This window comes from Onychostruthus taczanowskii, unplaced genomic scaffold, assembly GCF_017590055.1.
Source record: "Onychostruthus taczanowskii isolate IOZ18803 unplaced genomic scaffold, ASM1759005v1 scaffold15, whole genome shotgun sequence".
Classification (NCBI taxonomy): Eukaryota; Metazoa; Chordata; class Aves; order Passeriformes; family Passeridae; genus Onychostruthus; species Onychostruthus taczanowskii.
Genome location: NW_024498685.1, coordinates 11823867 through 11894416, shown reverse-complemented (window position 1 = coordinate 11894416; position 70550 = coordinate 11823867). Strand labels below are relative to the sequence as shown.

General features: G+C 39.4%; 1 protein-coding gene across 1 annotated transcript; it reads left to right on the top strand.

The window, feature by feature from the left end:
* Positions 1-27195: 27195 nt before the first annotated feature.
* On the top strand, positions 27196-58213 carry SLC15A5 (solute carrier family 15 member 5). The gene is made up of 10 exons (XM_041398819.1): positions 27196-27225; positions 28914-29432; positions 31044-31266; positions 35206-35375; positions 37218-37438; positions 40608-40794; positions 44443-44631; positions 48744-48875; positions 56801-56909; positions 58069-58213. Exons 2-10 carry the CDS (start codon positions 29069-29071, stop codon positions 58211-58213), a joined length of 1740 nt encoding a protein of 579 aa, XP_041254753.1. The 5' UTR covers positions 27196-27225; positions 28914-29068.
* The last annotated feature ends 12337 nt before the right edge of the window (positions 58214-70550 follow it).

Below are 70550 nucleotides of genomic sequence, written 5' to 3'. Positions count from 1 at the left end.
CCCGCCGGACACTGCGGCTCGGCCCGGCCCCGCCTCGCCCCGCCGGCCGCGGAGGCGGGTCCCGCCCGGGCCGCCCTCACGGAGCCCCGCGGGTTCGGGGCGGGAGCGGCGGGTCAGGCCCGGAGCCCGGCAAACCTGGGAGAAAGAGAAGGAAAGGTGTGAGAAGGAGCGAGGAAGAGCTGTCTGAACACCCCTGGGCAGCGGGAAGCCAAAGCACCCAGACAGCCAAGCCCAGCGATTGTGCAAATTCCCAGTAGGGCTCAAAGCTTACCTAAAAGTCTCAGTCCTTCGTCCCTTCCCTTGTTCTGGTGGGCCTTAACTTTTACCAAAGGGCAAGAAAATTAAACTTGTATTGCCAAGCTGCTTGTATTGCCAAGCCATCAGCGCTGTTCCAATAGATGTGCGTGGTGAAAAGTGAAACAGAAAATTTGCAAAGGGAAACAGAAAATTTGCAAAGGGAAACAGAAAATTAAGGAGCTCTGCAGCTGGGCACAGAGTTCTCCTACAAGTGTGCTACAATGGAATGAACAGAGGGAATCTGGTGTCCGAGCTTCCCTGTGTTTTTTCAGACACAATTATGCTATCCCCACAGCACTCCTCTTCAACAGGAGCAATGCTTGTGACCAGGCAGCTCATGATAAGCAAGACTGAAAAAAATGAGACATAAATGTATTCAGCTGCCCAGAAAGGGTTCAAAACTAATCCTAAAGATGTGTACACCGCAGGAAAAGGATACAATTTTTAAAGCTGTGTTCTTTTGAGAAAATCTCTACTCTTAGGTACATATATTCACTGCTCGCTGATGTTGCTTCTGTGCTTCATGTCATGTCCTGTCAAATTCCTTCTTAAAATCATAAACCACAGTAAAACTCATTTGAGCCAGAGCTCAAATTTTAACAATTTTGTTAACATGTTATAACAGAACTGTCCTGCTAGTCTTAACTTTGTATCACAGTTCTGTAGTATCAGAACTGTTTTGAAATGCTGGTAGGAGTTGGGTTCAACAGCCTTTGTTCTCACTAAGAACACGGCAAATAGTGTTTCTGCTGAAATCAACCAAAAAACTCACAGGAGTGTGAGTCCATCCCAGGGAATGGATTTATTTCAAAAACATGGAAGAATTTCTGCAGCTCATGCCTTAGTTCAAGGCAGGAATTGTGTCTTCATAGTTTTTTTAACCACGCCTAACGCATATCATGATCACTTGGTGTGACTGAAATAAAACTGTAATTATCTTCTCTTGCCACCTTTTTGTTTGTTTGGCATTCTAATCCTTACCCGCAGCCAGTTTAAAAAGCAGATAAACCTATTAAGTTAACAGTAAAACTAAACACACATTATTACACTTGAGAAGAAAAGCTGGTAATTGATTTACACAAGTTCTCAAAACTACACCTGGAAACAACAGAAAACCAGGAAAAAAGGTGATTTTCATTCTTTGGCAGTAGGATATAAAAATAAGCATAAATGCATGTAGAAATTCTACTATTTCCATGCTTTCCTTTGGATTTTACATTCCAGTTTTTCAGATTCTGGAAATTCAGATTGATTTATGTGACTTTAAAAAAGCGTTTCTGAAACTGGGAAAGCTGCTATACTCCCAGTCTTTGAATTTTGAGGCAAACACCTTGTTGATTTTTTCCTGCCCACTTTGAATACCCCTAATTCTGAGAAAGAAGATTAGGAGGAAGGGAGAAGGACAGGAAGGGATGAAAAAGAAGAAAGAAGGAGAAAAGAGAAAAAATTAGGGAAAAAATAAAAGCAGGGTAGGGAAAAAATAGAAAAGAGTGAAAAATATTTTTAAAAAAGAGAGGAAGACAACAGAAGACAAGAGAAAGGAGAGAAACAAAAGATAAAAGAAAAGAGATTAAAAAATAGAAGTAAATGTTACAAAGGGAAATAAAATCAGGAAAAAAAGAGAAAACTGAGAAGAAAATGAGAAAATAAAAAAAAAAAAAGTAAGACTGAAAGAAAGGGGGAAAAAAAAGAAAGGTAGAGGGGGAAAAAAGAAAGAAACTAGAGAAGCCAATATTTCTTGCACTTAAAAGGTTCAGATTCTTTGGGGGAAGACTCTTTGAGGCCAGAGAATAAGAAGAGTGCCAAAGTGGGGCCATAGCCTGTAAAGCAGAAGTGAACTTGTGCCCAAGGTCTATTTCCTTCCCTACAGCATAAAGTGCCTGCAGAACATTTGGAACTGCTGTGATCTGAGTGAGGCTGGATACATAACCGTGCTGGTAGTTGCTCCTGAGGGGCCCATTCCAACATTTCTTACTCCTGTGAATTGTCCCTGGGATGCTAATGGGATTACTCCTGTAAATCAGTATCAGCCCAGAGCCCAGGGTTGCAGTGATCATGAAGGGCTTGATCTTGCAAGCCTCATTCATGTCAGCAACTCTTTTTCATGACAATTTTCCCATCGACTTGAAGAGCTATCCGTGTAGCCAGAGACAGTAGAATCGGGACACGAGTTTAGGGTCAGCATTAGAGTAAAATAATAAAGTAATAAAAGAGTTTTTCATTCAACCTCCAGCAAGGAATGGATACTCCCCTAGAAGGCCAGATAAGTGCAGTCATTCTCTTTTAACTTCAAGGAGGGCAAAAGAGAGGCAAGTATTGATCAGACTTGTTCTGTCCTGTCTACTTCTCTGGCTCCATTTATTCATCATAATTAGAGTGGTAAAGAAGGTAGCAACAGTACATTTTCACCACACCTCAATCTTTTGTTCACCACCCCCTTGATAATATAAATCAGTTTTTTCTTGAAGTAAAACTGGAAAATTATGCCTGCTTCATGAAATAAACCAGTGCTTTGCAGAGCACTGGTGAACACTAATCAGATCATGAACACTAAGATCCAGTCCATATTTTAACTTAAAATCTGAAATGCTATTTAAATACTACAAGAAAAGTGTTACCAAAATGTTTAATATTATGGACTAGAACAATTTTTTGTGCTACCCTATTAAAACCTGCACCTTCTGGTTAGCAAGCACTTTCACTATATTAAATGTTGACACCTATGTAATTTCACTGTGATTCATGCACTTCCTCATAAGATCTCAAGCTGCTGTCTGGTTTCTTTGGGGAATTGCTTCAAAAACAGCAAAAAAGGATCCTTTTGGAATGCTTCCAAAGGGTGTAGCTCAGTGAAGGCTTCTCTGGCATAAGTTGCCTTTTGGTAGAGCTTCTAGCACCGAAACAGCAGAGTCCATCCAATGTTTTATCCATGCCACTGTTTAGAGGACAACGTTCTCAGTATTGGAATTTGCCTTTTTTTTTTTAGAATTCCAGATGCTCACTTGTGAGACAGAAACAAAAAATGGCTGAAGTGACCTGTCACAATGGGTGGCGACCAACAGGCAGTGAGAGAAAAAGGTACAAACTCCACAAAGCACAGGAGTAGTTACATCTTCTGCTCATATGTATATGACATATACATCATTTATACATTGTGCAGAGACTCCACAAAGCTCTTTTACTGATCTTTATCAAGTTATCATCTAAAGTTGCTTGAAAACTTCCAGATCAAAAGTCAGGTGCAGAGCAATCATAACCAACAGTATAACATAGGTAAATTATCTGTAATCTGTGCCCTACCTGCTTGATGTCCCACTTGAGGAACAACTCAGAAAGGGATTGGTGGGCATTTGGAAAAACCTTTTTAGTAGGTCTATGCATGGACCTTTTTGTTTTGCCTTGATTCCTTTTTCACTGCAAAAGAATACTACAACAGCCCTGTTGCTCCTGAAAATAAGTCTGCAGCACAGAACTACCTTTGCAGCTGGCAGTAATGCATGTGTGGCGAGGTGAGGTGTTTAAAGCCCCATGCTGAACTGGAGGGGAAAGCTTCACTCAGCTTTTGTGATGCTATTTGAGCTGTATGATTGTTTTGGTTATGAAAGCAAAATATTATTACCATTAAAGGACATAAGAAAGATGATACATGCTCATAAAAAAGATTTTGCAGCCACCATAGTAACTTTCTTTTAAACTAATGCGATGAGAGAGTTATTTGTTAAACATTATTACACACAGCTCACAGAACAAAATCTGATCCTTTACAATAACACTGAAGTGGCAGAAGGAGAAACTATTCACTATAAAAGCAGAATGCTTTTCAAATTTCACTTCACAGATTGAAATGACACAGTGTAGAGAGCAAAAGGATTTTTAAGACACTGAGGTTTTGATCATTTATATAAGAGTCCAGTGGGTTTTACTTGTTATTGTACTACTTCTCTGTTCCAGAGACACAAGGAAATTATAAAGCTGGAGACCAAGCTGGAAGATTTCTTTCCACAGTGACATTCCAACTGCACACAGAAAGCTTGAGTGAGCTACTGAGAAGACCGAGATGATAAAATGTATCTAGCAAGAAGTTGCTAACTTATCTCTGCAGACAAGACATTTCTGTAAGTAAGCAAGCAAAAGCTGTACACTTATTGGAAATACCTGCAAACAGATAGGCCTAGTATGTCTGTAGATAAATTGGTAGAGTTATAAAGTTGATTTCTGAAGCTCTCACAGATCCTACATTGTACTGCTTGTGTAGATGTACCTGTTTATGTGAGGCAGTGAAAGAGCTTGGCTCTGAGGATTGCAGCAAGCTCATTTTCTCGTGAGGTTTCTATGCCACTGTAGGATGGTTTGAACCTTTGGTTTCTGTTAATCTTAACTGGATTTATATCACAGTTGAATGTCAATAGGCTAAATGATCCTTGTGCATTATTAGTCATCTAAAATTGGAGTTCTTTAACACTGTTTGTACAGATATATATCACTAATGGAATGTGAACCATGCTTAGCTTATAGAGCAGCTTCTGCCTGGCATTTTGGTGATGATTGTGAGAGCTGAAGGCAGGGAAGGAGAGGGATATTATTGCCCAGATGGTTATTTTTGAGGAGTAACCATCTGAAAGAATTAAATGTTCCATGTAAGCAAAATATTGTTCAGTAGTAATCACTTGTCCTTCCAACAGGCAGGTGTAACTACCTGGTGGACTCTGCATGGGATTCAGTGGAAGTTCTGCATCAGAGGATGTGGGGAAAAGAAACAGGCCCCTCAAATTTGGGGTGTCTGTTTTCATCCTGCAGGAAAGAAATGCACCTATTTATGTGAGGCAGTGAAAGAGCTTGGCTCTGAGGATTGCAGCAAGCTCATTTTCTCGTGAGGTTTCTATGCCACTGTAGGATGGTTTGAACCTTTGGTTTCTGTTAATCTTACCTGGATTTATATCACAGTTGAATGTCAATAGGCTAAATGATCCTTGTGCATTATTAGTCATCTAAAATTGGAGTTCTTTAACACTGTTTGTACAGATATATATCACTAATGGAATGTGAACCATGCTTAGCTTATAGAGCAGCTTCTGCCTGGCATTTTGGTGATGATTGTGAGAGCTGAAGGCAGGGAAGGAGAGGGATATTATTGCCCAGATGGTTATTTTTGAGGAGTAACCATCTGAAAGAATTAAATGTTCCATGTAAGCAAAATATTGTTCAGTAGTAATCACTTGTCCTTCCAACAGGCAGGTGTAACTACCTGGTGGACTCTGCATGGGATTCAGTGGAAGTTCTGCATCAGAGGATGTGGGGAAAAGAAACAGGCCCCTCAAATTTGGGGTGTCTGTTTTCATCCTGCAGGAAAGAAAGGCAGGAGATTTCTGCCTCCAACTATTCAGCTGTGTCCAACTCCAAGACTGAAAGGAGCTGTGTAATGAATGCAAAGTGAGCAGATTTTGCCAAGTTAGAAAAAAGTGCCCAGAGAGTGCTTGTCTGGAAGTTACATTTGTGTGTGAGTTGTTCTTACAGAAGGGTTAAGAGGCAGGCTGTGTAGCCAGTGTGAGGCAAATGTCACTGTTTTAAAAAATCAATTATCTGCAACAGTAGAGCCTAGTCTAACAGTACCTTTGCAGTATGCAGAGCTTCCCCAGGTAGCACAGCTATTTTTATTAGTAATCTCCCCTCCTCCAGCACTCTGTACAGAGCCAAGTTTAGAGTCAGCAAAATTACTTGGAACCAGTTCATTTTATCCCCAACAGCCCAACCAACCACAATTAAACTGTATTACCATACTTTAGGCTTTAAAGGGGTTCCTTTAGTGCAGTGTATAAAAGGCTTTAAGGAGAGACAGAGAGGCAAAGGGGAAGACAAACATTCCACGTGTAACAGGTTAAAGTCCTCCTCCATGTCTGTCCATTGGCTTCAGTTGGCCAGGGAATGAATACATACAATTCAATATTTAGCAATCAGCAGCTTTGTTTAGTCAGCAAGAAAAGAAACAATTTAAGGTCCAGAGCCTTCCCTGTGCTCCTTCTGCCTTGCTGAATCTCCACGCAGTTGCAGCAGCTCTCTCCTAACAGAAATGACACTCTGCAGGGTTGGCTCTTGGATATTTTCTGCTGTGGTGCAAGATTGCTCCTCGTGGTTTTATGGGGCAGCAGCAGACTTTAACAGTCACCCGAGACAATTATTCAGATACTGTATCGTGCAGTCAGATTGCTTTTGAACAGCTGCAGAAATACTTAGCAGAAATACACTCCCTAAAGCCCTGGGATGGGAAATAAAAACAAACAAGCCACTGTAGCAAGACAAGAGTCTGTGTCTTACTGCATCTTTTAGCTTGTAGAAAAAAGGAGTTGTGTAATTGATTTAAAAGTTAATTGGGACAGGGACCATTCTTCATTTAGTGGTCTTTATAATGCCCAGTAATAATAGGCTACAAATACATACTCAGTCACTGCTCAAACATAAATCCTCTCTGGGCAGTGTTGTGACCCAGTGTATGGTTCTTTGCCAGGCAATTCTCATTAAAAAGATAAAAAGGTGATAAGATAGGGGTACAATTATTCTCTTCAGTAGTGATGATCTTCTTTGGTGCAATCCTATTTACAAAGAACATCACAAAATCATACATTCCTCTGGTAAATATGGGCAATTTCCTTTCTTAAAGCTTCAGCCTTGCTGTTCTGATGAATACCATGCCTTAACAAAAATACCATTTATATTTTGTGCCCTCCAAACCACTATAACCACTCTGCTACAGCTAATTAATTTCCTTGCCATTGCAATTCTAACTAGTCCTGGTGAAAACCTTTTGGCTGTTACAACATATTGTGGCTTGATGCTCTCACTGATGAATACCATGCCTTAACAAAAATACCATTTATATTTTGTGCCCTCCAAACCACTATAACCACTCTGCTACAGCTAATTAATTTCCTTGCCATTGCAATTCTCACTAGTCCTGGTGAAAACCTTTTGGCTACATATTGTGGCTTGATGCTCTCTGTTGTTTTAAGTCTTAAAATACAAAGGGATTTTCAGCTGCACTGTCAATTTTGCTTGAATAAAGAGTGCTCATAAACACATAAAATTTTATGGAATCTCTTAACAGGTATCTGGTCATCAAAACTTGCTTCAATCTCAGGACTCAGGAGGATCTGAGGTACAGCAGGGGAAGAGAAGTACACTTGCTTAGCTTAGACTCTGAGAGGCTCCCTGTTTCTTTTTAATTCAGCTGGGCAGTTGGTGGGGGCTCAGTGGGCTCTGCTAACCCACTCCTCTGCTGGTTCAGAACTGATTTTTTCTTAAGACACACTTTGAATATATCCTCATCATTTTGTGCCAGGATGGCCATGCAGGCAAAGTCAAGCTGGGACAATGTTTTGTGCAAAACACAGTGCATGATATGTTGGGAATTTAGTGGCTGAAAGACTGCTTGTTCACTTTTTACTCGTGTGTGCTTCAGTGAAGTTGCTCTTGATTTACAGCTGGATCAGCAAAATCCGAATCAGACCCTTGCTGCTCATTTCTGTGGGAGCAGAACTGGGCCTCGTGTGCTCTTGTGCTCATTATATATCTCAGCACCAAGTCTCTCAGCTTTGATTCATAGAGCTCTCTTTAATTTGGTACATGCAGCCTTCCAGACTAGATCACATAGCAGCAGGATAACAATCCTCAGGAGAGCATTTCAGTTTGAGAAATTTGTGAAGAGGGTGACTTTGCTGCTTACCTTCAATGACACTTGTGGAATAGGAAAGAGAAGAGTGAATGAAATGGAATTGCCAGCCTGTTTCAAAATGTATGCTCTGTTACACAGCAGATGACAAACAGCCTCCTCAACAATGTAATTCTGGGAGCTGTACAAGTTTTTGTTGGGTTGTTGTTTTTTCTTCACTATAAACTGTCTTTTCACACTTAGGCCAGGCTTTTCTTAAAGGAGCTCTGAAATACTTCCTTGTGCCCTTCTGCAGGGAAAGCATCCACAGGCCTTGCCTGGGGTGAGACAAGCAGGAGGAACAGAGAATTTTTACCATGCAGCAGGGAAAGACCTTGAATTCACCCCTTTTCTGTTCCCATCTCCAGAACTCTGACAAGGGGTGTTGAATTCAGAGCTGGAGAGAAGTCATACACAGATCTATAACAACAGATGTTACAGGTCTGAGGCAGGTCACTTCCTCATGGTGCAAAACCCACTGCTTTTCTGAGCCTTGAAAAGCCATGTCTGTGCCTCCTTACATGGCAGGGATGGCAAAGCAGTAACCTTGCCTTGTTCCAGCAGGAATGAGCCACTTTCCTGCAGGAGAAGACATTTTACTATATATTTGGGTGTGCTGAAACTGAGGGGAAAATGTGCCCTTGACAGTCGCTCTAGTGAATCATCAATATATGCATATGTATAAAATGAGTGTAGGAGCTGTGCAGCAAGAGAGAATGAGAAAGGGTTCCTAATACAAAAGTGAGCATCTTCCCACCTTAAGAACAGCAGGGTTTTTCTCCTTTCTGTGGAAGATTGGCTTCCCACCCTGGTAGCTGCACCAAAACTATTTGGAATTGAGCTCTTGGTGTTTTTCACCTAATTTCCACACAGGTCTCTATTGCAAAAGGCAATGTTGGTCTCCAATGGTAGCATTAACTGCCTTTGTACAAGAAAAATGACTTTCTTGTGAAGGAGAATAAAGGATTTTCATGGTATTACAGGTTGAAGAGAGTTGGAGAAATGTGCTTGACTGTATCCCAAGAAAAGATCAAAGCAAAGATCCCTGACACGCCACCTCCTCCCAGGCCATGCCATACTGCCCTGGCAAAAGTCTCCCAGAATATGCAGATCACAACCTGGACTCTACCTCAGCAATGACCTGAATGATCTACAAGAAGAGGTGAGAGAAGCCTTGGAGAAGAAGCTTCAGATGAAGGATGGAGGCCAAGTTCAGTCTTTCCCTTGTGCTGCAGCTGACTGTTTCTCCTGGGCAAAACAACAGGATTTACCCCTTAACTTTGTAATGTACTTAATTAACTTTTAACAGAGTTAAGTGATTATTCTTAGTTTTGAAGCGTAGATTTTTTCCATTTGTTTATCTTTTTTTTTTTTTTCCAGCTGTTAACATTGCACTGCATGCTACACTCAGACATGGCATTGCCTTCCCAGTCCAGAGCAGCCTAAACAAAGAGCTGCTCATGAGTGAGCCCCTTTAGCTGCCCTGCATAACCTTCCAAGCCAAGGGCAAATTCTATCCCCATATTTTTATATTTTATGTATGTTCACCAGTACATTTCACTCATGTTTTCTTTAAAATTTTCATGAAGTTACTTCAGTCATTTAGATCTGAAATTTCAGGTGTGCCATCTCATTTTTAGCCCCTGAAAAGCCTCTCTGAAATTGTGCCTCCTCTACTTCGGAAACCAGTTCAGGGACTCTTATCACTCATTCTTGCCACTCAGTATTCCCTCTCCTCTTCCCTTGACAAGGCAGATAAATTGATATTAATGCTACATAAGGGAGGTCAAGGGCACATCAGAGTGGCCAGATTTGCCTGAATGCAATCTTTCTGCTACTGGCTTTCCACAGGAGGTGCTGTTAAAATCTGTGGGCTTTCCATTAATTCCGTGAGGAGGAGTGCAAGTTTCCTTCCTTCACTAAATTTTATTGAATAAACAAGCCACCTACAAAGTTTCATGACCTTTTACAATATGTTCAGATACACCTAAAATATAGCTATTGCTTGATGAGCTGTACTGACTTGAATTCAAGCTTTTTGACTGCTATTCTTGCAGAAATAAATGTAGTTGATTTGTTTCTTCCACTACACTAGACCCAATCCAAGTCCTATGAGACCCAAAATTTTTTTTTTCTAATTTTTGGGACGTGGCTCACATCCAGCTTCAGTGACACAAAAAGATTTCACTAATTTTCACAGCCTTGAAGAATAACTACAGTCACAAGTAGTGGCACCTCCTTTAACCCTGAATTTTCTTGGTGATGAAGAAGATTAAGAGTAGATGTTGAATGAGTACAGCCTATCTGCAGCTCACCTGTCACAAGTGCAGAAAGCAACAGCAATGGCATCTATTTTCTGAGAATTTCACCCTGCAACAACTGGAGATAACTTATCAGAATAAACACTGATGGGCCAAAGTTTCCAGCTAGTTAGTCCATGCCAGCCAGTAAATTTGGCACCTCTGATAAAGCAGTGAACTTCCATTTTTCACTTCTGTGCTTCTGTGCAATAGTTTTAACAAAGAATAGTGGGTGACTCCCTGTGCAAATTCCTTAGTGAATCAAAGTTCATTGTGTAGCACTGCAAGGAAGGAAAATAGTATTGTATTGTGTTATATTGTATTACACTGTACTGTATTGTAATGTCTTTCTACAGAATGAATGGTTAAACCAGAATTTCTACATTTCTCCAGAATGGTGGTTAAAATGTGCTAGCCAAAGGTTTTCTTAATGTTTTGTCAGTTTGATTTACGTATTGGGAATGTTGGAGGTTTAAGACTGGCTGTAAAGAAACAAGTTTAATTTCTCTATTTTTTTTTTTTTTTGTGGTATCAATGCTCAAAGTGTTGCATGCTGTATTAAAATAATATGAGTACTGTTGTTTGATTTTTTAAACTGGAGCAGTAGCTACAGGTTCCAGTCTAGCTACATCCTTCAAAAGCATAAAACAAAAGTCAGACCTGTCACAACACCTGAAAATGGATATACATGCTTAACTGTGCAATTGCATTAATGTCAGTAATGTGTACATTGCACAAAAATTTAGACATGACCATAACTCACTGCAACATTCAGGCTTATTGGAGCAGTAATAACTTTTTAATTTCATTTTTTCTACTCGTTTAACAATAAGAGAGGGTGACAGGAAGATTCAAAAGTTATACCTGGTAAAGTCTGATTATGTATTGCACAAACCTGATGATGATTCCTGTTAGGTTTGTGGAAATACATGAAAGAAACTGCAGAGGGATTTGGATAGAAGGAGCTGAGGTGTTTGTGGAAGCTCCCTGTGCTGACCCTATGGGGGCTGAGTGAGGTGAACTTTTCCCACAGTGCTTAACTTGTTCCTTGTAACCTGCAGGTGTTGTCTCATGCAACTCAGCATTGCTGGTGCTTGTGATCATGTTGCAAGTTTTTTGATACTCGATGTTCTTCCTGAAATCCAAGTCCTTCAGGCAGGTGAATATCTGAGAATTTCTCTTGGTAATCCTTTGTGCTAGTAGGGGAGGAAGGAATTGAAAAATGTGGCTGAGTACTGCCCTAAAGGTCAAACAACACAGGCAACACTGAGAAACATAATCCTCATTCAGAAAGGGAAAATTATAAATATTTTCATTTAATTAATTAAAATTAAATTAATTTAATTGTTTTTTCACCTAAAGGCTTTGTTTTTTCTAGATCTGATATTTTTTTAAAACATTGGTTTACTTCCTTAATCAGTTCCTTTGGTTTTAACTTGGTCAGAGGTTTGGCAACTATTTCCCCATATTTTTATTTTAATGAGACTATCCCTGATTTTTATATTGTCTATTAAAACAGTATTTAAAAACTGCAAAGTCTGCAAAGCCTACTTTTCTGGTCAGTACAGAGTGCCCTCACATCACATTGCTCTTAATGGAATTTAATTGTATCATGCCTGTGGACCTTGGAGCAGTTTTGCAGATATTAGATTCTTAGACATCTGTGGAGTTTTATTATTGATTAAAGAACGAGAGGAAATCTCATGGTTTAAGACCTTGTAGTGGGATTTATGAATTAGTCCTTTTTCTATGTGACCCTTGGCAGGTCATTGAGTCTGTCTTTCAGTTTCCCATCCGTGAAGCAGGGAATAATGATGATTTTCTGCTGCTGCACTTTGTCCATCATGCCTGCTTAAACAGTGCACTCTTTGGAACAGGACTTGCTACTGGGCAGTGCAGAGAAATTTCATTCTGAGTTCAGATCCGCAGCTGTAATACAAATAATTAATACCAGCATTAAACAGTCAAAGGTATTACATCCAAGATGCATTTGGCCTGAGGCCCGCATAGTTCTTAAAATGATGGATTTTTAATTGATTATTTGGAATGAGACCTTTTCTCAGACTAGCTAAACTGCTTAAGACCCACGCACACCAGCTATATTTAGAGGTGAGGAGGTGGCAGAGTAATTCTTAAAGTGCTCTGTTTCTAATAACCCAGGTGAGTGACAGTCTGGGAGTGCTGCCTCTCTTAAAGCAAACATGACTCACAGCCCCCAGGCTGCAAGCATGTGCAGGTTAGAAATTGTATTGAACTGTCCCCACTCAAGGAGCCAGGAAATGCAGCCAAATTCATGAACATTTAATTTAATAACTTCAGGTTAGTACAACAGGGTAGTCACGCTAATGGCTTAGCATCTCTAACAGCAAAATTCAAAAGAACTGTGTAAAAATGGGGCAAGGTTAAGGTGAGTCTGGAGTAAATAAGGCAATATCTTCATCCCACAGCTCATGTTGATGCTTTCAGAAAGCATTCTGCAGAAATTACATTTTTATAAGAATATCTCCAGAGTCCAAATCAAAGGCAAAATGGGAATGGCCATTAATTCTTGTTGAAATGGACACATGCACACACCATGGGCTGCTTCCAAGGCATTCCTTGTTCCAAGCAATTCCCAGCACCCGTGAATGGTCTCTGTCCCTCAGTGTACATGGTGAAATGAAACCATGCCATGAGACTCTGCCAGGAGTGAGCACCACCCCATGCTTTTTCACATCTCTGATCAAAGCTAAAATAAGCAGCAAAACACAGCAAAACTGGTTTCCCAGTGGGAGAAGAATATTCTGGCTTCTTGAAAGATGCTTTATGTCACTTGGACTCCTGGAGACAATGGACCCAATAGATTCTTATTTTGTGTCCTAAGCTTGTCACTGACCTTGGCACCCGGCCACATTGCAGTGTTTCTTTTTCTGTGAGATTACCCAAGGCAAGCTCTTCTCTGGGAAACTGAGTCTTGCCAGGAACTCCCACTGATGCAACCAATCTCTTTCATCACAAGCTGCAAAGTTAAAAGCACACCCTCAGTTTTAAATGCAATAACAATCCTCAGCCAGGCTCTGGAATAGCTGCATCTTTGTTCCAGCAGATTCTCATTTAAGAAGTTAATGGCTACATTAAAAATTAAGCTAGTTCTAGCTACTTTTCTTCTAAAGGGAGTTTCACTAGAAATCAGATATGGTCCTTCTTCCCTCAATCATTGCCTCTTTTTTAATTGTTGAATAGTAACACTAGTTTAGTGTTTCACTCCCAAATATTTGCATTTAGTGAGTGTGAAGATAGGTGGAAGACACAATGCAGAGGTTTTGGTTGAGTTTCCTCACCTCTTTTCTTCCTTTAGAGCAAGCACAATATTGACTTTGTAGTTGCCTCCCAGTTCTGCTCCTAGGCACTGAACCAGGTGAGAGCAAGGCTCAATATCTGCTAAACAGCCAGGGCACACCCAGCTCTGCCAATTTCCCATATCAAAAAGCCAGTAACCATTACTCAGTGGTTTTGCACCAGGCTAGGAATTTCTGCATTTTACAAATTCTCCTTCATGTGGACTTGAGGGAGCCTGGCAGGTCTGAAAAATGAACACCAGTACCATGCTGCAAGAATCTGGTAATGAAGGATGCTCAGTGTCCTCCCACCTGCCTGCAAACACACCCTCAACTCTTGACCCTGTTTGCTGGGTGGTGTCTCATGTATTCCTTCACCTTTTTAAGATTTGTGTGTGTAAATAACTGAATAAGATATATATATATACATTTTTCATCATTGTAAAGAGGCTGCCAAGTTCTGAAGCTGCCAGGGTGTACTAGATGTAAGGTTCATCTGGCTGCTGGAGATGTTGTAAAAGCTAAGATCAACTTAATAAAAGGAGAGGGAAGGCTGAAAACCAGTAAGAACTGCAATGTGTAGTAGAACTGCTTTGTGTAACATCTCTTAACTGGAAATATTTTCATGCAGGTTATTGCCAAAGATTCAGATTTTGTTCTACTTTCAGAAGTTCCTTTATTCCCACAATACTACAGTTAACTATTTATTTGGGTGGACTTAGTTAACTAATCTTTGTCAGTTTAAGCTGCTCAGTTTATAGTTGCCAAATGTCTGTATCATGAAATTTAATATATTTTCCTAACATTTGTTCCTCAAAATCAATTATCCTATAGATAATTTTCATTGTCTGCATAAATATCCAGTTCCTTTTTGTACCTTGTCAAGTTCTTGGCTTCCAAGAGCAATTAATGGCAAAGCCCAATGATAAGCTGAGTAAAAAAAGTATTGTTTTCTCAGGGCTGGACTTTATTCTTCCTAATGGTGTTGAGCTGAATTTTTCTTCCGATTCTGTCTTATGAGACAGTGAGAAAATAAGCTCCCTATATCTTTGTTAGTGATAGTTTCTGCCAGGATTACCCTTTTTATAAAGGACAGGCTTATTATCCTCATTTAACTGAGACAACAGTTCCAGGGATAGATGGAGTGATTAGCAGTTGAATCATACTTATGTTTCAGGCTAATATTCTCAGGTTTTTCCTTCCTTAATATTTGCTTCTGTCACAACAAACTTCCAAGAAAGGTTTTCCATCTGCTTCCTGTGCCCCTGCCCTTTACCTGCTATAGTTAACCCTTTCTCTTCCAAGCACTATGCCCTCATGTCTCCCTCCCAACAGAAAGAGAATAGAAATAGTGTGAGGTCCATATTGATTGCAAAATGCCAGTAATCAGGTGATGGGGAAGTGAGGTGTTAAAGGGAAAGTTTTCTTCATTATTTTTCTCTTCTGATTCAGCCTGGGAAGATGTGACACTATTTCCAGACTGTTTCAGTCTCTCTGAGAGAGGATTAGGATTTAGCTTTGTTATTTTATATAGAAAAATTATAATACATAAGCTGACCTTTTCTCCTAAACCCAGGATTCTTTTGGTGTGTGTTTATTCCCTTTAAGATTCTACTTAATGGGTTGTTGCCTTGAGTTGTAGGTTCTGTTTACCACAAGATCTAACTTTCTTCATTTGTCTGCCTCCACAATACAGGACTTTAATGTTGAAATCATATCCCCTATATGCCATTAGTCTAATCAGTCCAGCTCTTGAGGAAGCTGATAAATCAACAGTAATCTGAACCCTGGGCTCCCTTCAAGGACCCTCTGTCAAAGGGCTTTGGCGTTCCTGTCCTTCCATGTAATGAGCTCTGCCCTGAAGGACAGAGAAAATACAGCTTGATAGCTGATGAATGTTTGAGATTCCTTCTCCTGTGATCCTCCTGCATTGCAGTAAAATACTTACAAGCTCATTTAGTCAGTGTGTTGGTGGTGGTTAGATGTGGATGCTTGACCACTAAAAACTGAACTGGCAAGCTACATGCTCCTTGCTGCTTAAAGTCACTTAAGAGAAGGGAAAGTGATTATCTAGAGTGAGCTGTCAACCTTTATGCCAGCTTTCCTCCTGATATGATTTATAAAACAGCTAAGATAACCTCTGGGGGGGAGCTTTGCAGTGGAAATAGCAAGTGATTTTTATTCTAATGAACATAACACTGTCACAAGTTTAAAGTTCAAATCTGAGGTACGAAGGTTGGGGGGGAGAAAAAGAGGCCGTAAAATAGGAATGTGACAGCATATGTGTTCCTTCCCTGCACAGTGTATGAAACAGGAGAAATAGGCAAACTTTATTCTTCTAATGAGGTTTAAAATATTTTTTCAGTCTTTATCAGGCAGAAGGTCCTCAATACCAGTTGTTTTTTGGTGGCTGAGGTTTTTTTTTTCCTTCACAAGCTTCCCAGTTAAGATGAGGCATTTTTCTCGTAGCACGTTGTGCTGTGCCCTTTGGTCCTTCAGCATTGCAAAATGTCCTGTCACAATTGGCACTCAGTAAATAACCCTTGCTTGGCAGCTGTGGCCAACAGGCAGAAGGCTGAATGGACTACAGGAATTTCAACTGCTGGAGGAGGCTTGTCCTGACCAGCATTTAAAAACATCAAGTGACAATTTATTGCAGAATTTAGTTCTTCCCATTCTATTAAAAAAAAAAAATAGGCTTCAATTATTGGGCATTTTACAGTTTTCATTGCTATCTAGCTTACTTCAGAGCTGCTTTAAAAATAAAATCAAACCCTTTTCTAGAAACTGTTGTGTGCAAAACAAAAACAACAACTAATTAGAAAGTTTATACATCAATGGCAGGTTAGCCTACCCCTGAACTTACCCAGCATATTTCTTATGATGAGGGTTGTATGAATGCAATTTAGGCAGTGAACCATAATGTCTGCAGGCCTGCTGAGGCTGATAGCTTTTCACTTTCTAGTCAGTACCTTTCTGTCTCAAGGCTAGAGCTGCACTACGTCCTTGCTATCAGCCAAAGTAGAATCAGCTGAGTAAAAATGGAAAGTGAACTAAAACTTTAACAGAGCTCTAAAAACGCCTAAATTCTGTTTATTAGCCTTACTTCCTGAAGACATATCTCACCTTGAAACCTTGTATTAACAGGAAGCTCCCTTGTTGGACCAGCTTCGGGGCACATGCCTGGTTGGAAATGAGGTGGTTTTGGCACATGGGATTCAGAATTTCCATGCTGGTCTTTGCCTTGGTGGCCCAGCCATCCCCAGCCAGGCAGGGAAGGGGACAGCAGGCTTGTGGCAAACTCCTGCTCAGTGGAACTTTTCAGTGGGACATCAATGGAATGATTATGACCTGGAAGAAGCAATATTGAATGTATCAGGAATAAAAAAAATAACAATTCGTTCTGGTGGTTTGGTAAAGTTGGTGTGAGTTGTGCAAGAGTGTGCACAGCCAGCAGGAGTAAGTGCCACTGCCATGCACTTGCTTGCTCTGGAGTCCTGCCCTGCTGAACTTCCGTAATTAGCAGAAATATTAATTTGATCCCCTTATTTCTCTTTCTAAGTGCAAGCTGTACACTTATAAAAAGGTACTGAATAGCCTGAAGACACAAGGAGTTAAAAAAAGAGGAAGTATAGCTGTGCTTTCCAATGTGTCACATGATTTCAGCTCACTTTTCTTAGTGAAAAACAGAACAGAGTCTAAACTGCTTTCAAAAAACAGACAAAAAAAACCCCCGAAACATTCTTGGGCAGTATTTTCTTAAGCTTTGTCTGTTTAAGTAACTAACTGCTGGGACAGATGGTAGATAGAAGAAAATTAATCTCCAGGAAACCCCAAAATCCTCTTTGAATTTTTAAAAAATAATTTAAAAATGGGGAAAATTGAGACACCTTTTCATAATCCAGCTGTTCCCAGATGATAGACACTATCACACCCTTGGGAACTTTGCATTTACTTTGGGAACCTGACTGCTTGAGGGACCTGCCTGACACTCAGGGAGAATCAGCCAGGTGACAAGTATTCTGTCTCTCTGTGGCAAAAAATTCCCACTGAGTAGGGACAATGCTGCTCAATTTTCTTCCACTCTTTACTGTCTCCTGAGATATGGTCAGCACAGAGCTGGGTTAGGGAATACAAAAGCTCAGTATCACAGCTTGTTAAAACATAAAAAAAAAAAAAAAGGAAATCACTAGGAGTTATTTCTATCTTTTTCAGCAAAGTTTGAATTTCCAAAGGGGGAATAAAATCAGTAATTTCTGATACATCCAAAGCTTAGTACCACAAAAACTTTGAAGGTAATAAAAATAAGCAGCCTCTCTATTTTCCATTAGCAGGTGTCTGAGGCTTTGCTGAGACTCCTGCTGGCACAGAGAGATGCTAAATGCAGTATTTTGCCACCATCACGGGGTGATTTATCTGTGGAGTGTAATTTTTTATGCAGCTGTTATACCTCAAGTGGTAAATAAGGCTTTGTCTGCGCTCCAAAATTGTGCCACTTTAAATATACCGCCGTAATTAAAGTGCTACAACCCATTGGCTGTTGTTAGAGCCCTGTAAAACATCATTCTGTCATGTACTTGTCCCTGTACAGCAAGGGGAGCAGGGTGATTTTGTACTGCATTGCACACTGAAGCTTTTTATTGATGTTACAGTTACAGCCAAAAGGAAAAAAAAAAAAAAAGCAACTAAAATGTTATGCTGGGAGAGATCTTGAGTGTAGATAAAAGTCTAAATCAGAGAGATTGTGAGCAGGTTCAGGTACAAACTACATTTTACTGTGGCCAGGGATAATGGTAGCACATTGTACTCTGCATTAAATATCATTAACAATGAAAAGAGTGTGGCAAAAACATTTCACCAAGACAGGAAAACACCAGGTTTGTGGCAGCAGCATCAGCAGCCTTTTCAATGAGCACAGAAGGATTTCTTAGCATCCAAGTTATGTGCAGAATTAAGACCATTTTCTGTTTTCTATCAGCAGTCACATTGTCACCGTGTTACAAAGTAGAACTGAAGTCTGGGCCGCAGTAAAAAATAGCCAAATAACTTGAAAGACTTGGAGTACAGTATTTGTTTTCTGATTTCAAATAAGCAGTGAAAAACTATTCTTGCCAAGGGTTTCCAATAAGAATTGCAGCTGGATAAAGTTCATTTTAATGTCTGATTTAAAAAAAATCAGGTTCACTTAAATTAACTGCCTTTTTGCAAGGCAGAGCAATTTAGAGAATGTCTGAAATATCATATCTAGAAAATCTAGAATAAATATGTGAAAAATGTGTGTTTTATGATTGGCTTTCATAAGTATTAAAATGAATATTGTATGTGTTATGTTAGAAAGTTATGCTGTATTAATTTTCTTAAGTAGTGTATTAAATATAGTTTTAGGTTATAACATAATGTTAAAATAGAAACTATGCTATGTAAGATATTTGTTTAAGAAAGGACTCGCACCAGACAGAAGCCACAAGACACCTAAATCTTTCAGAGAAAGGGAATTTATTGCTCCCTTATAAGCAGAAAACTAACTTCTTCCCACCTTGCTCAGACAGGAAGATGGCATTAGGAGTAAGAGAAAGAAGTTGACAGTGACCAGACAGAAACCTGTGTTTGAATGGAATTTTTGCATCATGTATGAGATGTATGAATATGCAACAGGTGATGGTTTTTAAGGGTTAATCCTCTGTTAATCGGGGTCCTTTTTCAGGCTCGTGTTGCCCAGAAAAAGGTACCCAGATGTCCGTATCTCTTTGTTTTTATTGTCTCATATTGTCCTAATCTCAATTGTTCAAATTTTATTACTCTAATTATATTACTATTTTTATAACCATTTTATTACTATTAAACTTTTAAAAATTTTAAAAACAAATGATTGGTGTTTTTCACAAATATTAAATCTAGAATATCTAGAAAATTTCTGTGGGTTCTGTGGGTTATTCTTCCAGCAAGACAAATATCAACATAATGTTCAGTATCATGACAAAAAGGCTTTAAATGTTGTGTCCCACATGTAAAGCCCACGGTCTGATTGTCACACTGTTGAATATTTTGAAAATTCTTTTAAATTTTGAAGAATATTTTTAATATTTTTTTTCCCTCTCCCATGTAAAATTTGGAGTGGCTTTGATTCAGCCTTATGTAAGTAGGGCCATTTTTTAGGATCTTAGTTTTTCCACTGATCTTATTTAGGATTCTTCATTTCTATATGTGGCCCTGCTGTTAATTTGCAAGGGAGCCACAGTTTCTCTGCACCACAACTGACCCATCTCCAGCGTGGCAAACATTCCTTGCCTATCTGACAGAAACGTGCCAGACTTAATTAGCAGCAGACAATGTTTTCAGAAGCGACTGCTTAGAGACATCCTGTGAAAATTGGCGCCCTTCAAGACTATCAGGTTGAGCCTCTGGATACACATTCACACTGAAAATTCACAAATGACTTGGAAAACAGTTGGTGCACTGATAAGATGCATTTTAAACACATTACTGCGTATCACAGCAAATATATTAATGGATACTTTCCTGCACGTATTTTGAAACCTAATTCTTTTCCTTATTCAGTGCCAAAGACTTGAACTCCTGGTTGGTGTATTCCATTTTGTCTAGCAGAGAAGGGCAAACTCTGCCCATCCCACCTGCAAAATCCAGAGGTGAAACACACTGTGGACCATGGAAAGAAAAAAAATTTAAAACATTCGAATTTAAGCTTAGATCTGCTCAGGATTTTACAGCTCCATCAGGATTTTACAACTCCATGAAAGTGTGCTTGTGTGACTGCCAAAATCCTTCACTGTGAAAAATGTGTATTGTGATTTCCTCACCAAACTGGAGGCAGCAGCCACTCGCCCAGCACACACAGGTGCTGTACAGCTGTCCGTGATGGATCTCCTGCTTGCTGGCCTGATTTCCACTGGTGTTAACTCAACACAACACTGTAAACCTCTCTGGATGATTAGAAAACATTCCTCTGAAGGATGTGAACAAACATGAGCTACGAGTGCTGTGCTGGAGATTATTTTATAAATGTAACATCTCTGCAGTGGGACAATATAACTCTGCTACTTTTTTCTCCTGACAGCTGCCTGGATTTTAACAGTTAGTTGCAATCACATTAAATGTCTCCCTGCCTTTTTTTTTTTTTTTTTTTTTTTTAGCAGGAAGCATGATTCTTTTCTCTTGGAAGGAGCCAGACCAATTTGTGTGCTCTGTCACCCATAAGTAACTGTAAGAACTGATCTGAATTCAATGTTTATTTTCAGGTAGTGCAGTGTGATAATCTGAGAGACATAAACTCATTGAAAGTCTTCCATGGAATGGGAACGTGAAATTGTGAAAAGACACTGGAACCAAAGGTGTCTTCCTCATCCCTTTGGAACACTTGCTAAACTGTTTTTTTCTGTTAAAACTTGAAGTCTTCTCTCTGAAATTGATGTCCATGGTTACACATGGAGAAAGCAAATATTTAGGTATTGTAGCAGTACCATTGAGACCACACTTCAGCCCATGTGTTCTCCTGTGCATCACTTGGCACGTAGGCTTCTCCTCCACCATTCCAGCTCAGCCAGGGCAGCTGGGGGAGAAAATTAGGGTGTCCTTGTGTTTTTCTTTTCCTGTCAGATCCTAGTGTGATAGCCAAAACTTGGTTTGCATTCCTCCACCTTCATCTCTTCTGCCACAAACACAATTACTTGATGTTCGTCTCGCTAAGAGATTTCATATCTAAGATCTTCAAAAAGTCTGTCAAGGAGAAAGCAATAGGGAGAAAAGCTGAGCAACTCAAATGTAGGTTTAGGTCAATGTGCATTATAAATGTGACAAAACTACTGATGTACAAATACTTATGTATCTAGCTGCAAAATGTAAGCACCTAATGCCAAATTTATTTCTCTATTATTCCCTTTCTTTCTTTTTGAGTTTAGACTCTCTTTCTGTAACAGTATCAATTATTTTTCAATAGTGTCTCACATCCCATTCTTTCTCATCTCTTTTTCAGTACCACCTTTTTCTCTGCTAAATCATCAAAGATATTTTTGTTCTTTTATTGTGGCAGAGTCTGTAAACACGACCTTAGAAAGAGAATTTCTAAGTGCGAGCATTTGTGATGCATTTGCACTAAAAGCTTTGAATTGCTATCTTTGATAAAGCTATTTGGTCTGATTATATTGTTTTGGAACCACACATTCAGGTGCACCTCTCTAAAAAAAAAAAAAAAAAGAATTTTTCAAAATGTAGTATATTTCACATCTCAAAATGGAGGAGGATTATTTTTAAACTCAGTGCATTCCATGTAAACAATTGTATTTCTGTCCTAAAATTCACACACCAGCGCTTTAAAGAAATTTAAAGTCCAGTGTTTAAAAACCAATAACTCCGAATCTTAAAGATGTATCAAATATAAATAAAGGTAATAATTTTTGTAGTTCTATTTCTCTTAAATTGCTTCCATGCTTTCAAAACTGCCTGGGCAGATGTTGCAGACATGTCTTGTATTGAACATGACAAATATCCTGTGTGAGCACTGAATAGCAGGTAGAAGAGCCACTGATGGCTATAAGCGTGATTTTTAAGTGGAAATTGAAAACAGCATTTCCAAATACAAATTCAGATCTCATAGACTGCAATCCAAGTGGGAGCAATGGTGCTTTGGGAAATTCAGTGATGTCTTTAAAGAGCCAAATGCATTTAGCAAAAGGTGCATTCACATCATCAAATAGCAGAGGCCCAGAGGTGCAGCCAGATATAATAAAGTGAGGTGGTGTGTTGTTATCAGTGTTTGAGGCATGGGAAAACCTCCCCATCCTTCCTAAACCCAGCACCCACCCCTTCCATCAGTGGAAAGGATTGTGCAAGCCTTCTGTCATCTGTTTGGGTCCAAATCAGCCAGGTTTAACAGTAAATGGAGTTGAAAAAGTTAATCCGATGTATTTCAGTTGAAGCTAATTTTGTAACAGTTCTGCTGTACATATCCCCAGATTAGAGTAAAACTTCAGTTTCTCTCATTTTAGGCAAATTGCTGACCATAAAGGACATTGTACCTGGAAACATCACCTCCCTTTACCTGCTGACCATGCTGACACCAGTCATGAAGACCAAAAACTGCATCAAAAATCAGTTTTAATGAGAAAATATTGGCCATTACAAGAGAAACATTTTGAATTCTGCCAGTTTCTCCCTCAATCAAGCCACACAAGGCACTGTAGACAGGGTCTGTAGTGACTCACACCATTCTCAGCTTGTGGATGTTCATGTTTGCAGATGGATAAATAAAATTATGTTACACTTCTTTCTGTACTAGCCTACCAGGCAGAAATGTGTATGAACATAGAAGGGAAATAAAAAAGGTTTCAAGAGGACTGTCTGAAAGTTCCTGCCATGAACTTTTATGTGATCATCTGTGTGATTTTATACGGGCAGGCAATCTGGGGTTCATATGACCATTGACACATCCCGTGCAAATTTGTGAGAGTGCAGATACTATTTTGTGGATAAAACTGAAAACTTTGAATACTTTTTTGAATACTTTTTCCTTTGTAAAAAGATGTTCTGCTGTGTCCAGCACTCAGCTCTCATTTTCTACCATCCTTGGGCCAAAATTGTACTTTTCTCAGAGGGTGCTTTTCTCTCTCTTGTCTGCTGAAGAATTTCTCTTCTGCAGACATAATTAACTATTCATTGACATCAAGCCTTGCATTTGCCTCTTCCCAAATTCCAGGAGAGCAGCCCTAATCTTTAGGTTAACAAAGTCAGCTCCCATAAAGCTCACAAAGCTTGACACAACGTGAAGCTCCAGAGGAGAGATTAAAGGACTACCTGGGCACTGCAGTGGTTGGAAATGCCTTCACTGAGGTGGGAGATCTGCTGTCAATCCCCTGCTCTGATGGAGATTTGCTTCTAAAAAAGACACTGACACCTTTTCTTGGCTTCTCTGAAACCAGTTCTGTTGGATCAGGGATGAATTTAGAGCAGAAACTCCACCACCACACAGCACTTATATATGTATTTTAGAGTACTAACCACAGTCTACTAAATGGACTTGAATATAAATGAACTGTCACTATGGGAGAATAGTTGAAATCATCTTGGATGTACAGATAATATTGTCTCAACTGTGAACTCTGCTTTAGAATCTCATTTCAGCCTCTACCTAAAAATCTATATGTCAAAAGAAAATATCCTGGGTGCCATCTACAAACTATAACATGACACAAAAAAGCCATCTTTCTGTATGATGGAGCTACTTCTAATTTTCCCATTAGACCAAACGACACCATAAAGAATATCTGCCAACAACATGATATAAAACCACACCATGCATCATGAAAAATAATTGCAATTCAATTACTCCTGAATTATAAAACCGTCAGCTAGGTGCAATAAAGACAAAAGCCTTAGAACATATGATAAACTGCTTAGCATAGGTAATTATATATGTTTGAACAAAATCCCCAAAATAAAACATGTGCAGAAGGAAAAGGGTAATCATGGCAAAATAATTCTCATTTATAGTAAAGGTTTGAGGATCAGCAATTTTAAAACCATCTCCCTGAAAAAAAAAATTATCAAAATAAATTAGCACTCATAAAGTAAATTCCTCACCCAGAGAGGCCATGCCCTGCAACTGGGCAAGAAACTTTTTTCTTCTCTCACCTTGCTTAGAGTTTACTTTGCCAAAGTATTTAGTGTTGCTGCTCAGCATCACGGAATGGTTGAGGTTGAAAGGAACCTCTGGCAATTTTCTGCTCTACCCCACCTGCTCAGAGCAGAGCCACCTGCAGCAGCTGGCTCAGCACTGGCTCCAATCAGGCTTTTAATATCTTCAGGAATGCAGATTCTGCTTCATCCTCACTGGACAACCTCTTCCAGAATTTGACAACCTCACAAATTTTTAATTATTCCTAAATTGAGTTTCCTCTGTTTCATTTTGTGCCCGTTGCCTCTTGTCCTGCCACTGGGCAGCACTGAGGAGAGCCTTTCTCTGCCCTGTTTGCACCTTCCCTTCAAGTATTTTTAGGCATTAAAAAATGTCTAAAAGCCTTCTCTTCCCTCTGCCTCTGGTCATGTGAGGGATGCTTCAACCCTCTCAGCATCTTCATGGCCCTTCACTGCACTCACTGCTGTCTTTTCACATCCTGTACATCCTTGTCCTGCTCCAGGTGCCATGGAAAAAGTTATGGAATTCCTGCCTCGTGCCAGTTCTGTGCTTTTGCCACACTCCCTGCTTAAATAACAAAGAGAGAGGGACAAAAATTGCACTGGGAGGAAAGTGGGATTCAGGGGAAAAGCTTTTGCAGAGAAAATAAAGCTTCTAGCAGAAGATGTCCTGTCTACGTTCTCCACCAGGACCTCTTGGGAGAGGGATTTAATTCTCTTTCTTGGTCTGCTGCATTTCAGCAGAATAAAGAAAATGACTTTCCCACACTATTTTTGATTATTACTATATTAGGGAAAAGCAAACATACCTCTTAAAATACAGCTTTTCCAGAAATTAAAGGTCTCAACTTGATCTTGCACTTTCACAGACAAAAGTGGGCATGAAAAAGACAGACATAACATCCCTCCTGCAGCAAGGCAGAACTGGGTGAGGTTGCCAGTTAACATCTGGCTAAAGTGTTGGAACTTTTACAAAAATACTTACCAAAGAGAAAATAAAATTATTCAAATTTGATGTGGTACCATAGTTCCAGAACTTCTCAGAGAATTTCTCATATAATCAGTAATTTTAAGAACTGGTTATTTCATAGATGCCATTTTTCAGCCTTTAAAGTGTCCTTTAAAAAAAATGAGAGGTCTTTATAAAATATAAAACAATTTTATTTTTAGTAGATTTGCTAACATAACAGATTTCCTAAATTGGCTTTCTCAAACTCATGATGACTACATTTCAGTTTCTTAATTGACCTTTTTACATGCTTCACTTGGGGTTTGCATGTATTAATTCTTCTAGTCAGACAAAAACTAGACAGTGTTTTTACTGATGCGATGAAGTTTCTCAGAAGAATCAGAAATGGTTTTGAAATTCTGGGAACTCCAAAAGAAGCACTGCCATAATCTGTCACTGTTCTCTCTCAGGCCAGAGTACTCTGAGACTCCAGTGACAGGCAGTGCAGAAATCACTGAAATAGTTGTATGAGGTAACAATTCCAACAAAAGAAGCTTCATTATTCACCTGTGTGAATAATGGAGATGTAGGGCATAGGAATTAACACATTGTCCAACAAAAGAACAAAAAGAATTAATAGAAAATGACAAGGTTCACCCTAGAAGCTAAATTGTTAGTATTTTTTTTTTTTAACTATGAACCTTTTGCTCTGCATTTCTTCTGTCTTTTAAATTTGAGTCCTCAAGTCAGTGGTCAATGAGCCAGCTTCTCAAACCATGCAAGTTAATGGGAATCCTGGTGCTAACTAGGAAGATTTCACCCACGTAATGTTTTATTTACAAGTGTCAAAATTCTTGTGTAGCATTGTCGGCCTTGTCCATATCAATTATGTTTCCACCCCAGATATTTAGCAGGAACCACAGCCACTGCTGTGATGGGTAACACCTCTCACATGTTCTTTAAAAAAGAGTAAAGCTGAATTAAATTTACTAAAACATTGGAGAGACTGACCTTTCTAGAACACAGAGGTCTAAAGCCACTATTACCTTTTAGCTAGAACTGTTGTGCTGGACACTGAATTTCTGCCTCTTCAATTTCAGTAAATTACCTCTACAATAAGAACACTGACAATTATTATGCCTTGTCGGAGAAAATTAGTAGAAAATTTCAGTTCCAACTTGAGCAGCTTAATTCATTTTCCTAATGTTAATGTGTAGGTTTTAGTTTGAGAAGAAGTAACCTTTAACCTGGGGTGGTGGGGCACCAAATAGCAACTCTTTTATTAACAGCCAGACCTCTTGTGGGCTGACACCTCCCCGTGAGAAATAAGTATTTTTATAAACCTCTCTCCAAGATGTGACTACCACAATTTCAGATCTTTAAAAATTTGTTTAAAAAATTCACAAAGTCCTTACTGGCAGACAGAAGTACTGCCAGAAGGGCTGGATTTTGAAATATCAGTTATTTTATCTGTCCAGTTTCTAGGAGCTTCACTATATATAAAGCTCTACATATGTTAATTCAAATAATAGAAGTGTTTTATCTGGCTTTATGCAGTTCTATTACCTTGGGTAAGAATAAGCCTATTCAATGCCAGATGATTCAACTGGAATTCACTAGAAAACATGTCAAGTAAATAGACTGACCACCTATAATTGCTGCAGAAGTGATTAAAAAAGTAAATCAATGAAGATCCTATTGTTACACGGAGCTGTACATTCTCTTAGCACTGCACATGGTAATCATGCACTGATTGATCTGGGGCTGTCAGCACCACACCCTTATTGATCACATGCAAAGGCAATTCAAAAGTAATCCTGAAAATCACCCAATTCCTGCTTTCTGGGGCATTTATAAGGCTCAGTCAATTATGCCCTTTTCCCAGCTTGTAACCCCAAATTTGGGTAAATGAAACCACATGAGGGCTAAGAGCCATCCCAGCTAGGAGCCCTGCTCTCTGTGCTGGTTCCCATGATGTGATCCACTGTGAGCTGCCAGCACCCATGAAAACAGGTAAACTTGGCACTCTGAAGGAAAACAGTGCATTTTACATTCAAGGATTTGGTTGCCCTTATGTTTTCTATCTGATGTTAAAATACAGTTGTATTTGCTTAAAGAAAATACAGTTGTATTTGCTTAAAGGAAAAGGAAAATTTATTGTGAGCAGATAGATAAAACATGAAGAAGTTGTTCTGTTCATGAAACAAAAGTTATGTGCACCTCTGAGTTAAAATACTTTTCTCTGTCCTGTGTTAATTTGGAATTGGTTTCCTTAGGCTTGGATGAAAAAACTAAGCTGTGTTTTACTTTTGACTTCAGTGGCTGGTTTGCTCAAAGGAGGGTAATTTTAGCTATCATGGATCAGAAAACAGAAGTAGTCCTTGGCATGTGAAAAGTCACAGCTGTTTTCACTCCCAACTGAATGTCTCTGAAAGCTACAAGGCTTTTGCTGAGTTCTTGTTTTAGACTTGTAATAGGTTAAAAGTATATTTAATTTTAGGAAACTACCTATTTCTACTACTTAGATTAGTCTTCAGAGTTTTTAAGCTTTGTGTCTGAATCATAGTTGTTTTGTTGTTTTGGGTTTTTTTAGGTAAACTTGGAATCTTTATCCATGCTGGTTATCTACTATGTGCTTCTGTTTTGTGATGTAGTAGTTCTCATATTCCAAATAGATCTGAAGAGGCCAAATCTGGGTAGCTACAAGGACAGATGGAAGCAAACAGCAGAATCCATGTCTCAAAAAAATGCCATCAGAAACACTGAGAGCTCTGTTCAGAGGAGCTGACCTGGTTTTCCATTTCCTTGTAATTTGTGCATGCATTTACATTTGCACAAGACAGATGTGGGATGCTTCCAGTTGTAGGTGGGAGCATTTTAATCAGGTGCTAGTAATCTTAATGAGCTCCTCAAAATGGAGAAGCTGACCTGGGAAAGGTCAGCAGACTTTGCTGTGGATAAAGTAGCAGGAATGTTATAAAGCACTGTGAGTTTGGTTCTTCCTAATTCCCTTTCAAGGCTGTAATAGCTTTTGTTTGATAGGAAAGAAAACATAAAACACTGCCCATGCCCCTGCCCCTTCTGGCACATTACAGCTACAGGGCAGAATCTGCCTTAAGAAACAGTTTTGGGCTAGGCTGTTTTTATGTTCCTCTTTTTTGTTTTGATTATAAATTCAACTTACTTTATTTTAAAACTTGTTTTTCTACCTTAAACCTAGTAGCATTGCTTATTTTTATAATTACTTTTATCTGAATTTCAACCACAAATAGAAAGAAATAGCACAATCATTTGATAATGTTAACCTTAAAAAAAATCCCTGTCTTTATCTACTTGCTGTTTTTCACTTATTGCCTAATTAAAGTATTGGATGGTTTTAACCAAATTATTTTCTCAATCTGTTATTTGAATTTTGCTGAAAATGTTAGCTTTCATGTGTGTTTAAACCTTTATCTTTAACATACAGATTGAGTTTAACATACAGGATTGGATTCACATAATTTAATAGGTAATATAATTCTGGGGGAAAAAAAAATCTCTTTCACCCCCAAGTGAACTAGTTAAATAAACTACTTAACTTCCTAGTGTTGCTATATTCAGAAGCTCAAGTATTCATGTAGTTCTTTGGGTTTTTTTGTTTTGTTTTTTTTTTTTGGGGTTTTTTAAAGTATTCTTTGATCCTATATGTAATATCTCAAAAGTGACAGGTGCCCTAAGAAATTGTAGTAGCCGAGTGTGGAATTCAAAGCGAGACTCTTACCAGTCTGCTAATGACAGTGGAGGAGCACAGAAGTATACCTGTAACTCAAGCTGATCTACTCCAAAAAAATTAAAAATAAAAAAAAAAAAGACAGGCATGCCTGATGCAGACAGGAGAGATGCGCAGGAGAAGGGATTTTTGAACCACATGGCTGACAAGGAGCAAGGAGCTGGGAGAAGCAGCCGTGCTGGGAAGCTGCCTGCAGCTGAGAAGAAGCTCCACGAGGCCGTCTGCGTGCTGCTGGTGGAGCTGTGCGAGAGGTTCACATTCTTCGGCATCGTCTGCAACATGATCCTCTTCTGCACGGCCAAGCTGGGCTACCGCAGCCACCAGGCTGCCATGGTCAACATGGGCTTCGTGGGCACCTCCACGCTGACCCCAGTGCTGGTGGGCTGGCTGGCAGAGTACCTGGTGGGGAGGACCAAGCTGGTGTGCATCTGCATGTTCCTGCACTTCCTAGGTGGGTGACAGCGTCGTGTTTTGCTGGTTCCCTTGTAGAAACGCGCTCTTGAGCGTGGTGTTTGGCATCTGTGTTCCCCAGAGCTCCTCTAACAGCTGATTTCCTAGCTCCTCCTCTGCGAAATGCACTGCAGTGTTTGCACCTTGGCAGCTTTCAGTGGGACAAAGGAATGTTTGTGTGTGCGTCTTGCGTGGCTGGTGCACAAGCTTGGCTCTTCGCTGAGAGCATGGATGCTCAACTCTTAAAATTGGTCCCTGAGGTTATTAGTGTTTGGCACAAATGCCAGGCTTCAGTCAGAGAGAGAATTTAGGAGCTGCTTCCCCACTGTTAGGAGTAGATTATATGTAAAGGTATGAAGGAGTTTCGTATTTGGATGAGAGGAGAAGTATTTAAGAACACACCAGTATGCACAAACTTTGTATCCTAACACCTGCACTGAGGGCCTGCCTTCTGCTGGCACATTCTGAATCTTCCCTGGGTATTATTTTGAGCATGTTTTTTTACAGAAAAAGCACTGCTCAAACAAAATCCACCTGTTCTGTAGCAGGTGGGGCATCTCCCATGCACTATTTTGGCCTCCTCCTGTAGGGCTTCTTCCAGCACAACCTGCTGGTTACTCTGTCAAATTAAACCAAGTTGATAGAAATGCTTCTTGCTTGGACCAGTTGTTGAGCAAGTCTGATTTCTACAATAGCCAGCCACATTCTTATTTAGACACACAACAAAGCAAGTTAAAAAAATCAGAACATTACTGAAATGTTCTTGAGCTGATTGCAAAACCGTTATTCAAGCAGTCTGGAAAAATGTTTGCTGTTGTTTTCCACTGTTTCTCCCCTTGTATTCTGGTTTAATTCTTTCTGTCACTTGTCCTTTCTCTGCATTTCTTAAAGTAGACGATTGGAGACACAAACACAATTTGATGCATTTGGGTATTGTTTTAACTAGAGCATTTCTTCCTTTGGAGATAAATCATTAAACATTTCTGATATGTTAAAGTTTAATGCACAGTCATAGTAGTGGCTAATACTGGTGTTGTTGAAACACCAATATATTTTAAGCTTTAAGTCCATTAAAACTTCAAAAATCTACAACTGACTAAACCTGAAAGACTTGTTTTGCAGACTAGAAGAGGCAAATGCAATTCATGGCAGTACTTCTATAGCAAAATTTTCTGAAAATCCTATTTGCTATGAAGCTGCTACAGAAATATTTTTTTTTCCAAAAAAGTTTTGAGTTTCTTAATTTATGATTCCTGTTAAAATTCTGGGATTTTGGAAGATGAAAAAAAAAAATCTGCACTCCACTGTGGGATGTTTTGTGGTGGTTTTTTTGGTTAATTGGTGGTTCAGTTGATAGAAGAACTTGAATCCTTGCAAGCTCTTCAGAGGAGGTTTGGTTTCTCAGAGGTCCAGAGCGGTATTGCTTTACATAGCAACATCCAAAAAGTTTCTGCCTCTCTACAGTCTCTCCCTCTTTACACTTTTCTGTTGTTTATCTTTGATTTTCCATCTGTCTTTTCATACCTGCACAGAACATACCTGCTCTAAAAAATACAAGTCTTATTAATCTGGTTCTAATTCCTTTCCAATGACCATTTTCTTTGCATTCCAGGCACAGCACTGTTACCTGTGGTGTCATTCCCCTTCGAGGATGTCCACATCGACAGACGACACGTTCTCCTCACCCTGCCCAAAATGGAGCAGAAAATCATCTTCTACTTTGCACTTCTCACAGCCAGCCTGGGAATAGGAGGAATAAGAGCCATTGTGTGCCCACTGAGTGCCTACAGCCTCGAGGACTGTGGCCCAAAGGAGCTCCTTTCATTTTTCAACTGGTTGGTAATTTAATGTTGGCTAAATATCTGTGAGGAGTGATAGAGAATTGCCTCGAAATTCAAAGATTCTGTGGATGGTGTGTGTCACGTTTTGGTTTTAATGGCAGAACTCTGAGACTTTGGAAGAGTTTCCAAGAGTTAAAACTCTTCCTGGCTTCTTCCTTTTGCTAGTAGAAGACAATCTATTTTGGCCACCTGCAGAAGTGCTCAGAGTTTTAAGGATTAAAAAATTTGCCTAAGTACTCAAAAGGCTTGCTAACCTTTTTGCTGTTGGAACAACATACTCCATTTGGTTTTCTGCCTTTAACATGGCTATGCCTTTAGGATATTTTGCTGTTGCTCACTAACAGTGTCAAAATTCAATAATATATTGAGATTTACATCAGGGTAAATTTTTGGCAGTAGACTACTGTTTTTCTGGAATTGTGGGTTGTCTCAAACTAAATTCACTGGTAGGAATCTGCTCTATTATTTCAGCTTTGTTGTTGAAAAGTTGTGGCATCTGATAAACCACTTGGCATTTGTATTTTGGTTGATTTTTTTTTTTTTTATTCACAGGAGTAATTGCTCTTAAAATGGTTCTTAAAAATCAGGGTTTGGATTACTTTTTTGGTATTAATTATTTCTCTATGCATTAGGGAGGTAATTTTTGATGATTTGTTTGCCCTTATTTGCCCCTTCTGTAGGCCTATAGAGAGTGCTATATTTTCTGGTTAAACGATGCAGTGAGGAAGTTGCAGTGGGACTCTCCATATTCTTGCTTTAAGGAAGGGTGAAAGAAAGCCCTAAACTGCCCTCTTCTTTCTCCTTTACATGCATGGTTATTAAAATAAAAACTGAGCACATTTGCATATTAACAATACAATGCTGAAGAATCAATGAAGATCTTGGTGAATCAGATCCCTCCTCCTTTGGGGATGGCTTTCCTGGCTATTCTTTTTTCCTCCAATTATGTTAATATCAAGGAGTTTTGAATTAAATCCAAACTTCAGCGAATAAAGTAGCTTTACCAAAGGTGGATGAGACTGTTTAGTTCCTTACAGCAGATTCTGCCTCCTTGACCTGCCCGCAGCAGAGAAGAGGGAAAAAAAAATCCTTCCTTTTTACTCTATTCTGAGTTTTAATCCTTAATTAGCAACATCATTTTGATTAAATAAGACTCTGGGGGATTAAGACTGGAGAGCAATCAGTTGTTCTGAAAGATAGCTCTGGAGAGTTTATTGTACTGTGGTCTTAGCCATTCAGAATTGTGTTTAATCAAAGTGACATTTCTCAGTGTTGATTACAAAGGAGATATAATATGAATAAAAAGTTCCTTGGGGGGAATCCAAATGGGTCAGCTCTTGGAACTTTGGAAATATCAAGACAGGCACATGTGTGATTCAAAAAAATTAATTTCTGCACTGGCACCCAAGGAGGGGCTTTGGAATGCAATCTCAAAATTTAGAAGAATGGGGGGTTCATTCTAAGCATTTTTAATCATTAAACCCTTGAGAATATATTCACTTTTCCTTGGTAGCCTGTTCTCTCTTGGTGGGTGCTTGCCATGGGACGAAATTTTAAAATTATATAAAATGGGATGGCATACTCTTGATGAGTTTGGGTCTGGTCTTATCCAAGTTCAGTTTAAACAATCACAATTATTGAATTAAAGACTGGGTTAAAAGTCCTGGTAGTTACCTGTTTTCTTATTCAATCCTTCAAGAAGATTGCTTGGCACATCTTACAGCTTGGTTCTAAGCTGCAGTATGTACTGTGGCTCTGACCTTATAAATAAATAGAATATATCAATGCTAAGTGAAGAACTAACTTGGATTCTGTTGGATTAAGTTTTTCTAGGTCCTTCTGCATTTCCAGGGTTAAGGTTATGGACTGGTTCTGTTTTGCAGGAGGAGAAATACATTCTGTCTGTGGGGACAGAGAATGAGAGCAAAGGGTACAGTGAGAATGGGCAGAGCTGTATCTTGTCTTACAGACTCTTTAAAAACTTCAGAGAATGTGGGACCAATGGTGTTTTCCACCCTCACTCTCTCTGTTTTGTTTCCACATACTGCAGCTCAATTTCTGCCATTTCCTCAATACACTTTACTTTGACTTTTTAAAATTTTTTTCTACCTCTTTGGGATTTTTTCACCCACTTTATTTTTGCAAAGAACTCCATGGTGATTCTGAGAAAACTGACCTCCTCCTACCAAGCTGTATAAACATAAACAATACTTTTCAATAAGAATCACCTGGATGTTACTTCTTTAAATTTTTCAGCACAAATGTGTTTCTGTAAAATATTTTAGGAAGAGTATTAGGTTTATGTAGCATTAAAGTTTTTATCTGGACTGCATTTTTGAAATGAGCCTCTCAAGCTGGCTTTTGGCTCTCATTGTGAAGAGGCCTCAGAGTGCTAAAGTTTCAGGAAGGAGCTCTTCCCTGCAAAACTAGGCAGAATATCCAGCTTGATGTATCTAACTCTGGGAGCACGGCAGATTAGTTAGCTCTGAGACTTTATGTAATGAAGGCCAAATTCTTTTCTGCTGCTGTCTGTACAGTATGAGCACAGCCCAGAATTCTGGCATGGCTGTTGAGGTTGGTTCATCTTTCTTGTTTTGGCCATAGGGATTGCTAAACACATTGGTTGGGGGTTTTTTTCCTTCTTAATTTTGTAAGAGGAACTTTACATTTCTGTCATAAAGTATGTTGCTATGCAGCAGTGAAAAATGAAAGTGCTCTCCTGTACTCCAAGGTCTTCTTTGGATGCTCCTTTTTCCAGCCAAACACTCAAAGAGCCATGAAAAATGTCAGGACCTTGGGTAGCTCTGTCATAATTCTTTAAAAAGTTTGGAAAACAGACACTGAACCTTCTGACTTGATAATTGTCAGTTAAGAATTGATTTAAAACTTTTACACAAGTTCTAGCCAAATGAGTAATGTAATTATATTTTTTTAAAGCTTTAGTTGAATGGGTCAATATTTTTATGTACAAAATCCCTCCAACTGTATCATCATCGAGTAACATAATTCCAAATCTTTTGTCACTGAGAAGATAATTCTAGATTCATTAGCCCAAATACTCAAGTTCAAAGAGCATGCATGATGCAGAAGTGGCACTGAACAAGAAAATGAGCTTTTCTTCTTCCAGTAATATGTATTAAGCTTTATAATTGTGTATTTCACTTTTAAATGAAACCATTTTGCTATGGCTCCAGCAAAGGCAGAGGAATCTCTTCTTGCAGGTGCTTCCAGACTGTAATCTTTGACACATTGGGATATTGCTCAATAATTGTGCTCTTGTCAGGGGGTTCCAAACTGCAATAGGCATAGTGGCATGCCATCTGCTTCCAGGAGTGTGTCATTAATCCTGTGGATGTCTTCTGTGATTTGGTGGGGCTCAGTACTTACTTGGGAAGAACCTCTACTACAAATTACAGTCTCTATGGTGGGGAAACTCCTTATCAAGATATTCCAGAAGCTAACAAAAATTCAAGCTGAGCCTTGCAACTAATAACTGATAAATTTTAATATTTTTTGCATTTTTGACATTTAATATTTCTTAACCAAAGGGTGGTGGCATTAAGACATTTCTCTCTTAATCTTGAAGCATATGATTGGATGATATTTCATACGCAAATCTTGTTACCAGATATTAAATGTGTAAATGGTAAATGTTGATGTATTTAATTAATGTCACCCACAAGAATATTTCCAGTACCAGACTGATAATTTGTTCAGCTCTGCTGCCTTAGTACACTTTAATCATATACCTCTTGGAGCTGAGACATTTGAGTGAAAATCTGTTTTAATTGCTGTGCTAATGTGTGCATGGTACTGATGCTGTCCATGATTACTATACTTAACCATGCCTTTAATTGGATGTTTTAATCTTCTGTAAAAGCTTTTATATTATTCAGCCTCTCCACTTTTCTCTCTCTTGTCTGTGTGTTCCAGGTTTCATTGGCTGGTTAACTTGAATTCAGCAGTGGTCTTTGTCAGCATTTCTTACATCCAGCAGTCCGTGGCCAGGAACCTTGGCTTTCTTATCCCATTTGTGTCTGGGCTTATGGCTATGATCACAATTCACATGGTTCGGGGTGAAATGATTTACAAGCCTAAAACAGGTAAGAGGCAGCTCTGTCTTAGGAAACTACTTCAGAGATTACTTTCACAGAAGAAATCAATTTGCGTATCTTAACTATTTCTTCTATAACTCTGCCCTGTTTGGTGGTAGATCCTTAGGCTTTAGCCCTCCAAAATTTGCATGTGAGAAATTCTGTACATCCTCTGGAGATTCCAGGTAGGCTGTAAAAGTGAAAAGCAGTCTCTGGTAAACTCATGGTTGTTTTCTGTCATGTCAAGGCATGTGTCACAGCCTTTGCCTCTGCAGGAAGGGATGTAATCTGCCTGCAGCTGGTGGAATTGGTCTTGTCATGTTTCATTCAACCTGTTGTCTGCCCAGCCCCTCACATTCCAAAGGAAAGGAGGGGGCCGTGACCATCTTGGAGACCAGGTCAGATGAGCCAGGACACAGCCAGGCTGCTGCTTTGTTGACTCTGCTGGGCTCATCATGGGGCACTCAGTGCATCTTCTGGTTTCAAACCTGAGTGGGTTCAAACCCTTGCAGAACACTAGCACCCCATTGCTGCTTCTTCTCTTTTTGTCAATGTCCTATCTCCAGTGCGAAGCAAAATAACGTTTCTCTGACTTAAAACGTCTCATTACAAGCTCTGCCAATGAATTGAGCTAATACCAAATTTTCTGTTGTCTTTTATTTGCTTCTGAAATTAACTCTGCTTTGAAAAGAGCCCCAAGTCCCACTTATTTTGTTGTTAGCTTCTTAGTCAATTCACTCTGGAATTCTGCACTTTTTTTCTCTTTTAGTCTTCAGATTTGCTCTTAAAATAATCTAGGTCTGAAACTTAATGAATGGTGAGAATAGTTGCCAAGTGCAGTCCTACAGAACAATAAAAACTCTACCAACTCTGTTTTCAGGTTTTGATATGCTATTTCAGATTTTATTTTATGGTAACAACATTCTGCAGGCTAATTCCACACAGCCAGTGAGTTTTAAATATTAGTTTATCTAATAAAATGCCCTTGCTTAGTTCTTCAAAGTAAGTGCTTCCAGTAGGTGCCAATGGATATTTCTAGAAAATCATTTCCACAGCAGAGATAGTAGGGAGACCTTTTCATTCTGCAATCTTACTTCATTTTGGGTTTTGGAAAGTATTTATTTATAGATACCCTATTTATTGTAGCGCTTTAGCATTCGGAAAACACAGAAGTGTCACAACCCCCATTTGCATGGATGGCAATTTGCCAAAGGTAAATGAACCTGCATTTCCAAGCCTGAAGCTAACAGTTTTTTGCTCATTCTACGTTTATTTCATCTGAGAAACAAGTTGGCAATTCCTGAACTCAGTAAGCAGTCAATAAGTTTTAATATGCCAAGTACTAGAGTGGAAACTCCTCTTTTGTCCTGCATGCTACTTGGAAGACCTGAGATGATAATTCTGGCCTTGAAATTCATCCATGAAAATTCTCTTAAGTCTTCAACTGTTTTTTAAACTCTTTTTCCTTCTCACTTCACTACTGCCCTTCCCTTGCTATCAGACTTCAGTAGGCATTCAACAGATATTCAATAAATGGGAACAAAGTATTCATTTCTTTTGTTTTTCACCTGCTCAACCAGAGAAACACATTGTGGTGTGCTAAATAACTGGTAATAAAAGGAACTCTTCTCCATGGCTGTTGGACAGGATTGCTTCTGTAACAACTGGGTTGTGAACCAACTGAGTTCAAAAGAGAATATTTTGAAGTATTCTCTGTAAAAAGACATAAAGATGAATGTATCAGTTTGTAATTTCCCTCCCAAAGTGTTTTGTCTTGGCTGATGTTTACCTTGACAGCAGGTAAAAACATATCAATGTTTAGACGTGTCTAACTTCTCTGATTGCTTGCAGACAGTTCCCTGCTGACGACTTTTGGGGTGATTTTTAGTGCCCTGAAGACGTGCTGTGTGCGCTACCGCTACCTCAGCACAGCCGTGCCCAGCTGGCTGGACCACGCCAAGGAAAACCACGGCGGGCACTACTCTGAGACTCAGGTGGAGGGCACAAAGTCACTGGCCAGACTCTTCCCCTTGTTCGCTTTCCAGATTCTCTACAGAACGTGCATTATGCAGGTGGGTACACAGCTTTTGAACAAGAATCTTGAAATAGGCTCTGGTGTGTCACCATCATATTTTCTGGAAAAATCCCTTCGCCAGGATTCTTCTCCTGGGAAGCTGAGAAACCTCAGAGAAAAATGAAAACCATAATTATCTGATTTGCTTCTCCTGTGTTTTGCTGCTTTGGAATATGGTTTGGACATTGTTTACCAACAGGTGCACATTTGATTGGTTTCTTGTGAATTGTTTTGACTTAATGACCAATCACAGTCAGGCTGTGTCGAGACTCTGGAAGGAGTCACAAGTTTTTCATTATTATCTTTGAGCCTTCTGTTTGTATCCTTTCTGTATTCTTTAGTATAGTTTAGAATAGTCTAGTTAGGTATTCTTTAATATAATATCATTAAATACTAAATTAGCCTTCTAAGAACATGGAGTCAGACTCAATCCTTTTCCTTGCCTTCAACGGGAATCCCAGAAAATACCACACTGGCATGTGTTTAGCACCATCTCTCTAGCTGTGTTTTTCTGACTGGTGCTTTGCCAGCTGAGCAGCTTTGCAAAGTAGCTCTAATGGCTTAAGAATATACCTTGCTGTAGCCCCTGATCTCCTCAAATAATGAGAACTGACTTGGTCAAGACTCATTAAGAAGCTTGTGTGAGTGCCTGCTGCTATCTTACACCCCTTTTACTGGCTGAGCCATCCTTTGTGATAGTCCTGCTCTCCTCATGATGCTGTGTCACAGTTACCAGCACTGAGAGTCATGCTCGGTGTTCTTGAAAAATGCAATTTTCCAATGTGTTTCCTTACTTTTGGGGGAGGCAGCAAATCTTTATTTGCTGTTTGGGTTGCATATTTCTCCTGCAGTTTAGGTTTTTGCGGCTGTTGTACCTACAGTGGAAGTGGGTGGGTTTCCAGTCCTTTCCCAGCCCCTCTGTCAGGCTGGCCTGAGCAGGTGTGTGTGATATAAATGTAAATGTGTCAAGAAGCTCCTTAAGCTGACACAATTCCTTCAGATTCCTTTCTGTCTGCATGATCCTGGGGTTGGAGGTGACTGAAATGACAAGTTTATGAACCAGCTCAGAAATTAATTTTTACTCGTTGGTGTTAAAACGCTACTTAAGGAAATTCTTACAAATACATGTCATGTACTGCTTCACTGACACTTCCTCATGCCATCATTCCATGTTCCATCCATCTGCCTCATTCTTTCTCCTCTTTTCTCCTCAGTTCTTCCCTTTCCCCCAAAAGTGTCGGCAATTGGAGAGATGGGGAAGACTTTGAGATGGTCAAAGAATCCAAATTTATTGCGAAGTACAAGTGCTTATATAGTATTTTAGGAAGGCTAGTAATGTTTTACTACAACGATTGGGTTAATCATTACATGAACAAACTTATACATATTACAATATCTCTTGCTTGCAGAGGTTGATGTAATTTTCTTTTTCTGGTAAGTCAGTCTGATTTAAATCTTCTTGCAATCTTCAAAGCTGTTTTTCTTGCCAAGACATCCTGTTATCAAATCTCTTATGCTAACCGGGTCCAAAGTCCATCATCTGTCTTGTGTGTCCCAATACAAAAGCACAAAAAAATCCCCAAAAAAAACAAACAAAAAAACCACATTCAAAACCAAAACCACACATACATGATCAAGGTTATGCATTAGTAACCACATGAAAATTAAAGAGATATTATCATTTATCAAGTTGATTATAAAGTATTTATCTAGAAAATACAGATGTCTTTCCATTGCTGAAAGAAGTTAATCCTTTGGCAGAGTTTCCAAGAAGTTTAAGGCTCTTTCACAAAGTCATAGATCAGTATCTTTTTTGTAAAGATTAATACTATTTTCTTCATATTAAGTTAACAGCTTTCAGGCCCTGTGATTCATGCTGATGATATTTTAATTCCTATTAAGAAATCAATTCTTATTTGCAATAGCATTGGAAAGAAGGAACCAACAAAATTTGACTCAGTTCTAAACATACTTAGTTCTGTTGCTATTTATTCTCCCTTTTATAATTTATTTTTCCTTTTGGAGGTTGAAGGTAGGTGAAAAATATTTTTGTGAAGAGCTAGCATTTGCGTAATTTTTGAGCACTGAATGGACTCAAAGTGGGTAGGGTTGACTATAACCACTGAAGAGAAACCCTACATGAGCTCAGTTAACAACTATACATTGATTTTTGGACAGCTATAAAGCATCAGTATTCTTCCTGGGTTTGAAATCACTGATCATATTGAAGGGTGTGCAGGATGCTGCAGGAATCCAGAGCTCAGTGAAAACAGAGTAAAGAAACCAGTTGTAGGTTGAGTTCTGTCATGACTGTACTCTGGGAATTGCTCAAGTTGGAGTTTCCCAGTACAGTGGATTATGGCTCCCTGATGCATGTGAAATTGGCTAATCAAGCTTCCTCAAAAAAATCCCAAACAAAGAACCCCACTGAAAAATCTGTAAATCTGTTGGTAGAAGCCATCAGGATTTTGATTTGACACTTTTTTATAAACTCAACATCTCTTCTTGTAAGCCTCACGCAGGCAGGAGGAATTATTTGCTTTTGTAGTGAAAGAGTCTTACAAACCTACTTAATTGTGTACCCAGTTGACTGCCACTGGGTTCCTCATCTTCTTTCTGTCTTTGGTTTTCAGTTCCCCCAGTAAAAGGAAGTCCCCTATAGGTGCCCTGGCTGTGAGGTGCATTAAGCTGGTCCTAAGACTGTACCCAAATCTTCATCCCCTGTAGCTTTTAAAGTGCTCCTACCTTGAGCACACAATCATGAGTCCAAAATCACTCTGTGCCTTGCAATTCTAAGATAAAATCACTCTGCATTTGGCTATTTCAAGATTCTGATCTGTTAAACACTGTCTGGGTGAAGTGACTGAAGTTTTAGGTGAAATTATTTGGTATAGTGGCTGATGGCTCTAAATAGGGGTAATCAAACGGACTTTTAGACTGTTGTTTAATTTGTTAAATGTAGTAGAAAATCTTATAAAAGGGAAATGTTATGTTCTGGCAGAAAACAATCTTGTCATTATCTGAAAGGCTTTCTCCATGAATGCTCATTCCTTTTTTGCCAGCAGGTATTTGATTTAATGTGACTTTTTCAGAAGGAAAAACTTGGAGAAGTTTCCAAATATAGCGAAAATCTCATCCATGGATTGTGGTTTTATCCTTCAATGCAGATTCCTTCAGGATATTATCTCCAAACCATGAATTCCAACTTGCACTTTGGTGGATTTGTCTTGCCAGTTGCAGTGATGAACGTAATAAGCATCGTGCCCCTACTGATTCTTGTTCCTATTTTGGAGTGCATTAACTCCTGGCTCTTTAGCTCCAAGGACACTGGACATTCTCCAACAATTTACATTGGTATGTAAAAAAAAAAATACATGAGTTTATACAGCTTTAATGCTTTTTGGTTTTCAAAGAGAAATTTCAGTCTGATGGATGGTCCTAAACAATTATATCTGACTATAAATGTTAACATGGATTTGTTTTGGGATGATGCTCAGAAGTAAATATCTTTCAAAGGAAATATACTTAAAAACCAGTCCTGAAACCCTTACTAGATGGTAAGAAAAAAGTATAGGTTTTGTGTAGGACAGACTCTTCTAAAAAATAAAAATTTTGAGGCACACTCACAAATAACTAGGGGTCTTCCTATGGAATTGGTATTGAGAGAAGTAGTATTAGCTATTCATGCCTGAGAATTACTTTGACTTGGCTATCTTCTATATGTTTCTTTATCCATTGGCTTTTGGAAAGTTATTTTACAATTAGAGTCTTTTTTAGAAATTAAAAAACCCTTCAATTTATTAGCTATTCATGCCTGAGAATTACTTTGACTTGGCTATCTTCTATATGTTTCTTTATCCATTAGCTTTTAGAAAGTTATTTTACAATCAGTCTTTTTTTAGAAATTAAAAAACCCTTCAGTAAGATGCTCTCTGACACTGGAGAAATGTGTTGCCCAAAATGATGACTTTGGATTCAGATAACTCAGTTGGGCTTTGTTTTTCTGTGTTTTTTTTATGCTGTAAGTGCGTTATTGATAGGACTGCAGCTCATAAGAAGGAAATTGTATTACCATTAGAACAGCTTCTTCCAGACTCTGCATCATAAATGAAATAAAAGTATCTAGGCTAATTCTGTATGTGCAGAAGGTTTTGGTTGAGAATGGATGAGCAAAAGAAAACATGCAGAATGCTATGCAAAACAAATGGGTGTGCATCACTGGCTGCTGCTCCCATTGAACAGGCTGAATATTCCACAGGGGGAGGTCACTTGGAAAGGTACAGCCTTCCTCCCCAGCACTATTTCCATTAGAATTAATTTTCATTAGGATGTCTAATATGAGGTAAATGTTCAAGTGTTTAGTATTTTCATTGTTAAAATTGTTATTGTACCCCCAGTCACAGTCAGAAGAGATCTTCAAAGGTGAAGTGTTACCCCTTTCTCACAGAAATGGTAAAAAGAAGTTTTCCCTGTTGTAGATTGACACTTATTCTAGAGAAACTCATAGCCTAGAAGCAATGATATCTTTAACAAGAGTTAGGCCACCTTCTCTTGACACTGATGTGGTTTCTTTTATTTATTTGGTTTTTAATTACCCCCAAACCTCTTATGCTCTAGGATCTGAAGGGATCTACTGCAACACCCTTCAGATGGCAGCTACATGTAGTACCAGCAGTAAAGCAGCTTCCATTCTGTATTCACTTAAAACTATTCCCTTTCATAGATATTCTCACTCAACTTCCTACATTTTTTTTTCCTCCAGTCTGCATTGCAAAGCTCAGATGAAAATATTTATAAACCGCTATTTTCTCAGTGTGCTGCTATTAATTCAGTGCCCCATGGCAGGCTGCACAGTGAGTACTGACACACACAGAGGTATTAATCTGACTAAATTAGCCTAATTAAGAGTGTTATTAAGTTTTATACAAACCAGAAGCATATAACACAGCAGGTTGCAATTAGCCTAGTTTTTAAAATAACATCTGCATTAAAACACAAAAAGCACATTCAGATAATCATTTTCCTTTAAACCATGGAATTTTCAAGTTAGTATTAATGTTCTATCCTGTTATGTTGAACAGCAGTAGAATATATGCAGTGGTTTGTTGTTAATAGGTTCATTTATCAAAATAGCCTCCTGTTAGGGGTGATAAACTACCTGAGGCATAAAAATACCTGTGAGTACAGGCAATGGCTTTAGATATCCAAGTATATGACTGCACCTGCAAGTATGGTACACCTCTAAGTGCCAATATTTTTGCCAACAGTTAATTAGGTTCTCAATTATTTTCAGCAACAAAATTGGAAGTATAAATAGGCAGTTGGTGTTAAGCCAGCCTATAACTATATTTTAATTCTACTCTTGTAAGAAGGAGAAATTTAAGTAGTTTTCTGGAAATTTTCAGCATGTTAAGAATAGCAGTTTTCAAGGGATGAACAATGTAGACAACTGAAATACCTGGTTGCTCTGTATTAAGGGTCTACATAAAAACTGTAATCTCTGACTCTATAGTTGTTGGTTTATTCATAAAGGTCCACTACAGTCTCTAGGTAATATAAAGAACCTTGTCCCAGAATCACCCCTAAATATTACTAAAACAACTTGTTCTCCTGTAAAACCAAAGCCTCAGACAATCATTCCAAGCCTCTCGCTTTAAAGAGGACTGAAGGGAGAAGAGTAAAGATGAAAACTGTATCTCCAAGGCTCTTGGTTTCTTCCTCTACCACTTAAAGTCTTGGGGGAAAAAAAGCTGAAATTTTTGGGTACCTGGAGGTTCCTTTTCCTGAAATGTATTGGCTTTTAGCAAAGGAAAATGCTTCAGGTCTGTTGCACTGTTAGGAATACTGAACTGCTGGAGGTTTCTTCAGTACCAACATAATTTTTCACTAGGAGAACTCCTGCTTTGGATGACTACAAGAAGCTCCTTGAGGGCTTCATACCTGGCTTTAATAAGGTGCATTGGCCAGAAAATGCTGTTGAATTCCCTCCTGTCATCAATTTTCAAGCAAAAATTCATTGATATTCTCATTAAGCACTAGAGGAGCCTAAACAGCTTCCAAGGCTCAGGTTAGGATATTTAAAGCTGTGAACATACAGGAAAAGTGCTAGAAGAAGGGTGTGAGAGTTTGGTGCTGAGGAAGACACAGAGACCTGCAAAAACACAGCAAGGCCAAGGCCACTTAGCTATTTGATTTTTTTATAATACCTGCTGAAAAACAGTGACACTAAAAAAGACAAAGTGTATATATGTTATAAATATAATATGAAACCAGCTTTTGGCTGTTCATGTCCAATCTAATAAGTGTAGCAATTGCCAGTCATGAAGGCTTGGTAAGAAAAACATGGTCTAAGCATTTGAGCCAAAACTGCCAAAAGCAATCAAGTTCTCCTCACGTTATAGCTTCAAAATGCTGGCAAATCAGAATTTTAGTCAAAATCAATGGGACCTCAAACCACCAGAAGTATAGATAATTGTGGTTCAGAGACTTGGAAACCTTGCTTTCTTTGTGTTTTTCTTTTCTGAGAGGATACAACCATTTCATACCACCAAGATCAAGAAATAGAAAATCATGTATTTTAATACTATCCTCTATGCAATGGGTGAAGTGTGGGGTAGTTATAATACACCTGAGTTTTGGAAGTATTTCCTGCTGCCTGGTAGTTTTGTTCCTACCCTTTCTCTTGCATGATCTGGTTTGCCTCTTCTTTCTTTTCTCCTTTTCTCTCTCAATCTTAAAAAAAAAAAAAAGTAAGAAGTTCTCCTTTGTGATTTTTGGTCTTTAGAGGTTTTCCTTGTGAACTCTGAAATTTTTTTGTGTGTGATGAGCCAATGTCCTTTTGCCTTATATACATAGCAAGCACTCTTTATTTGTGTTGACATGTCCAGAAAAAAATTATTTGGGGTGGGAAGATTCTTCTGCAGGAGAGGAGTTTGCTGCACTCTAATGACAGGATGGTCCTGTAAGTATGGCCTTGGTGAATGCTCTGTGCTCTTCACCCAGTTGTAGGTCATTTATCTGCTGCTCTTTCCGTGATGGCTGCTGGTTTCTCCGAAATCCACCGCAAGCACTTCCCTCAGGTGGAGCAGACTCTCTCCGAGGAGCTCCTCCTGGTCTCCTCCATGCCTTGCTTCCACTTGGCTCCTCAGTACGTCCTGCTTGGAGTGGCTGAAGCCTTGGTAACTCCCTCCTGTAAGTAAAATCAAACAGGCTAAAGCAAGGGTGTCCTGATTCTCAGAGAACTGTATCAGCTTCCTAAAAATAATTACTGTCATCTGATGTTTTATCCCTGGCTCTCTTCCACGGGCTTAATGAGCAGATCTGTGCTTTACCTGCTTCAGAGAAGCATAATTTGTCTTGCTGGCTGTAGCTCAGGATGAGCAGTGATGTTTCAGATCCAGGGGAAGGGGGCACAGTCCCCTCTTTGGTCCGGGAGCTGAACCTGCTTCAGGCAGGGGCTGCACTGGATGAGCTCCTGAGACCCCTCCTGGGCTGGAGTCTCCTGTGAGGATTTTATTGAGAAGGAATAAAAACACACATGAGAGCTGAGCTGTGGTTATGCTCTGGGACCACCTTAAAGTCCACAGTCAGAGCAAGCTGAAGCAATTTTGATTTTTGGGCCCAGCTGATGGAGTTATCACGTGTTTTTCACGGGCACAGAGTGTGTGTGGGCAGGTGAAAGGGACAGGTTAACCTGGAGAAGGGTGTAGGCAGTGCAAGGCTTTTGTTAGTGCTCCAACCAGGAGTCATGAGAACATGCCTCCCCAGATCATCACGTCTTGGCTTGTGACATGGAGCCAGAGATAAACACTCCTGTTTTTCAGAGCTCAGCTTGTGCCTGCCATCCACACATTATGTAGTCATACTCTTGATTGTGCGTCTGAACCTTTTCTGCTTTCCATAATTTACTTTTCTGTGTCTACACTGACATTTTGGAGGCTTGTTTTCTTCTGAGGAGCATGCAGAGTGCTCACCAGTGTTTTACCTTGCAGAGCTTAAAAAAAAAAAAGTTAGTATTATAAAAATAATCTAAGCAACATTCACTTAGAGACATAGGTAAAGTAATTGACTGGCTGATCTCTGCAGGCATTTAATTCTCTGAGTGTCTCTTGTTCCAGTGCAGCCCCAGAAATGTTCAGGTTTTTATTTAAGAGCAGGAAATAACTTCAGTGTCTCAGCTTCATTCTTATACTCTGAGACTACCGAGATCTGTGGGTCACAGTCTGTCATTAAAAAGGTAATTTTCCCTAGTTTTAAATACTTAGCACTTTCATAATGCCTCTTCATCTGATAGCTCTCAAGTACTTAACTGAGACAGGTTTCTAGGCAGGTAATTTGGTTTCTAGGTTACAGGCTAAGTGTAACTGAAAACTGTGACCTTCTCTGTTTAGCTTAACAAAAAAAAAGGTTAGGAGGTGACTTGCTTACAGTCTTCTCATGCAAAAGCAGAAGAATATTGCTGGTAGAATAAGGCCTTTTAATCTAGCACACTGGGACACAACTGGAGTCCAGTGACTGGAAGATTACATTAACCTTTAGAAAAGAAATAAAACTCCATCTTAGGGGTTGTCTTCCTTTTTTTTTTTTTTTTTTTTTAGACCTTTTTTAAAGGATTGTGGTTGGAATTTCTTTGGAAGAAAAGCTGTCCTTCCCTATTTAAATAAGGATTAAGCCTCGTGCTTAGAGCTGCAGTGAGAGGTGTGACTTCAGAACCCAGCTAAATGGGACTAAGTCTAAAGACTTGCAGATAAAAAGCCACAGGGAGGTGCCTAAATTAGGATATTGCTGTAGTTGATGGGGAAGAAGGTCTGCAATCATGGTAAAAATTGGTGTCTGGCCCTGTTTTCACGGAGTGTCTGGGCAGGGCAAGGCAGCTCTCTGCAGTCTGGGACTTCCAGCTGCTGCTGGAGAGGAGCCTGGCTTTCCCCCAGCTCCTGCACTGGCTGAGTCCACTGCATCATCTCCAGCCTCTGCATCCAGGCTTCTGAACTGAGCTCTGGCTTCCTACTTCAGTTAGAACCCAGTTGCTGTTCAGGAGCCATCTGGTGAATCTCTGGATGTCAGTGACAGCCTAGACCCTTACAGGACTGTCCCACCTTTCCTGGCATTTCACTGCCTTCTTATGCAGAAGGACAAATTCAGTTATTACAATAATTTACTGGACCTGAAAGTACATGATCCAAGCTGAGGAGGGAAATGTTCACTCTCTTAAGCAGAGGGAAGAAATGGCTCATTTCTGAAGAGATGTTAGGTTTGGCACATTGAACTCTTTATTTTCATTAGGATCTCTCTTATTGAGGTTGTTCAGCCTGGAAAAGCTTCAAGGTGACTTAATTGTATCATTTCAGTACTTGACAAGAGCCTACAAGAAGAGATAGAGATTATTTACAAGGGCATGGAGTGACAGGACAAAGGGGAACAGCTTCAGACTGAGAGTAGGCTTGGATTAGGTATCAGGAGGAAATTCTTTACTGTGAGGGTGCTGAGGCTCTGGCACAGGTTACCCAGAGAAGCTGTGCCTCTCCCATCCCTGGCAGTGCCCAAGGCCAGGCTGGGCTCTCAGTGGAAGGTGTCCTTGCCCATAGCAGTGGGGTTGGAACTGGAGGACTTTTAAAGTCCCTCCCAACCCAAGCTCTTCCATAATTTCATCCCTGATACTTAGAACTTTATTTTATATTTATACAATATTTTTCATTATCTTGTTGATAGGATATTTGAATAATCATCTGCTTTGGGTGGCACGAGCATCTCTTAGATTAGTATCTGCCTCTAGGAGTCTGAAAAACAAAATCAAACTATGGTATTGCTCTTCTCCACAGTGCCACAAAGTTCTCACTAGCCTTTGACAGGCTGAATTTGTAACTCCAGCTTGGTTTTAACCAGGAAGATAGAGCTCTGTTAGTTAGAGGATATATTGGGGATGGCTTTGCCCACCAATAAATTGCAATAGTCTCCAGGGGGAAATGCAGCAGCTGTTGAACAGTTCCCAGCAGCACCGTGGGGAAAGGGAGGAGTGGAGCAGGCTGTTGGAGCAGCAGGGGTGATTTAGGTAAGCAGGATGCAATTACCCAGGCTGAATTTGACCAAGATGCATGTTTTGCACCCCTGCTTTTAGAAGGGGTGAACAACCAGGAACTTTTAAGTCTTTTAGTGTCTCAAGCTCTGTACAATGCTTCAGGCTGTTGCATCTACAGAGGGTGACCCAGGCTCACCTGCTTTCTCTTGCCCTCAGGCTTCTGGTTCCTACTGTGAGTGAGGAAGAAAACACTGCCCGTGGTACTTTTTTTTCTTTCATATGTTTTCAAAGCTCTCATTTGGACACCCAAATTAAAAATGGTGAAAGGTGGTGATTGCAGAGTTTCATTTGTATTCAGAGGTGCTTCAGGCAACTCAGAATCCAAATAGGAGCCTCTGCTGGCTAGTTTTTCAAGCTGGAGGTCATTCTAATTCAACAAATAAAGCAGGTGGGGACACTCTGGGATTGGGAGAAAAAAAGGGGAGGAGAACTCAAGGAGTGAAATTAGGAAACAAAGTTTTTGGTGATAGCGAAAATTGCACAAAAAGAACAGCTATCCTAGTCTTGCTGTTACAGCCAAATTACAGCTGGTGGGATTATTTATAGGCACCCATGCTACAGCAGCAGGCTGCAGCTTCCCCTCTGCACCAAAGCTGTTGCTGCTCCTGGTTTAGCCTTCTGGCAAGAAAGTGAGGAATGAGGCCTTAAAAATGAGCCAGTGAGCCTGAGGGTTGCACTCCAGGGAACCAGGAGCATTGTCCAGCCTCAAGGTAAAGCAAGCTAACCGTCCAAATTAAGGCAGAGCTCTAGATTTTGGAAGTATTTACTGGTGGCTGTGCTGCACTGGCTCTGAGATAGGAGGTCCTGCTGTTCTGCAGTTAAATATCACATTCTCTGCCTTGGTGCTTACTGGCTGTGGTGGAGTTTCTCTGCTCTTTCTTGTGCCTGAGGTTTTGAAAGGTGCAAGCAAATGTCTGGGTGGAAGATCTTTCTGTACTTGTGGAACAGGGAGAGCTGTGTGGGGGTAGTTTATTACAGATATTAGTTTAAGCAGTTTAGATAATGCTTTGTTACAGGGTACATATTAGCATGTTATAGGGTACATCTGATTGCCCCTCTGCAGCAAGTACATTCTCTGCATAAAATATGGAAATTCACTAATAGACATGCTTTGAGGTTTTTTTTCTGTGTTATCTATGTTCTGCCATCATTTAACTCATTTTGGTTTTTGGTTTTTTAGGGGTTTTTTTCTTTTTTAACTTGTAACTTTATCTGCTTCCTTCCTAAGGTTCCTTACTTTCATTCTGGCTTGTGCCTGAAAGAATGAGAGGGATTTCCATGCATTTTTTAGCTCTCTTTAATGGAGCTGGCTGCTTTATGGGAGCTCTCTTTGTTCAGACAGCCCACGCAGGCACTCAAGGTAAGAGTATGCTCCTGATGGGTGCTCCTGAGCAGTTTTCTAATATTATTGATTTGGAGAATCAGGCAGCAGAATTAAAAGGGATGCCAAAGTTTTATTGATTTGCTCTCACAATTAAGATGGAATTAAGATAGGAAATAGCCTTCCAGCTGTATTCATCCAATTTTAATGAGTCATCTTGGTTTTGATAGTCGGAGTAATTAGAGGATGGCATCTTGCAGGAAGTCCTCCTGTCCAATCCCTGAACTTCTGTTCTGGAAGTCTGAAAATAAATTGGCTAGGAAGCACCTTTTTGTGTGCATGAAGAAGTACATTCATGCTATTCACACTTACATGGAACCCTCTGGCCTCGAGAGCAAGAGGTGAGCTTTAAAGAATGGGGAATATTCCTTCCTGTTTGTCCCAGTGTGGGACAGGATTGAGGTTCCAGGGCTCAGGGTTTCAAAGCTGTCGGGGGATCTCACTCTCCTGCACCCACTGGTTCCTCTGCCTTTTCCAAGCTTTTGGAACAGCCAGATTCTGTGACAATGCTGTCTCCCTGTGGGCTTGTCCTTTTGCAGATGAATGCTGCAATTCCCACAAATCTTCCTGTTTCAAAAGCAGGTTCAGCCTGTTGAGGTGCATTCAGTGGAAGCTCTGAGCTGCAGTTGTTCTTGGGTTACTGACTTTCAAAATAAGCTAGCAATGTCTTAAAGTCATTTTTCCTTTGCTGCTGAATCTTTGTTCAATACAGAAAATACTTTTTTCACAAGTAAATTTAACAAGCAAAGCACTTGAGTTCTTGAACTGAGGGACAGGCATAGTAAATTTGCTCACAAATTTGAAGTAGTCCCACTGCTGAAGGAATATTTCTGAAGATGCCATTGCCAAGATCTGGTGGAACAGAGAAATGTTCTTTAGAGACCACGACTGCTGGCCCTAATGCATGACACCACTGCAACTGGTGCAGGATTTTGTAACTGTTTAGGGTCAAAGTTTTGGGTTCTTCTCTTTCCTACATAAAGAATCATGGAATTTAAAATCAAGCAGAAGTGGGTGTTTTGAAAGTGTGACAAGAAAATTTTATTCCTGCTCGCAAGATCTGAACAAACAAATGATGCCTTGACACGCAGTCCAGTTTTTAAGTAAAAAATTCAATTAAAATTTTATTACAAGGTATAAAACATCACCTGAAGATGGGTAAAAAAAAACCAGGAATATCTCCATAAATGAATCAGGCAAAGAACTATTAAGCCCCAAACCATTCACTGTGGAGAACTGAGCTCCTTGAATATCCCCCAGTAGGAAAGGTTGTTTTTCATTATTGTGAGTTCAGTGTAACATGGGGTAAATTAAACACTTTAAGACAGACTGTGTTGCTGATTTTTTCTTTCTCCCCCCCTCCAAAATATGGAAACTATTAATTTTTATGAGATTGAAATATTTAGTAAAACTGACATTTTACTGCAATTTGACTTTGGAAATAATTAAAAAATTGCAAAATAACTAAGCAAAATAAATAATAAAAAAATTAAAGTAAATAATGTCAGTACCAAAATATTTTGCCTGCATTGTGTCACTATTATGCAATTAATTTTTTTACTCAGTATTTCTGTCCTCTGTGATAGAGGAAACCAATTTTTGCATTTGATTTGCAATTCAGTAGATTTTTGTCTGCCTTTCTGTCAAGGTGATTAATCTTTTTTTTTTTTTTTTTGTGAAATCATTTAATTGATCCATAACAAGTTTTTTCTTGCCAGAAATATTGTTTTAACAGAGATGGAGAATTTTTATCCTGCATGAGACCAAGAAGGCTGAACTCTGAATTCTCCACAGGCTGCAGTTGCCACGTTCTAACCCCTTTTGCTCAGGATTCTTGAGCAAACTGAAAAGTTGAAAAGTTTCCTGGCTAAAATATTCCTCACTCTTAGAAAGTTTGGATGGCAAACTTCTCAACTTCATTTTTTTCTTTCTTTTTTTTTTTTCTTTCTTTTTCCAAAGCTGTCTTTGTTTAACTCTGTCAGACCTGCTGTTCCTGTAGGTGGAATTGACTGCGCCATTATCCTGAGCAAAAGTCACTCTGGAATTTCCAAGGGAATCAGTGACACTCTGTATTCAGATTAAGGTGCTGTGATGGGAATGACTGCTGCTAAGCAGGAAAATTCCTCTGCAAAACTTGAAAAGCTTTAGGGAAAATGAAGTGAAAAATTCTTAGTGATTGCTCTGTTGCTCCAGTTAGGAGAGTGTTGGAGATTACTGCCCTATTAATATGTAAACAACATATTACTGGGCTCTCACTTTTTATTTTTAAAAATAATTAGGATCTCACTGGGTATCTCTTTCTCAGTGTTCCTTGCTTGAAGAAGATTAATAATTCCAAATTGCCACACAATTCACAGCTTGCAAGTGATGGTGATGTTCCTGTGAGTTCATTTGTGTTCTAATGCTCCTCTGCTCATCCCAGGCTGCTGCCCTGCTGGCTCCTGAATCACTGTAGGTTTAGGATCAGACTTTTGGAGGTGGGGATAGACTACAGCAAAACAAAAAAAATGTGTTTTAGTCTCCCTTTTGTTTTTCCCCTAGTTTGGTAGGAAATGTTATACATGTAATTTTTACAGTGGACCTTGAAAAAAAAAAAAAAAAAAAAAAAAAAAAAAAAAGTATTTTAGTCTCCCTTTTGGTTTTCCCCTAGTTTGGTAGGAAATGTTATACATGTAATTTTTACAGTGGACCTTGGTGCTCATTACAATCAGCAATTTTTTTTTTAAATTTAATAAAACCTAGTTGTTGCCTAATGAACCCACTAAAGATGAGTGCTGTAGGGAACAAATTTGTGGCCTCTCTTAAGTCAAATTAAAATCCAATGACACAAATTAAGTTTTTTTTACTCACTTTTTTTCAGATCTGTTTAAAGAGCTTATAAATATTCTGTATCTGGACAATTTATGAAACTGGGAGTAAAACAAACCAACCAGAACTTTTTCTTTTTTTTTCCCTAAAAAAAGTCTCAGCTAATTTACTAATTTTTAATATTGGAAGAGCAAGTTCTTTATCTTTTGCAGCAAGAGAGGGTAGTGTTGATGAAATGGTTCTGTAAGATTTAACAAGGCTCAGTGAGTGACTCCTGGGCTATGGATGCTTTTGTCTTGTCCCATGATTCTTATTTCACTGAAACCTGAGCCAAGACTATTTCTGGTTCTCCCATCTCTCAGCACTGAGACCATGTTTTTCCATGTTCCTGCAGCGAAGTAGATCCTCCACTGTGTATTTTGAAGTGTTGAAGCACAGAGGGTGTTGACAAAATTTAAACATTTTTATATCCTATTTTATGCCGCTAGTTTAGAATTTTATTTGGGTTTTTATTGGCAGAGTTGATCAGATATCAGTCACAGTCAAAGCTGCATTAATCATTTTTAACGCATCTATGGAGGATGGTGTGAATATGGTAAAATAAGACTTTTTTTAAAAAAATCTGACGAGTGCAAACAGATGATGGGTGACAGTGATATTTTCAGTACAAGCTGGGAAACTGCTTTCTTTTGGATCCCTTACCTCTCCTAACATTTTAACGGAAGAAGATGCAAGACAAAACCTGTCCTCTTATGCCAATCATTTCAGAATATATTTCTCTAAAAATATTAATATAAATATGTAAGAAAGAAATAAAAATAAAAGAAGGTCAGAGGAAGGAAAATGTCCCAGACACAGTTTTCCTGCTTGTATTTAGAGAATCACGGGGGGGAAGGGGGTTGTGATTTGAGTTTGGGTTTTTTTGTTCTTTTTATCATTTTAGTCTTGTGTGATTCTAAATACCAAAGATGATAAAGCTAAAGGATATTTCTTGCAGTCCAGATGGTGGTGGCCACTGGTGCCTGCTTAGCTAATAGGGATTAGAGGCAGAGTGAGGCTTTAATTTGGGTATGATCAAACACTAAATATATGCCCACTAAGTTGATGAAATGAAGGAAGGCAATACAAACCTTTTTAAAATATTAATTAATGGATTTTTTATAATGATAGCATTGATTGTAGGATAGCTGCAAAAATGCAGCAATGATACAGGATAGAGGAACTTCTGGAATTTGTTTATTTCAGGGTTTTCCCCAGTAATAAAATAGGATAGTGCAAAAAATCAGCAAAAAATTCTGGATGCCTCCTGGTGCAACTTTCCCTTGAGCTCTCTGAGGGTGCCACCGGAGCAGCAGAAATGTTGTGTGCACTAATATTTGTCAAGGACTGACCCTTTTCAGGTTTTGTTGAATGGCTGGTGTTGCCAGCAGCTCCTTGCTGCCAGTCACCCACCAGAAACAGCCCAGGAAAGTTTTCTGTCCGTGTCCTAATCTCTGCTTCACCTCTGCCTCCTTTGGTAGGATCAGTTGTTTCCTCTTGGTGTATTGTAAATTATTCCTTCTTCTTGGACTAACTGAGCGATTTTTGGTGCAAAAATGGTACAAAAGGACTCCAAAATATCAGTGAAAATTTACCAGGTGCTTTATTTCCATGATTGCAGAGCAGACTTGAGGAACAGACTCTGCCTAGGCTTCATTTTCTAACTTGCTCTAAATTTGCCATAAAATACATAAGCAATTCACCTCTAACCAGTAGAAAACATCTATTTAAAATAATGCACCTAAAGGAAACTTCTGTTTCTTTGTGGTGATTCATGCTACTAAGTATTTCTATTGTTGGAATAAAAATGGAAATCAGGAGCTTGTTGCAGAAAGTTAATTCCCAGTGAGCAATTATCTATGTGACAAACCAACCTTGTAATTGCCACTTCTGTTGGCAGTCTCCACAGAAAAGGAAAAGATGCACAGAGCCCAAAGGCAGTATCTTTTGGGGAAAAGTGAATTGTTAGCATGTTGCATGCTGAGGCAAGGATGGGAAGGTGCTGGACTCTTCAATCACAGCAGTGCCCAGGGTGCTGAATTCCAGCAAAACCAAAAAACTGGCCCAGGGAGTTCCTGATGTTCGTGGCTGAGAGTGAAATCCTGAGAGTATGAACCCCAAAGGCAGTTGGAGGAGGGTGCTGGAGCCTCGTGGGAGGTGTTAGAGGGGTCAGGGGTGAGAGAAGCTAAAGGGAAATTTGGTGCCTGAAACACGTGGGTGAAGTTCTCACACTGATGACTTCTCTCTCTCAAAACTGCAAGCAGAGGAGAGAATTCTCTTTAAAGTGAGTATAAGCAGATGTAAGTGTAGTCCAGGTTTATCCCCTATTTCATGGGGAGAAAAAAAAATATTAAAAGGAAAAGTAATGAAAGAAGAGTGAGAAGTAATTTTTTTTTTTTTTTGGCTGTAAGTAGGAAAGGGTTCTATTCATTTTTGCTGCATCCACTGATGAAAATGTATACTGGAAGGATTACAGTCTGGATATCCTTAGGACTGCAGCCATCCTTGTTCCTCTGTAGAGGAAGGGACAGCAAGCCTTGTTGTCCCTTTCTGAGAGGAAAAGAAAGCTTTGATCCCACCTCTTGCTTTGGACAGAGCAGGAAACAAAGAGAAACCGTGTGCTCTATGGCAGCTGGAGCCTCACCATATCCTGTCTGATTTTGTCCCTGCCTGTGCTGTTGCTCATTTGGATTTTCCAAAGGCTCTGTCATCATCCTGGCCTCACTGATTAAACACTTGTAACTCCTAAAAGAAGCAGGGAGGAGACAGAGCAAGGATCTTCCCAGGCCATGGATAAGTGGGAGTGGAATGCAGATCTGCTGGCCAGGCTGCCATCCTGCCCTCACAGAACCAAGCAGCCCCAGTTTCAGTGCTTTTCTCTGGTGCCTTTATCAGTGACAACACAGAGAATGGTGCAAATGGACCTCTGAAACTCAGAGGCTGCAAAATTGCTTTTATTAACTTTTTAAGTGTGTTTTCTGTTCCCACTGAAATGCCATTGCATGAGGAAGCTCCTTCTGCTCCTGTAGTTAGCCCAGCCAAGGTGGATAACCCAGCAGACAGTGTGAGCTCTGCTTTGACAAGCTGCACTGCAGACCCCCATGCAGGGTTTTCTCTTTCATCACATCCACGTGCTCTGTCTCTGCCTTCCACTGGCCCCTGGGGGATGCAAAATGAAAAACTACCTGATTGTGAATGATGACAGTAAAAGTTTATAAGCTACTAAAATGAAGTTACAGCACCTAGGAGCTCAGTTGCTTACAGTGTTGGATGACAGGTTTTTAAAACTGGCTCTGGGATAATGCTGCCAAAGGAAGGGAGCAGGCAGAGGTGTGCTGGTGCTGCTCTGTGGTGGACAAAAATGTAACATGGCATGGAGAGAACTGTGCAGGAGCTTAGGAAAACTGATGGCACTTGTTCTCTGTCAGTCCCAGGAGAACTCAAGGCAAGAGCTCTGAAAAGAAATGTGTTTATAGCTCTAAGATGTGAAGGGAAGAGAAAAATGTAAATATATCAGTGTGTGTTTTGCAGGGTGTAATCCTTTGAGTGGTGACTCTCCCGTGCTGTGGAACTGCTCTTTGTCTCTAATTAGAAAAATATTTACAGTCTAAGGGTGGCAATCAATGTGTGAAAGTGGCATTAGTGGCCAAGAGATCTGTTAAGGCCATCAGGTTTTTACAATGCAGCTGGTAAGAGGGCTGCTTTTTCTTCTTCCCCATTAGCTCATTCAAGGGGTGGATATCCACATTATTGAGATGGGCAGGATCTGATAGCAGACTTTGATGCATGGGAAAGATGACTTTGGGCACACTGATGCTGGTGGAGTTCAGATCAGGGATATAATCTAAATCTCCCAATAATCTCTGATTTGAGGGAGCTAAACAACAAAAAAATAAACTCAAGTTTGGTATGTTCCAGCTGTTAATGGGAACTGTTCTGATGTGAACCCCCCTGAGCTGTGGAGAGTGTGGACATCACATTCTCAGCACCAGCAGTTTCCCACTCTGTATTTCTTCATTAGCTGCTAGTGAAGGCAGGCTATGTGCCTTCCTCAAAGGCAATAAATATCCTGTACTCCCAAACAATGTACATGGTCATTACAGCACTGTACAGGTCTCTGGTACTCTGCAACTTCAGTTTCTACTGGAACTTTTTTTTCACCTTGGTTTGATGGTTTTTGCTGTAGTTGATTCTGGCACTTGAGGTACTGATTGCCTTCAGTTGCAGACTGACTGGGGCTGGATTTTTTTTAAACCAGTTTGATTTCTAGAGTTATTTGCCAGCTGAGCTTGTTTGCAGACTGGTTGCAGTGAGCACTGAAAGCAATACAGCCACAAACTGGGGTGCACAGGAATGCACAGGCAGGGAAGTCTCTGTGGGCATGCAGGTGGCACTGTCCTCTGCTGAAAGCAGTGCCAAAATGGCTCAGACACTGCTCCAAAAGCCTCGGTTGAAAAAGGCCTGATTTGTGCAAATAAACACTGAATGGAAGAAAAGGACACCTTACAGGCTCAGGAGTAAAGGCAGCTGTAAAGAAAAGCAAAGTAAAATGTCAGGTGGCACCTTGGTAATGGAGCACCATCCAAGGCACTGAGTGAATGCTTTTAATATTTTGAATCTTAAACATATTTTTAAATTCTTTCTATTAAGAGACTATTATAGGCATGACATATAGAAGTAATGATTTCTACAGCCCACCTTAAATCTAGCTCTTGCTAAGATTTTCACAGCTGACTGTGATTTAGCTGTGTGCAAAGGATGCTACAGCTGGAAGATGCTCCAGTCATTACAGCAGTAGCTGTGCAGGATTTGCTTTTCCACTACACTTCAGATTTATTAGGGAAGTTCTTTAGTCCTTTTAGATCTCCACTGCCTGTCTGCAAAGCAAAAGTAGACTCAAAACCCCCCACAGATGCTGTGAGAATGAAAACATCTACTGGGGGGGGATTGTGTCTCACCCTGAGTTATCCTCATCCCTTCCACATGAGCTGCGTCTAATTCTGCTGCAAACTAATTCTAATGCAAACTAATTCTGCTGCAAATGTCTCCTTCACCAGGCAACTGGTTCCCACACTTGCTGCATGAAGGTAAATTGGAGAGGTTCTTCTTCTTCTTGGCTTCCCTAATGATGGTGAACACCCTGGGGTTCTGGGCCATTGCACACAGGTACGTGTGAGAGAATGGAAACTCGGTGTTTTGTTCGTAGGTGCAGGCAGGAATTCTTATGAAATCTGTGGACTAGTGTGTAATAAAGAATTGGTAGTGATAGGTCACGTGTGGAGAGAGATTTCACAGCAAAAATGTGGTGAGGTTAAAAAAACCCTTAAAACAAACTGATGCAATTAACCTTAAATAGTTAAAGGGTCTTATTAATACAAAAAGCCCTAAAGAAATGAAAGCATCATAGTCTTTCTAAAAGGGTGTTCGTTTTTTGGCAGGGAGTTCAGATGGGAACACAAAGCTGTACTGGCCATGGAACCAAAGTTTCATCTTGTTGATTATTTCAATTGTTGAATCTCTTATTTTAAATGTGAACTGGTCCAGAACCAAAAACATTTCTCCTGAGTCTACTTTGTACTACTCATATGGGATTTTATTCTTCTGAAAATTGAAGTTTTCATTTGTGGCATTTACTGCTCAAAACTAAGAGGTTCGGGTTGTCAAAATGTTAATATAAAATTGGTTTAAACTAAAAAAAAAAATTACATTACAGCTTAACATTTTAATGAAGAAATCCTTTGACCTCCAGTCTTCATAAAAATAGAAACCCAAGCATTTAAAAGAGTTTGTTTCAAATCAGAATTTCACTTCAGAATCATGGTATCTCATTTTTCAATAATAAAAGTTTTGTCTTGCTAGAAATATGTCTTTTTTAAATCAATTGTAATTATTTCTTTTTTTGAAGACTAAGATTTCTCTGAGCAGGGAGGAAAAAGAGTGAGGACTATTCTGATAAACACTGATTTAGGCAGAGGGGGAAAACAGACTTTAAAACTTGGAATAAGAAAAAATACACTAAAATTTCTCTGGGGGAAAAAAAGCATGTTTATTATTAAATTTTTTTATAAAGAATGCAGTACAGGTATTATTAACATTTGGACCCAGTTTGATACTTCTCATCCTGAAGTACTGAAAGGCTCTAGGAAAATGCATATTTACATTTTCCTATTTTTTTTTATTGCCTTGAAGTCCAGGACTTGGAAGGCACTGTAACTTAAAAAGTATTATACAATTATTTATATATTATATAAAACGTTTATATGTAAACATTGCTAATACATTAAAGGATGATTTTGTTGTTTTCCTTCTGTATCATCTCCCCCAGATACAATAATCTGCATGAGGACTGCACCAATGGGTTCAAAGGAAGTCTTCCTGGAGAAAAGCTTTTGAAGCATGAAAAAACCATCAAGCATTATAATTCTGTCCTGGAAAGTTCTCCCATTTTGTCTCCTGTGGAGAAAACCTGATAAAATTTCACCCTGATAGAATTTCAACCCTAAATTTTGGGGGTTTTTTATCCACCAGCTCTCTACAGATAAATTACCCAGCGCACTTAAGTGGATCTATTTTCTGGTATTTATGAATTATCTGGTGAATAATAATGTTATTTAGAAGTTAACAACATAGCATTCTTCATGGGATTTGGCCTTGAAGGAGGCTGCACTGTCATAATTCACATGGAGGCCAAGGAGAGCTCGCTGCTTACCACAGCTGATGGAGAGAGGCTTTTAATCTTTGTATGCAAACAGGTATCCACATGTATTTGTATTTAGGAGTGGTCAAAAATTAATAAACATGCTAATTCGTTTGTTTAGCAAATTGTTTTGTGACGGTATAATTTACAAGTGATTTTGAAATCTGCTGTTGGCTGGTTGATATTTGCAATGGTGGGAGGCTTGTGTGCTGCTCTTGCCTCTGGCTGCTTTAGTTCCCCTGTCAGTGAAATGGACACAAGCATTCTTTGCAAATTGCTTTGAGATCTACCAAAAACAAAACTAGAAACCAGATGCCAGCCATCAGTCCATGAGGTGTGCCATGAAAATGATGCTGGAGCATCCTGTCTCACTGGGCAGCAACACTGTGAGATTTGCCATTCCTGAAGGGTGATCTGAAGAAAATTGCTAATAGGAGAATGGGAGGCTGGAATATATTAACACCAAAATTACTAACTGCAGCCCAGCTGAAGGGGGTGAAGGGAATTAGGAAAAGAAGATTGGGGAAAGGCAGATACAGCTGGAGATGTGGGGAAATAATTCTTAGCAAAAATGCTTTCCAGTTTAAGGATCTACACAGTGTTAAACACTTCCAAGACTGGCTGATTTTGTTATTGTGAGAGATGATAATATAACCCTTAACATTTCTATTTAAAAGTCACAGCACTAAAAATAGTGATGAGAGAAGTGGGGTTCTTATGTGATAAAGAAACATATTGAACCTAAAAAAACTAAAGGAGCACTTTGATATCAAGATGTTCATAACAGAAGGGGCAGTGAAGTCAGAATGCTTATTAGGTATGAGGAGTGCTCTACCACAGGAGAAGCTAGATGAAAAGGATGGAATTCACTGGAGTGGCACAGTTTGTGAGCTGTAAAAAAAAAAATCTGAGATTTCTGCACCGTTAACCACACTTGATGCTGTAAATTTAGGGTGGGCATTGTGGGAGTGGGAGAAAAATGTAGTGAATACTACATGCACCCCTTCCCAGCAAGGAACAGATTATTTCTCCAAAAGTGGCTGCTTGGGCTGGGGCTGTGAGAGGAGAGGCAGCAAAAGGCTGAAATCTCTTCTCTGAGGGCACTGGAAAGTGTGAGGCAGGCTAATTTCCACATATTTGGGTAAATTTATCCACGACACCTCACAGTTATTAGCTTGTAAGGTGTTATTTTCTAAATCATGTTTGTACTGCGATAGACCCAGGTTTAAGCCATGAAAAATATTAGTTTCTTTCCTGAGAAATTGTTGAATACTTGACCTTTGTCCTTGCACAGAAAAGCTACAAAAATGCTGGTTGGAGTCTGCTGACAGGAGGGATGTGATTGCTCTCAGTGCATTTGGGAGTTATACACAAAATAATAATGTGACAGAAGGGTAAAGTTTAAATTTTGGGCAGATGAATATGATTGATCTGTAGATGTTTTATTAATTAATGAATTTTTTTAATTGCAAAAGTAAACATTTACACCAAGAACAAGAAACTTAATGCCATTTTAAGGTAAAATGTTTAGTCTGTTGCATCCTCAGGCTGAGTGGCCTCAAACTTCCCAAAACCACTTTCTTTTTTTTCTCCTCAGAAACTGAAACATGAGAACAGATGACAGGAGATAACAGAATGCAGGCATTTGAGTTGAATTGTCTGATGAAGATAATTCTGCAAGAAAAAGAGGATTAGTTAACTCCCTGGATAGGACTGCCTTAGAATGGGCTTTGGGATGAAGAGTTGAATATTGAATATATTCACATGGACAGGAGAAATGCTTTTTCTATCAGGTTTAATAAAGAGTTTGGCTTTCAGATGGATGGCAGAAGAAAAGGGGGCACTGGATGCTGAATTTGGCCTTAGTTCAGTTGGTGGAGCAGAGGAATCTACATCTATCAATGTAAAATCCATCAATCAATCAATCTCACTGTTATGACAGAGCAATTTAGCACTCAAAACCAACAGACAGGAATTTTTCTTGAGCTGCAGCATCTAGGACTCCACTCAAAGCTGATGGAATCCTTTGTGCATACAGGGCACTGCCTAAATTATATAAATCTTGTGCCAGCACGCAGTGAAATCAATATAAAAGACTCTGAAGGTTTGGTCTTTGAAGGAAGCTGCTTTTCACTTCTGAAAAATTTAGTGACTTTTTACATTAAAAAAAAAAAAAAAATTGGAGGACAGAGAAAATAAGGATGCGTGTGCATACAAAATTATGCAATAAACAGCTGAAAAATGTTAGGAGAGCCTTCTTTTGTTCAGCCTTTTGTTGATCTGTGGCAGCTTTCACCAAGCACTCAGATCTGACTGCTTGTGTTTATGGTCACCTGTTGCCATTCTCGATTGCTTTGCACAAAGTAAACTTAGGGTACTCATGTTTTAATCCTCACCATAAAGGTTTATAGTTCTGAAACGTATTGTGGGAAAAGTTGCCACCTAGATGATATTAAGAGTGGCCAGAAACATCCCAGTTCAGTTTCTTGTTTGATTACTGCCTAAATGTTCTCACTGTTCTCCCTTGTAATTAGCATGAAGGGCTCTAGAGTCAGACTTGACTTGGGAAGAAGTTGCTTTTGTGCAGCTCTGGTTTTAACTGAGTGCTCATCAGGGCTCATTACTAGCCTTGAATAGCCAGATGGATTTCTGATTACTGCTGGTACATTTTGGGGGTGTCTTTTTAATGTGGTTTTTTTGTACTGTATTCATGGACACACCAAAAAAAAAAAAAAAATGCAAGTTCTTTCCCAGAGAGTTCACAGACCACCTCAGTTAAGTCTAAATTCATGGGACACCATTTTTTGGGGGGAGGGGAAAAAGAAAACTTGGTGGAGAGGATTAAGATCTCCATCTGTTAAATTTGCACTGATTATAAAACACATGCTCCCAGTTGGAACAAGATGCATTAAAAGAGCAATTTCACTTCTACTGCCTAGCACAATGTCACTGAGCACCTGCAATAGTTTAAACATTAAGCATAATTGGCTTTGCTTGACATAAATCTGCAGTTTTGTAAATAAGAGCAGTTGAGTTTCTGTGTAATACCAATTAGCTGTAAGGAATGCTTTGTTTGCTGAAGCCTGCAGCTTTGTGGAGGGAAGAGGGAGTTGTTAAGGCTCAGCAGTGGTAGTCAGAAGGTAGAACCCAGATTAGACAATTACACAGGCTTTGAATATCCTTGTGCAAGTTACTTCATTTGTTTCAATCAGTTTCCCTAGAGTAGGAAAGAAAGAATAACATTTATAATTTTCTTTTTTTTTTTTTTTTTGGTTAAGAACTATGTGAATGTCTGATCAAAGTACCCTGGAGGTAATTTTACAGCACTAAACTGAGATGGCTTGCTCTATGTTGGATTTCTTTTCCCTTCTTTTAGTGGAAGCGACTTGGAAATTCTTGAAGCACCTTGAAAATTCTTGTAAATTTTCTTGAATCACTTGTTTTCTGCCAGGGATGGAGGAAGTAGGTGCGTGATCCACTAGACATGAAAACTAGTCTTGTTCCGTTCCTGTGGGAACTGTGAGTTGGAAAGGTCAGGTAGGAGAATCCCTTCCTTGTGGCATTACAGAGTAGAGCTGCAGAGCAGAACTGAAGCTTTTGACTTAAGCTTGGAGTCTGTTTCTATAACATGTATTAGATTAGTCTTGGCAAGGGCAAATGCAGCTGCCTTCAAGAGGATGTTTTGAAAGTCTGGTTTTTTTTCATCTGAAAAAGAAAAGGAACCTCACAAGTCTCATGATTTCTCTGTTCTGAATAGAATAAAAATTCCCTTATCTTTTCTACCTACCTGGTCTCTAGGAAGTGTCACTACAGAAGTCATATTCTGGTGATGTGGTACTTTAAATTATTCTAGTTTCAATCTCTGTCTGTAACTTGAAATATAGATTTCCATGAATCAGAGCAGGTTGACACCTAAACCTTATGAAATCTACTAGTTTTGGTGATGGCTCTTTAATCAGTTCTAATACTCAGTGGTAATAAGAGTGAAAGAAACTGCTCTGATGGGGATTTTTCAGTGTTTTGGAGACATTTCATCTCTAGAATAATGGATATTGCACCCTAAGACTACAAAGTAATAAGTACAGTTTATAGATTTTTTTTTTTTAATTTCAAAAATAAAATTGGCAGAAGCTTTTTTATAAATACTGTATGACCAACATATTGTCTTACTTTGATTTTGTTTGTTTATTTTGTTTTGAGGCTGAATTTTTGTTTGTTTGTTCTCCTCAGCTTAAATAAAGGAATAGGAGTATGTACATCTACAATTGACTTGGGGGTAGTCCACGACCTCACCGTCACCACAATTTTATTTAGAGACAGAATATTCTCATTCCTATCTTGCTTCTGAGAAAATATGGCAGATATTTCCTTGTTTCTAGGGAATATTGCAGATATTAGCTTTGCATTTTTGCAGGTTAAGCTTCTTTACAGTTAATATGGGAAACTCCTGTTGAAGTGGTTGCACTGTCACAGCTTAGCCTTGAGCAGAGGTTTTGAAACTGAATTTTCATTTTGAATACCCAGCAGGGTGTGCTGACCACTTGGAGCTGAATGCAGGTTATGCATATTTTCTGGATTCTCCTTTTATTATTTAAAAATATATATTCTTTTTCCTTTGGGATGAGGAGAAGTGCTTTGAAAGCTGAAACTCTTAGTAAACAATATGAAAAACCCAATCACCCAGGAGGAATCAGTGGGGACATCAACAGAAAAAACAAAACTTAAAGCAGTGGATGTTTGTCCTACCTGCTTTGTAGCCTGGTAAAAAAAGCATCTTTTGAAAGCAGATCCCAAATGCTTTTATTGCCATGTTGTGTGAACTTCAGAAGCAAGATTGCCATGAGGTTGGGGGTGGCAGTCACAGTAGCACTTCATAAAAAGGCACAGTGAGTTTTCTCAGTTTCGTTTTTTGCATGGTGAATGGCTGTGAGATGAAGATCCTGCCTGTTTAGCTGGCAGGATGGAGCAATCTTTGATAAAAAGCAAAATTGTTAATTCAAAACTAATGCTGAATAGTAAACCAAAGGTTGCAAGAGGATGCTGCTTGAAAGCAAATCCAGCATTACATGCAATTCTGAATTTCTTCACCTTAGTTCAGAGAGTTTTGCTGTTGTCTTGAAATTGTTCCCTTTTAAAGTATTCAGGGGAAAAACCTGAGAGATTTTAACATCATGCTGACAGATGATAACCCCTTCAACAAGCTGTGTCACTGGTTATAAAGAGCTGTCATTTAATAGAAATGCTCTTTAAACTTAAGCTGTTTGTAAACTAAACTTTAAAGGTGAGAATATTGTGTAAAACCTCAACAGCAAAAATATGATGCAGCCTTACACATTCTGTAAAAAAGAACTAGGGAATGTCTGTGACTTGAAGGAAGAAATTTCATTGCAGAGATACAAGTACAGAAATTGTGCAGGCCTTGCAAGAAAAAGCAAACAGTTTCAAGAACAGAGAAAAGCAAACTGTATGAAGAGGGAGATGAGGTGATTATTAGCCATTTGAAAATGGTATTACTTTATTCCTTGAAGCTTTTGATTGCTGCTCCTTGGGATAGGAAATTCATGTTTAGGAGAATATGGGAGTGTGGAGGAAGGTCTTGTCTGTTAGATTGCACAGGTGTTAAAAAATCTACATACAGTGGTAGTAAGAGAACACAAAGTATCTGATTATTATTACTATTATTATTATTATTATTCTTTTAAAAATTACCTAAAAATGCTCTTTTTATAGTTCTGGCTTAAGTAGCTGAAGGGTATAAGTTAGTAAATCCAGTGCTGCTTCTCCTGACAGTTCAAGTGTGAATTGGCAGCCAATTGATTCTAGCCCTGGCAAAGTTTGTTCATCTGATTAATGGCTGCGATGAACTATTCTCTGTTCAATTATTTAAAACAACAGCCTCTGCTGTAGCAAGGGTTAACTAAAGCAAGGTGATTTGGGGTTTGTTCTTTTCCCCCAGTTAGCATCATCAAGCTCTCTTCCTGTGCACCCAGTGATTGTTACACCTACCTTTCAATGTTCTTTAGTAAATGGCATTTTCACTTTCTTCAAGCCTTTTTAAGATGCAGTGAGTTCCAAACAATCACTTGCACAGATGTTCATAAGTGTTTTGGGGTGGGTTGGTTTGTTTGTTTGTTTGCTTTTCGGGGGGGTTGTTGGGTTTTTTTAGATACTTGCACAGTTCTGACACAGGCTCAGACATGTAGATCCTTCAGAAATGCTCAGAGAGAGTGGCCCAATTTAAATTATCTATTGAGTGCTGAAACACAAATTGCACATGAAATCCCCAAGCTTCAAGGGTCTCTGGCAGGTCACATCCTACCAGTCAGTCAAACATTTAGTCAGTGCTACCCCCATGCACCTATGAAACTGAGGCTGTTTGACACCTCTGAGAATATTTCTCGTGTTAGATCTGTTGTAAATGAGCACATGGTCCAGAATAATTAATGGTAACACTTCAGTCCTTTTTTGACAGAGTTGTGTTTCTCGTGCAGTTTGTGCTGGTCTGTCTATTTAGCTGCAATCAGCCATGCCTGAAAGACAGGAAAGAACAAGACGGACAAGTGTGTCAGTGAGTGAACCTCTTTTCTGTAATTAGAAATGCACAGGGAATAAATTATTCTCTAATTCAAGCTGTCCAGCTCACACTAATAATAACAACTCAAGGAGCAATCTGTTTATAAAAATCAAATCTGAATTTGTGAGACTCCTTAGTGCAAGACAGGGTTTACTGTGCAGCCTTGTTCTGGTTTATCGGGGCTCTAGGAAGCTGTGTGAGGGTTTGAGGCTGGACTACATTTCAGACACAAATTATATATATCACAGATGATTAACTAAAACATTAATCAGAGATCAATGTAACAACTCTGGACCAAATTTTTCTCTGCTAAATTGATGGCTGATAAGGAAAAAATGCCACAGAAGGTATGACAACACTTGCCGAAAACCTCTTCTTTATTTTTCTTTTGTGGATATCTTTTAATACTTTTCCATTCAATTGTCTTTGGCTTGCATGGGCAAAACCTTTCCAGTGGAGGCACTGGAGAAGACCCTTAGCAATGCCTCAATAATCCCTGTTTTGCTAACATGAGTGTCATTAAGCTCTTCTTCTCTGGACTGTAGGCTCGAGACTGGATGTGATCTTGAACTTTTGTGTCCAAAATATTTGGCTCAAGGGGTTCTAACTGTTTGTTGCAATTAAGCTTTTGCTACCATTTTCTCCTAAATTTACAAGTTAGCCATCATTAAGGCCTATGCAGTTGTAGCAGCTGATTAAGATGCAAAAAACTGAGCACTGAGGAGTGCTGGGCCCTCTCACTTGACTTCAATTTGGACTCAAGAGGAGCTGGGATGTTTTGAGAGTGCAGGAGGTGCAGCTTTCCAGCAGCGAGTGTGAAAATGAGAGGGCACAGTCTCCCTTCCACACCTGGGAAAGCAATCAGGTCTCAGGATTAGATATGTTACTTATCCTCTCTGGGAGCCAAAAGCTGTAAAGAAACTGCTCAGAATTCGAGCAGCTGTCATAAAGCATCCCTGAGGTTTTTAAGCAATCTCAGATCTTTGGATGAAGAGCCACGATAGTAACTCCACTTTTTGGGAGGCTGAGGTGTACACAATGAATTCTGGCTGTCAGACAACATGCTGCAAAAGAGAGTGGTGACTACCAGAAGTCAGCCTAACAGGCAACAATATGTTTTATTACTATTATTGTGAAATCTCAGCAAATCACTTTATTCAATTTATTCCCCATATGAAGTGTCTGTATTATGGTCATTCACTGATCTGAAAGTACAGATGAGATCAAGGGGAGGGAACAAAAGCTATGGAGGTTTTCTGGAACATTTGTACATGTGTATCACTTCAGAACAAGTGGAACAAGCTTGAAGACACTGTCCAGTAAGCCTGAGTGCCTAATTAATTTAATTGCAAACCATTAAATCCTCAAATTAGTTTATTATTCAAATATATTCATGTACTTCCCTCCCCCAGGGCTCTCCCCTTAAAAACCCCTGCCTTTTCAGAGCAGCTCTGTTTTGTGAACATCTGAAATCTGAACAAAAGAATACCCACAGAGTGTCAGACCAGTCATCCTTTTACTGGGGAGGGGAAAAATAAAGGTACAACACAAAAGCCTTTTGAGTAAATCCTTTGAGGAACCCAGGCTGAAGGAGCTGCTTTTACTTGTGTTTCTGCTGTCCCAATAACTTCTATAACCAATCAGAATACAAACAATAAACATAAATAAACTAAACTAACCAAAATCCTAACTGCCAGTTTGGCATGACCTTGTATAATGTTCAATTCAGGTACCTGTTTTCAGTTTACATTTGGTTTTAGTATCTTTCTGCCAGTATTTTGCCCATGGGGTTTTTATGCCTTGCTTTTTGAAGTCCGAGGTGAAACCAGCTGTGGGCCAGACACTTCCCTGATCAGGCTTCCACAAGTAGTAGCAAGGGGATTTTGGATGGAGGAGGGAGAACAAACCTGCACATCACCTTCACAGAGTGCACACTCTTCAAATATTATTTTGTCTGAGCCAGAGCTGCCCTTCCCACAGCTTTACAGTTCAACATGTAATGTCAGGGAGCTGTGCTAATGACAGGAGGTGGGGACAGATCTGGTGGTGTAACCTCTCATTACAAGACTGAAATAAGTGATAAACTACTGGAGCTTGAGTGTTCTAAGTCCACAAAATAGGCACGTGGTTGATTTGAAGTTAGCTTTGGAATTAATTTGTAGGAAATTCCTTCCTTTAAAAACAGGATGAGATCATTCCTTTTCATCATAGTAAGCAAGGCACTTGGGTCTTCTCTGATGGAAGAACCACGTCTAGCTTTTTGTCACATTGGAAAATAAGTAAAAATGAGTTGATGCTAACACCTTGGCTTCTGCAACTTCACACGAACTTAAACCTTTCATGGCCTGACCTCCAAAGAATGATGTGTTCAAGTAGTCTTCCTGGGTATTTTGGGGTTTGTTTTTGTTTTCCTTTGCCTTCTCCAGCTTTCATCCACCAATGCCCTCGAAGCTTTGATATGAAGAGCACCCCAGGGTGTTACAGATGTTCTCCTTGTTTTTCCAGCTCTTTTGCCTGCTTTTGACAGGCAGCTCTCAGCAGCCCTGTGCTGGCATCCCTGCTCCTGCTCACCTTTTCTCTCACCTGTTGTGGCACAAGAGTGTTTTTAGCCTGCCCCGTGGCATGCAGTGCTCTAATCCAGGCTTCCCTTGCATCTCCTCAGAAATAATTCTGCTTTTCTGGCTCCCTCTGAGGATCTGTCACCCAGCCCCACTCGCTGCTGCATTATTAACCACCAAGCAGACAGCGAGTGAACCTGGTGGAAGCTGAATTCAAAGAGTGTTTCTGAGACTGCCCTGCTGTTCCCCCGCTCCCTGCTCTGCTCCCACGTGTTCCCCTGAGCGTGTTGGGAGTTGGATTTCCATAGGAGTCCAATTGGAATCTGTAGGAGTCATCATCGTGCCCATGTCCCTGTGTCCTTGCACGCTCACTGCTCTTTGCCAGGTGCTCCTGGTTTTGGATCTGCCTGGGAATTGCTGCATTCCAGGAACGGTGGGGACATCCAGTGGTCACATGGGTTATAATTAATTACTCCCGATCCCGTCAGGGAGATCAAATTTCCAAGCTTTCTTGTTTTCCCAGCGTTTGACTTGTTTTTCATCATAGCTCATTATGCTGTAAAGTGTCTGACAGAAGGTTGGGATGACTTGTTTTCTCTCGTCTTTTTCTTCCCCTTATGTGATGTTGCCTCGTATCTATCAGCCACAGAAATCAGGAAGTTGAGTCTCTCACAGACAAATATCTGGGGATATCTTTTAATTGCTTTTCAAATTGAGGATTTGGAAGAAAGAGTAAAGAAAATATGAGCTATTCTTTTGAATGCATAACACTGGAATAACTGGTAAATAAATGTTATTGCTAGTGGTGACAGGGAATTTTTTTTTTTTTAAGTGATGACAAATAATCACAACTTAAACTTTTTTTACAACTTTTTCAAATTACCTCATGCATAATGCATGTGCACCTTGGTTCATCTGGCGTCTGTAATGAGGCTGAGAGGAGCTGTCTCCTTCCCTTTTCTGAACTTGGCAGTGATCACATTCAGTCCCTGCTCATCGTGGAAGCAGAGCCTCCCATTTTCCCCACTGAGTGTTTTTTTTCTGGAATGGTTCTGAACAAGATAGATTTTTAAAATATACAAATAAAAATAGACCTGTTCTGTGGTTGTCACAATATAGCATAGCTGTGAATTCCAGACCTTTCCATCAGAGGATGGGAGATGCTTTTTATCCTGTCCTGCTAAATTTGTATTATATGTGTGTGTATGTATATATATATATTTAATTTGTTAAATTAATTTGAATCAATTTAAATTAACATATATATATTTTATTTGTTGTATAGTCATGCAGAGGATCCAACTGTCCTTTGCTCTCTTGGTAACTCCAAAAATGGCACAAGCTGACCTTAGCATCAGAACAGCAAAATGTCTTTTTGTTCTGCATCAGTGTGGTCAAATCTGCTCCCTCATTTTTTTTTCAGAAATATTGAAAAAGAGTATGAACCCTCCATGGATTGAGAGAGCACATAAAAATCTTATTTTAAAATTAATTTATTATAATCTTGTGTAATATTACTACATTTCTCTTAGCTCATCTGATAGAAGACTGCCTTTATTTTGTTGTCAAATTACAAATTAATTTAAACAATATGATTGTTCCTCTGCTGTTTACCATTTCCACATTGAGATAAAATTTGTGGAAGCCACGGGAGAAATTCTAGTAAAGGTCACTGGCCTAATCATAAAATGCCTTTAAAAGTTTTATGATCCTTTAATGGAGTGCAGTGTGATAATTCCTCCTGGAAAAGATCTAGCTCTGGAACAAAGCCTTTTGAAGGAGCACTGCAACTTTGGCAGAGCAATTCTTTCCCCCAGGTTTGCATGTGGTACCATGGTGGCAGCGACCAGCCAAAATGCTTCGATCATTTGGAAAAAATGTGATGTAAAAAAGAACTAATGGACTTTAAATTTTACCTCTGTGGAAGAGGTGAAATTCAATTTCAACAAGGCAAATTCATATAAAGGAAAAAAAAAAGAAACCTAAACCGCATTTGACATTCAAGCAAATTTTACTGAATTATCTCAACGAAATTCAATTTCAACAAGGCAAATTCATATAAAGGAAAAAAAAAGAAACCTAAAACGCATTTGATATTCAAGCAAATTTTACTGAATGATATCAATTTTATTTGTGAAATAACTGGCTTTTTCCAGTGTACCATGATGGTTAAATTTCAAAACAGCTTTAATTTTTCCTGGGTGATGGAGATGGTGGGAACACCAGACTAGAAAAGCTGTGGTGTTCTCTCCTTTTCTCCTCTTCCCTGCTGGTATTTTCCCATGCAGATTCATCTTCAATACCTACTTCAAAAATATGGATGAACATCATAAGCTAAATAACGGGTGTGACTGAATTTATGTCAGAAGTGAGCATTTACAAAGCCTAATTTTTAAAAACCTTTAGGTTTTTAGGCCAAAGTCCTGTGCCTTTCGCTGTCTGGCGGAAAAGGCGAATTGTTCCGAGTTTTGAAAGAAACGCATTTCACAGCTCTGAATAAACATTGTGCACATGGCCTTTCCATGCTGCTGACACTGCACTGGAGACTGTTATCATTCCCTTAAAACAAAGTGGGATTCTGGACATCTGAGGGGGTGTCAGGAAAGCTCAGGGCCGTACATCCTGTCCATTAATCAGCCGGGGAGCGGAACGCTGGCAGCTCACCTGCTTCCTCCTCCACTTCCTTCTGCAGGGAGCTGCTGCTCCTGCTTCATGTCTCCCAACAATGCAGGAATATGCATTTCCAGCCCTGCTAAAGTGAAGTGTGTGTGGGGGTTTCAGTTGTTGGTTTCTCTGGGTCTGGATTGAAGGCACTTGAGATGGCAGTTTCATGTTCAGACTCAGGTGTTTATTATTTCTTATCAGTAAAACAGTCTCATCACTGTGAGTTTGGCAGCTTTTCATTAGAAGGCACAAAATGGCCAACAATCTCTTGTTACAAGGTTTTTCAAGACTAAACGATCCAATTAAGAACTGAC

What these genes read in the sequence shown, in the direction of transcription:
- SLC15A5 (XM_041398819.1), top strand. Translation starts at nt 29,069, where the DNA reads ATGCCTGATGCAGACAGGAGAGATGCGCAGGAGAAGGGATTTTTGAAC. An exon ending in CATGTTCCTGCACTTCCTAG is followed by an intron (nt 29,433 to 31,043) that starts GTGGGTGACAGC and finishes TTTGCATTCCAG; the next exon opens with GCACAGCACTGTTACCTGTG. An exon ending in TTCTGGGCCATTGCACACAG is followed by an intron (nt 56,910 to 58,068) that starts GTACGTGTGAGA and finishes CATCTCCCCCAG; the next exon opens with ATACAATAATCTGCATGAGG.